The sequence below is a fragment of the Aulonocara sp. 'chitande type north' Nkhata Bay genome, linkage group LG11 (genome assembly GCF_057382095.1).
Source record: "Aulonocara sp. 'chitande type north' Nkhata Bay isolate Kocher_YH1m ecotype deep benthic linkage group LG11, A_spYH_male_GT1.1, whole genome shotgun sequence".
Taxonomy (NCBI): Eukaryota; Metazoa; Chordata; class Actinopteri; order Cichliformes; family Cichlidae; genus Aulonocara; species Aulonocara sp. 'chitande type north' Nkhata Bay.
Window position 1 is genome coordinate 34,346,023 of NC_141354.1, and position 71,346 is coordinate 34,417,368.

The 71,346-nt window shown below is 39.0% G+C and overlaps 5 protein-coding genes across 5 annotated transcripts in view; 1 reads left to right on the forward strand and 4 right to left on the reverse strand.

Moving 5' to 3' along the window:
- LOC147319591 (uncharacterized) overlaps positions 1–802 on the reverse strand; it is a 2,656-nt gene extending 1,854 nt beyond the window's left edge. The window contains exon 1 of the mRNA XM_086310073.1: positions 1–802. This exon is cut by the window's left edge and continues 391 nt beyond it. The gene's annotated coding sequence lies outside the window, so the exon portion shown is untranslated.
- Positions 803–3,078: 2,276 nt separating this feature from the next.
- lg11h7orf78 (linkage group 11 C7orf78 homolog) lies at positions 3,079–5,516 on the reverse strand. Its single transcript, XM_086310075.1, has 4 exons — positions 4,956–5,516; positions 4,699–4,783; positions 4,423–4,562; positions 3,079–3,281 (listed from the first exon to the last, which is right to left on the reverse strand). Exons 1-4 carry the CDS (start codon positions 5,388–5,390, stop codon positions 3,195–3,197), a joined length of 747 nt encoding a protein of 248 aa, XP_086166201.1. The 5' UTR covers positions 5,391–5,516; the 3' UTR covers positions 3,079–3,194.
- Positions 5,517–14,719: 9,203 nt separating this feature from the next.
- Positions 14,720–41,650, forward strand: vwde (von Willebrand factor D and EGF domains). The gene is made up of 31 exons (XM_086312290.1): positions 14,720–14,856; positions 16,331–16,521; positions 18,377–18,608; positions 19,096–19,170; positions 19,882–20,111; positions 20,722–20,811; positions 21,971–22,118; positions 22,973–23,187; positions 23,279–23,352; positions 23,451–23,724; positions 23,843–24,039; positions 24,499–25,304; positions 25,569–25,705; positions 27,023–27,187; positions 28,495–28,599; positions 31,185–31,299; positions 32,678–32,934; positions 34,118–34,337; positions 35,165–35,302; positions 35,380–35,577; positions 35,837–36,232; positions 36,601–36,696; positions 36,806–36,901; positions 37,009–37,104; positions 37,232–37,327; positions 37,556–37,651; positions 38,324–38,419; positions 38,506–38,601; positions 39,429–39,524; positions 40,176–40,273; positions 40,973–41,650. The coding sequence occupies exons 1-31, from the start codon at positions 14,781–14,783 to the stop codon at positions 40,985–40,987; spliced, it is 5,220 nt and encodes a 1,739-aa protein (XP_086168416.1). The 5' UTR covers positions 14,720–14,780; the 3' UTR covers positions 40,988–41,650.
- seraf (Schwann cell-specific EGF-like repeat autocrine factor) lies at positions 41,418–45,351 on the reverse strand. The gene is made up of 5 exons (XM_086312289.1): positions 44,834–45,351; positions 44,505–44,600; positions 44,002–44,106; positions 42,815–42,910; positions 41,418–42,398 (listed from the first exon to the last, which is right to left on the reverse strand). The coding sequence occupies exons 1-5, from the start codon at positions 45,252–45,254 to the stop codon at positions 42,286–42,288; spliced, it is 831 nt and encodes a 276-aa protein (XP_086168415.1). The 5' UTR covers positions 45,255–45,351; the 3' UTR covers positions 41,418–42,285.
- Positions 45,352–48,557: 3,206 nt separating this feature from the next.
- tmem106ba (transmembrane protein 106Ba) lies at positions 48,558–58,926 on the reverse strand. The gene is made up of 8 exons (XM_086312292.1): positions 58,702–58,926; positions 56,348–56,549; positions 55,576–55,639; positions 55,273–55,432; positions 54,876–55,016; positions 53,662–53,711; positions 53,523–53,576; positions 48,558–49,763 (listed from the first exon to the last, which is right to left on the reverse strand). Exons 2-8 carry the CDS (start codon positions 56,535–56,537, stop codon positions 49,643–49,645), a joined length of 780 nt encoding a protein of 259 aa, XP_086168418.1. The 5' UTR covers positions 56,538–56,549; positions 58,702–58,926; the 3' UTR covers positions 48,558–49,642.
- Between the last annotated feature and the right edge of the window lie 12,420 nt (positions 58,927–71,346).

Below are 71,346 nucleotides of genomic sequence, written 5' to 3' on the forward strand. Positions count from 1 at the left end.
ATCTGATTAAATCAGATGTGTTCCTGGTTTAGAACCATGTGATCTGTCAACATAGGAGTGATTGTTACTAGAAATGGGCCCATGTATAACTGTGTAGACATTTCCTAATACATCATGGGTGATTTAACATGAATGATTCATTAAACACACATCTGTGAAAACATTTCTGATAACCTTTTTGTTATATTATGTTAAAGTAAATGTAAATTATTAATAAAAGGAGAATGTTTGAATTTGACCACAAAATTTTGAGCAGTAGTGTGTGTTGTATGCATGTGTCTGTCTGTATCTGATCAGGATTATGTCATCAGTGTCAACAAAACGCTCATTTTTTTTAGCTGTCTCTATCACCAAAATTGAGTTGGAGTGTTTTAACTCTGACAGCGAACTCTCCCTAACAAGTCCACTTTATTGCGTGCTCATTGACTTAAATTAAAGAAAAAATAAATGTGTCTGGATCATCCCAGGTTTTGTTTTTAACCTCATTAAACCAAGTTTACATTTTCCTCTAAAGGGGCTACAACACCCAGCTGCACAAAACCTTCACTTTTTTTAACACTTTCACTCTTTGAATATTTTTCATTTCTTACCATCAGAATTCTCCAAAAGATTTTTAAAAGAAGATTATTTTCTTTCATGCATCACCAACTGAACCTTTTATGTAAACGTCTCAAGTTCCAACCTAACCTCATTTAATTTTGCTTAGCAAAGTACTTGTAACTCTAATAATTAGTAAGAGTATATTTCTTATCATCTATTGGTCATCTGACCTGATAAACTTCAATTAACATTATAATACAGGAGTGATTGTCTCTAAAAATGGGCTCCTGCACACTTGCAGACATTTTTCCATCACAACTTATGGATGATGAATGATTTGATTAAAGCTGTGAAAACATTACTGATAAACTTCATGTGATATTACATTAAAGCCAATTTTCTCTTAAAATCAGGGACTTTTGAGCAGTAGTGTGTACTGTATGTTTGTATGTAACTATCTGACCTGGATTTTATCACCAGTTTCAAATAAGAATTTTCTTATTTCTGTCTTTAAATACAAATGAAGTTCAACTTTATTGCGTGCTCATTGACTTTCTCCTATCAGAGCTGTTTAACCCTTGTGCTCCCCTTCGGGGCAGCCCCAGACCACGGGGGTCCCAGAGTACCCCTGGGTCGCATTTCACAGGCCGCGCATCAGGGTTGGCTCCCGCGCCCCGTACACCCACGTTTCCCTCCCTGAATGCCACTCCCGTTTCAAAGTTTCAGGCAGGCTCTATCACGTTCGTCCATGGGAGGCCGCTGTTAAGCCTTCCCACAGAACATAATCTGTGTAACGATTACATGATTTGGGTTTGTTTTTAGATAACAGCCCCCTGAGACTTAATAAAATTAACTACTTTACAGAACTAAAATCAAGAAGCTCTACTGACAGTGTAGGAAGCTGATTTTGGAGGCCAGGGCAGTGGAGGGAGAAAGAGTTGGGCATCCCATTTTGGCTCTGCAGGTTTATAAGTATCTATCCGTGTCTTGGTGTCTCGAAAACTAAAATCTGTCTTAGACCTGATCTTCACTAGAAGAGAAATAATATTAATCAACAGAAAATAGGCTTTTGATGTTGTCACAAATCAATTTGTTTCACTAAATGTTGCTGCCTAAATAGAAAAGTAAGATAAAGCTGCAAATCAAACTCAAGAAAACTACTCACAAGTGTCCAAATGCTTAAATTTTAACTTCAAGTTGCCAGGATCTCTCTCATGTGCAGTTATCATATTTGGAAGCTCCTCATCAAGCTGAAATCAGTGATTTAAAGCAAAAATTCCATTTTTGGAGGGACTGATCAAGGAGCTGCAGGAGATCTCCAAGAACAGGTTCAGCATCATGACTACGCAGGGACATTTTTCAAGAATGTGACTGCATTTGGGAAAGAGAGGAAACACAATTCTAATCCTGAGCAGTGAAAAGTGAACAATACAGTAAAATGATGTTATTACACAGTTTTTTTTTTTCTCTCCAGTGCCTCAGTGATATGGACTCATGTAGATGCAGCAGGTACTCAGTTCAGTAGTGGTTACCATGAGGAACCATAGCAGCTTTAAACATCTGTATCACCCCAAGGACTCACAATGGGTGCAACACTATCTTTAAAATAAATGAAGGTCAAAGAAAGAAGCTGCTGCTTTGTTGCTGCAGAGAAATTTTACACATGGATAAAACGATGTGATGCTGAAATATTCCAGTATTATTTTTGAATGCATTGCTACAAGCATGTTACAATGAGAAATTCTCTGGTTGTGTGAGCATTTATAAATTTTTATTTTGTTTTTTGATCAAATAAAAACTAGTTTCATAAAGAACTGCATTATTGTTTTTCACTTTATTTCAGTTTAAATTTAGTTTATAATTTCATGTAACAATTTGCAAATCAAAATACAGACCTTAAAGTCGCTGTATAGAAAGCTTCACTCAGGCTCAGTAAGACATTATCAGTGTGACGCTCACGTCTAACTGTGGAAAAATGTTCAAATTATTTCAGTTCAATTTTTTTGCGGCAAATCACAACAAAAGTCGCCTCAGACAGGTGACGTTTGTTGTGAGGCTAATTACATCAGACAGTAATACAGAGGAACCCAAACAATCACAAGGATGCCCATGAGCAAGCACTTAACTTGGCAACAGGGGGAAGGAAAAACTCCCTCTTTACATGAAGAAACCTCTGGCAGAACTAGGCTCTGGAAGGGGTAGCCATCTGCCGTGACTGGTTGGGGTGAGGGCAGGGGGATAACATGTGGAAGAGAGCCAGAGATAAGCAATAAGGCAGAGTGGTGTGTAAACACACAGTGAGTGAAAAAGGGTGAGAGAAGGTTAAAGACTCAGTGCATCATGGGAAGCCCCCAGCAGCCGAAGTCTATTGCAGCATGACCGAGGGAGGATTTAGAGAAAGAAGCAAATGTGTTGAAACCTGTGAAGCCTAAACCATGAAATCATTGCAAGAAAATTCAAACTTTTTGAAACTGGTTTGTTTATTCAAATGTTTATTAAACCTTCTGATAAGTAAATAGGAAAACATAACATTTGCTACATCTGGCTTTTGTGTGTAGTTAATTGCTTAAAAATGTATTGTAAAAAGTAAAATCACACTGATGATGTAGAAGTCTCAAAACCTCAGAGCTACAGGGCTAAAGGACGACAGAGAGTCACGGTTTATTTTTCCAGGTTCTCCCAAGTTTCTCTTCCACACGGTCGAGGAAAGCACTGTACGCTTCTCTTCTTTGTTTGTGTCTCTGTGAATGAAGAGAAGAAGCAATAATAAAGATGGAACTTTACACCCTCTAAACTGTTGCAAGAAATAAAATCTTTCATACATTTGATCAACTTTGACACAGCGTTTTTGTGAATGTAACACAAGAAATAAAAATAGTTTAATCAAGAGAAAGATTCAACATGAAATTATAAATTCCCCCAACATGTTAAAAAAAAAAAAAAAAAAAAAAAAAAATTAAAAATTACGTATTTTTATCAAATCATTATTTTAATGCATCTATGTGTTTTAATGTTATTGTTAGTCAAGCCACCATTTGTCTAGATCAGGTGTCTCAAACTCACGGCCCAGGGGCCACTTGCAGCCCACCTCACCCCTACTTGCAGCCCGTACATTGATATGAAGAAATATAATATGATTTGGCCCTTGAAGTTACTTTTCTTGTTGAGGAGGATTTGTTTGTTTTTGAGTTCAATGTTAAAATAAGTTCTTTAAAAAGCAAAAAATAATTTAATATGAAGGCAATATGAGCAGAGAGCACAAACATGTTGAGGGATTGGCTGTCTTAGTTCAGTGAGAGAAGTATTTAGAAAGAAAACAAGTTTTACTAGAAGTCAAAAACTACTGTGTACACTTATGTCTGCATTTTTATTTTGTTAAATAAGAACAAAATTAAACCAGATGTGGTCCCACGTGTCTGGCCAGCAAGAGAGGACCAATTTGTTTGTTTGGTAGTTCAATGAAAGGCTTCAGTTAGTTAAAAGTGAGGGGAAAAATTGCATTCACGTTTGCAGTTTTGGCTTGTTATACAATATTTGAAATAAAAAGAAACAAAACACTACATTTTAGTAAATATTTGTGGGTGTTTTCTTGTTTGTTTGTGCTGCTTGAACACTAAAGTGACCTTCACATGAGATGACAGTGCCCACAGATCATTTAAGTTTGAGACCCCTGATCGAGTTTAAACTTCTCCTGCAGAGGGCTGTAATCTAAAGAAAAATTGTATTTTCATACTTTGTTGCACTCACATGGCCTTTAAGCCTTCCCACAGAACATAATCTGTGTAACGATTACATGATTTGGGTTTGTTTTTAGATAACAGCCCCCTGAGACTTAATAAAATTAACTACTTTACAGAACTAAAATCAAGAAACTCTACTGACAGTGTAGGAAGCTGATTTTGGAGGCCAGGGCAGTGGAGGGAGAAACAGTTGGGCATCCCATTTTGGTTCTGCAGGTTTATAGGTATCCATCCGTGTCTTGGTGTCTCGTAAACTAAAATCTGTCTCAGACCTGATCTTCACTAGAAGAGAAATAATATTAATCAAGAGAAAAGAGGCTTTTGATGTTGTCACAAATCAATTTGTTTCACTAAATGTTGCTGCCTAAATAGAAAAGCAAGATAACGCTGCAAATCAAGCTCATAGAAAAAAACTCACAAGTGTCCAAATGCTTTAATTTTAACTTCAAGTTGCCAGGATCTCTCTCATGTGCAGTTATCATGTCTGGAAGCTCCTCATCAAGCTGAAATCAGTGATTTAAAGCAAGTCCAGTGATCATGTTAATGTTTTGTCTGCATCTTCCTCCTGTGTTTAAACCAGATATTGTGCTCTAAAACACACTGTATTGTCTGCAGTTTGCATGTGTCTGTGTTTCAAAAAGGTACTAAATCCATTGACTGTTTGGGGACACTTACTGGTCTGAAGTCATGAGGTTTGTGGTTCTTGTACGTCCCAGAATGATACTTTCCAATCTTGACAAACATCAGTTCAGTCTCCAGAGCATCAGGAGGCCTGTGTGAAGTGATGAACTTTGGAGGTTCTTTTCTCTTTGGACACGAGGACAGAGAATTTGGTAGAAACGTCTGATATCTCCTCTTCATTTCTTTGGGCTGAGGTGCAACTATCTTTATATTTTTCTTTCTTTCCCTTATTTCTGAAGTAGACAGACTGCTGTACAGTTTCACTGAGAAATCTGGTGGCCCGATGCTCTGCACATCACACTTCCTGTCTGTGTTTCTAAGCCTAAAATATTTGTTTCTTGCAAAGGAGAGATCTTGACACGCAGCAAATTGTGTTTGTCTTTCAAAAGAAACTGAGGACAATGGCTGTAACAACTTGGTTGGAATCATTTTTATTTGCTGATGTCCAAATAATAATGGAGGTGCTTACCCTGAATTTCAGGAAGATTTCTCTTTGCAGACCTAAAATATGAATCCTCTGAGTTTGAATGTAATGTCCTTGTGCCGGTTGTGCAGATGTCCAGAACCCAGTTTTAGCCTAAGAAGAAGGAAACAGAAAGGCTAACTGCAGACACATAAAACAAGCTGCTTGGTAACCAGTGGCCTTAGCCTTCTTAACAAAAAGAACTGGGCTGAGCTCAGCAGGACATTCAACAAAACAGAAAACAGGAACTTGGCAACGCTGCAAACAATGTGGCCTCTGGATTACAGAGACCATGGCACCCTGCAGTCCATTTTATTTGTTTTCTATAATGCAGTAAACCTTCAGTTTTACATTGTCAAATACAGTATTTTAAAGTCAAATTCAACTTTGTCAATTTTGTAAAATGTAGAGGACATAAAGGTGCATGAAAACCAAGAGTACTTGATTGCAGATTATTATTATTTATTATTACTTTAAGCTCACTTCAACTAACCAGGAATTAAAAATCACATTATTTTACAATTTGAAACTGTTACTATATAAAGAGTTTAAAGCACAGATATTCTTATATTTCTCAAAAAGTCCTACCACAAATAATGGTGTGATATCTGAGTGACCGCTAGATGGCAGCAGATATTGTCATCCTGCAGCCGAGAAGCAGAGAACAGCTGAAGTTCACAGGTATGACATGCTTTCTCATTCTTCTATTAGGAGCAAACTCTTCATCCCTATCTTTCATTTCCTGTCCTGAAGTACTAAAGTTCATCCTCAGAGAAACTCAGAGATGTGAACACAAACCAATGTGGTATAAACCGTTCAGATGGCTTAGAGCACATACAGAGTTATGTGACAAACAGTGATGCATCTTCCAGATTCAAGGTGCAGTCAGTCTGTTAGAGAATACTGCTTGAAAGTTTACAGCTGCTACACAGCAGATTTTTATTGACTGAACCACACAGTGGAAAGGAAGCCCACTCTTTTTCCTTCATGCCAGACGTTCAGTTTATTAGAACCATAACACCAGACTTCCCAAAGTGACCACATCTCAGTACATAAAAATAATATTAGATTAAATTATTGCTTTCATTTTTGTTGTTTTTTCTTTATTCAAAAGGTTTTGAATATAATTCTTATCAAAATGTCTGTTTCATTATTATTATTATTATTATTATTATTATTATTATTATTTTGATGTTTTTGTTGTTATTACGTTTCATGTTTAATCTTTCAATATTTATTTGACCAAGAAGTGAAAATAAGTGTAATTGAGGATCTTTTCTGAAGGAAAATGAAACGTGAGACCTAGATGTGAAAAAGAAAAAAAACATTCTATTAAACTCAAACTATACTTTAAAAAATAAACTTCTTGAAACAGTATTGTATATCTATAGATTTCACTAAGATAAAATAAAAATGTTTTAAAAAATAGTTAGATTTGGAGGGTAATCATCAGGGAAAGATTTAATGTGTTAGAAGAAGCAAACCAAGATGACAAAGTTAAAAGGACTATGATTATCAGCGAACTAATAAAAACTGAACTGAAAAACGCAAATCCAGATCCATCCAAAAACATCTAAAACTAAAGCAAATGGTTTTTTTTTTTTATTTTATTTTATTTTTTAAAAATAAATGGAAAATTTCATACTACTGTGTAATAATAGTGGTAAGAGATACCAAAAACAAAAATCTACTTTTGTGGCTCTAAAATATTTGAAAACTTACTCCAACATATATGTTTATAACTTTAGGCAAGGCAAGGCAAGATGATCCAGATGACCTGAGGGATCTGGAAGGTTCATACTGGGTCAGGAGGTCACTGATGTATTTTGGTCACCATTCAGAGCTTTATAGACCAGCATCAGAACTTTAAAGTCTATCCTCTGACGGACAGGCAGCCAGTGTAAAGACCTCAGAGCTGGACTGATGTGGTCCACTTTTTTGGTCTTAGTGAGGACTCGAGCAGCAGAGTTCTGAATGAGCTGTAGTTGTCTGACTGATTTTTTAGGTAGACCTGTAAAGATGCTGTTACAGTAATCAAGTCTACTAAAGATGAATGCATGGACTAGTTTTTCCAGGTCCTGTTGAGACATCAGATCTTTTATCCTTGATATATTCTTGAGGTGATAGTAAGCTGATTTTGTTATTGTCTTAATGTGTTTTTCACGGCCTGGGGGTTCAGCTGGTCGCTGATCAGCTCTCTCTCTCTCTCTCTCTCTCTCTCTCTCTCTCTCTCTCTCTCTCTCTCTCTCTCTCTCTCGCCAGGGCTGAACTCATTATGGGTTCACGCCCTTGGTCCACGCCCTCGGAGGAAGAAACACCTGTGCCTCATCAGTGTGGTATTTAAGACAGGAAGCAACGGCTGTTCTTCGCTGGATCGTTGTGAGAATCGCGTCAGTGAAAGTCAAGCGTCCCAGCAAGTATTTTCCCCTGCAGTGTGTGTTTAGCATCTAACAAGCGTTTCTTTGTGTACAGATTCCCTGGACTGTTTCCCTGGTGTGCTTGGATTGTGTGGAGAGAGACGAGCATGTTCCCCTGGATTTTCCCCGGAGCCCTGCCCCCCTCACCTTTTGTACATAGCACTGTTGTTTAGCTGGAAAAAATTGTGGCACAACCAGTCATTAATTTCCTCAATGCATTTACCAAGAGCCTGTACAGGGTCTCGGTCTCCTGGTGACATTGTGATATATATCTGTGTGTCATCTGCTGTGATAGTTTATTTTGTTCTTCTTTATAATCTGTGCCAGTGGGAGCATGTAAATGTTAAACAGAAGGGGTCCCAAGATGGAACCTTGGGGAACTCCACATGTGATACTTGTCTGCTCAGATGTGAAGTTACCTATTGATACAAAGTATTTCCTGTTTTCTAAGTATGTTTTGAACCAGTTTAGTACAGTTCCTGAAAGACCTGCCCAGTTCTCCAGTCGTTTGAGTAATATGTTGTGGTCAACTGTATCAAATGCTGCACTGAGATCCAGTAAAACTAAGACTGACATTTTTCCACTGTCTGTGTTCAGACATGTCATTAAACACTTTGGTCAGAGCGGTTTCCATGCTGTGGTTCTGTCTAAAACCTGACTGGAAGGCATCATAGCAGTTATTCTGTTTTAAGAAGCAATTGAACTGTTGAGAAACTGCTTTTTCAATGATCTTACTTAAAAATGGGAGATTTGAGATCGGCCTGTAGTCAAGATTGTTCTTTTTCAGTATAGGTTTAATTACAGCAGTTTTTAGTGGTTCTGGAAACACACCTGACATTAAAGAAAAGTTGATCTGTAACAGGTTTGACTCCAAAGTCTTTGAGACCTTTTTGAAAAAACTTGTTGGCAGGACATCTAAACAGCAAGAGGAGGAGTTTAGTTGACCTAAGATGTCCTCCAGGTCTTTGCCGTTAATAGGGTGAAACTGTTTGATGGTGTTTAAACAGTTTAAACAGTTTTTCGGTGGACACAGTACATATCCTGGATCTGCTGTTGATGTACCAGTTGCTTGTCTAATCTTTTGGATTTTGTCTGTGAAGAATTTGGCTAAGTCATTGCAGGCCATGGTCGAATGAAGTTCAGCTGCCACTGACACAGGGGGGTTTGTTAGCCTGTCAACTGTAGAAAATAAGACCCGAGCATTATGGCTGTTTTTAGTGATGATGTCAGAGAAGTAGGACCTTCTTGCACTCCTCAGTTGTAAATTATAATTGTGAAGTTTCTCTTTATAGATGTCATAGTGAACCTGGAGGTTTGTTTTTCTCCATCTGCGCTCAGCTTTCCTACACTCTCTTTTTTCATTTTTCACTAGTGTGGAGTTTCTCCATGGAGACTTTTTCCTTCCAGAGATAACCTTCACCTTAATGGGAGCAATAGTGTCCATGAGATTTAACATTTTAGCATTGAAGCTATTGACGAGCTCATTGACTGAACCTCAGGACAGGTCAGGTGTTAATGGGAAGACCTGGTTAAAGATCTCACTACTGTATTCAGTTATACACCGTTTTGTGATCACTGCTGTTGATATATTTGTGTGGGCTGAAATTTTACTTTCAAAGAAAACACAGTAATGATCACACAGGCCCACATCAGACACAGTAACCTTTGAAATGCTCAGGCCCTTGGAGATCAGTAGGTCAAGAGTGTGTCCTCTATTATGTGTGGCCTCTGTTATATGCTGAGTCAGCCCAAAGTTGCCCAGAGTGTTACTCAGGTCTTTAGTCCCTTTGTCCTGAGGGATGTCCACATGGATGTTAAAATCCCCCAAAATAATTATTGTTTAAACCCAAAACCTGAAAGATTTTTTTCCCCATATTTCAAAATTAACTCATCATAACAATAAAATACCCATTTTATTTTATTTTCACAATAACAAAAAAGAAAAAATAACATCTGTTGTGTTTTAGAAGAGGCTGACAGTAAGTAGAAGCGATCCCGTCGTGTAAACACTGATCTGTATGCAGCACCACAGTTGTTGCAGCAGTCACTTTGTTTGTAGCTTGGACAGCTGACATCAGACAGCAAAGGCAACAGGAAACCCGAGCTGAGACCAAACAGCGCCTGTGAAGGAAACTGACCTCACTGAGCCTGTAAAATCAGGAGCTGCCACCTTCAAAGGCTCCGGTCGACCTGCAGGCCCTCAGTCCTGTTTCTGAACAGCCCGACCACTGAACCGAGTAACATTTCACCTGTCAGGTAATCAGGAGTTCCAAAGAAACACTTACAGGATCCGGTGGTCACACATGACACCCTTTATCTCCAAGTCACTCAGACAATATGGCTTCGTTGTTTTAACACCAAGAGAAGATGTAGCACAGATAAATTCAGAGAGAGAAGCCTGCAGATGACAGATGTGTAATTGCTTTTAAGGAAAATACTGATGTAACATGGAGTTTCTCATGTTCCCATCCCAACGTCTGACTGACCTTCAGGGCCTCCATCTGTTTTTATGCTTGTTCGAGCACTGCAGCTGAAGCAGGAGTTTAACCCTTGTGTGGTGTTCGTATTTTTGTTACTCAGCCAGTGTTCATGGGTCTGGTGGACCCGCTAGAGTTTTGGCTTTCCAAATTAACACTATCAAACAATTTTATGTTAAATTACTCAACAGATGTTTACTTCATCCCAATTACAAGACATATGAACAGCAAACATGGTTAATTTTTTCCCTTTACCTTTGTTAGATCACATTTATGAATTAATGTGCTTCTCGTTTTTCTTTTATATAAAATGTTATAAATAAATCAGTTATAATCAGGTGGAGTGAGTGGAAAGACACAACACATTTACACGTGAAAAAATAATTAATTGTTTAATTTTTCTTTTGAAAAAAACTGAACACGGGTCTCACAGACCCGAACACCATACAAGGGTTAAGGTTACATTGCTGCTTGTCCCATATGATCAGTCTCTCTTCCCTCCTTTTCTTGTTTGTGTTTATCTTTGTTCACATAGAATAATAGGGTGAGGAGTGTGTTAATGTGGAGGCAAATCAGTGAATAAAAAATGTCAAATTAAATACAATCAGTCAGAAAATTAGAAAAGGTTTGAATTTATGAATGATAATGTGGAGGTCGAAAGGAGCAAAATCCTGTATTTATGGCCATGTAATGTTTGTTTATCAGTTCAAAAGGTGGGCTCACACACAAAAAAATATATAAATATCTTGTTTTATAGATATTATTGATTGTTTATGTATGTTTAGCATTTTAGGCTCCTATATCAACTGGTCTTAACTTACAGCATGTTTGTCCATGATGGGATTTAGGATTCTGATTAGCTGGATCAGAGACTACACATATAGTTTGCATTGTTTTTTGGGTGGTGTTGATTGCTCCGCCTTGGTCGGGGAATGCGACGGGAGGCTGGATGTCGGGAGCTGAAGCAGGAATAGCTTGTGTCATCGTGACGCAGCTGCTCCAAGGTCGCATCTGTTCCTCACAAATCAGCTCCCTTTGTAGCATGAGCAATTACAGCAAATCTATTGTTATACAAGGCTTTGCAAATATTTATGAACCTCGTGGACAATCTGTGTATTGAATCTGCAGTGTGTTCTTTTTTCTTTAATGTGATCTTTTTTTGTTTTGTCTATAATATCTGACTCTTTGATTTCAGTTTTCTGCTTTTGTTTGTAAAATGTGTTTTTACAGGCACCACACAAAAAGTTACTATCATGTACACTGTTGTTTGAGAAGCTAACACTGTTAAACAGGAAATTTAAACTTTTTACCCAAATGTTTTGTTAATTATAGCTCTGTTTGGCTGTGACTGATTATTTTTTTACTGATTCTTAGATTAAGATTCAAATGCGCATTTCGCGAAGGTGAATGTAAGCCTTTGACTTACACATCTTTTTTTCCCAGCATATTAATGCATTGTACCAACAGGGTGATTAATAGAACTCATATGCTCGGGCCTAAGTCAGCAGCCTCGCTCTCACCCTGGCTGTAAATCAGAGCACAGACTTACAAACTTACCTCTTCCTTTTTACTCTGTCTTATTTCACTAACTCCTGATGTTGTGCTGTTTATGACTAACTATATTTGTCTCATATTTGTTCATATGTTTTTCCCATCAGTGGTGAATCTTACAGTAATTATTTAGTTTACCTGCATAGTGTATATCACAGTTCTCAAAGGGACACTGCAGTGCAGCCATTTTTGCATTATTACTGATTGTAATGAGAGAAAATTGGACACAATTAGCTTGTATGATTAGGTTAAGCTATTAGGCAATTATGCCAATTTTCCTTTCAGTTTTTTCTTGCCTGGATGTAATTTGGCAGTTACACAATACAACATATCATGCAAGTATATATGTATGCTTGACACTGATACAGGTTTTCCCTATCTGATTGAGCTGAGGCAAATTTGCTTCAAAATCTGTAAAAAGAAAAAAAAGAGCCAAAGATCATAACTTTCATTGTAATTAAAAGCCAAAAAGCCAAAGTGAGAAAAACCCACTATCATTATAACAGTCACGAACAACCTCGGCTTCTGTATTGAGGTTTAATCGCTGGTTGTGTAAGACCAGGAAGGAAAGTAAGTGGGTTTTTACCTAATGGCTTTTCCAGGCTTTTACCAGGTTGATGGTCCAGGAGATTTATGAGGGAGGTCTTAAGTCCTCCAAACAGACGAGCGTCTCAACAAGACAGTCGGGCAGCTTCATGTTGCTCAGGGGGAAGAGAGGAGGAGGTGCGGTCCACAACCTGCTTAGCTGTTAGGTATCCACTGCTTCTGGTTGGCTCTGCAAGTTTACTTATAATTAATCACAGACCTTTGTCTTCCTGCTCTTAGTGAGACTTTACAGTTTATTTAATCTGGAAATAACCTTCCTGCTGATACTTGAATGTTAAAAATGTGAGACCATAGCAGTCCTGCAGATGTATAATAACTTAGTTTAACAGCTTAAACTGCTTTTAGAAAGGAAAGTAGGAACTGAAACAAACAGTTTTGTTTGATTAATAATTTGTCTAACTCTTCAAGCTGATATATCAATCATTTGGTGGGACTAATTTGTAAGATTGTAATCTTAACCTTTCTAAATTAGGGTGGATCAAGAACACATTTCTAGATGTCCTTCAACAGTTTTATAGAAGAAGGAATTGCAGCATCACTTCGTTTCTTGATGCTCTTAAATGTTAAAAAAACAAAACAACAACAACACAAATCCCCCTACATTTTCTTTTTCTTATATTATGTCTTCTTTGTATATTTTGTTTTGAGAGCCATCCATTTTTTTAACAACTAGAATTGAGCTATCACTTCCTCTTTTTCATATTTTCCCCTGAACAGATCAGTTTCAGGTCTTTTAACAGAGCAAACATCTTCTCAGCTCCTGCCGGCAAAACAATATCTGAGGCACACAGCTGCAGTAAAAGCATGAGAATGGAAACAAGCAGCTTGGAAAAAAGATGTTAATGTGATATCTGGTTTATACAAAATCCCACTATTTGGCGAGGATCAGTTCCCTGAAAAATTGAGCACAGAGGCCATCTGTTTTAGCAGTTTGGAGTTGTGACTAATGAAATACCACTGACTGGCCAGTAATAAACCTCTCGTGATTAGTCCTTTGGTCCTTTTCTTCCCATTTAGAAAGACAAGAAAAAAATGTGGTGAAGGCAGTTTTACAAGCTTGAGCTGACTGAGATTACTGATTGTTAACATGCATTTCCCTTCAAATAAAAATATGAAAGAAGCAAAAACAAGTTGAATTTCATTTGCTGTCTTTGTTAATTTTCCATCGTAAATTGTTGCAGAAAAAAAAGCAAAAGTTTCTGAACCACAAAACATCCTGGGGAAGGATTCCATCCCTGAATAACAGCAGTTAGACTGATGAAGGTTTACCTTTAACGCTTACCCAAGGAAATATATATATTGTTGGATTTTCCTAACATTTGTTAGTTAAAATAAGTTAATATCTAGTTAGTTAGTTGAAATAATTCAGACTTATGATGTTTTAAATTTAAAGGTAGGTAAAATTAGTATAAAAATTACTATTAGCTGAAATTCTCAGTGGTTAGTATAACTTGTTATACTTTGATAGCTTTTCTCTTGGAATTCATTAAGCTCAATGAGAAAACTGTATTGTTAGATTTTATTTGAACCGCCTTATTGTCTACAACCTTTCTTATTTCAGAATCACTTAGAAACATTGATGGGTTTTGCTCCTCTGCATTTATCCACTTGAGGGTGCCCAGGGTTTTTCCAGAACCTGGTGAACAGTGCCCTCCTGTTTTGTGCCTTGGTCATGGAATGATGTTCAAACCAGAGATAAATATTTTTGTGTTGTTTGTCTTCTTTACAGTATTCACTGCTGTTCCCGAGCTGCACGTCATCAGCTCAATTATCGGAAATAATCAATTGTTTCGGATTTGAAGAAGAAAAAAAAAACACGCACATGCTGTGGCTTACATTTTATGCTCATGTTTAATTTCTCAATATTTCCTGATGTTAGATGATACCTCTTGAGGGGAAATCATTAGAAGATTATATGACAATGCATCAGTTTTGGGTTGCAGCACGATTACGATTAATTTGGATCTTTCAGCATCTGAAACAACTCTTTTTCCACTCGTGCGGATATGTGCAGAGGTTTGGGTCGTCAGTAGGTTTGCTCCTCCTAACACACTGTAGCAGTGCAGCGTGCAGCAGTTTGAGGTCAGCCGCTGCAGTCCAGCATCTCCGGTCAGCTTCTTCTTCTTCCCTCAGCCTGAAGCACCTCCGGATTTCCTGCTGGTCCGTTCGTTTTTGGCCTGAAAGCCGATAGAGAGAGAGAGGGGTGGGGGGGGAGAGAGAGGTCTTTTGGCACAACAACGGGGCCAATCGCGCTGAGCGCTCGCGCTGTTTGGTGGCAGAGTCGCGTGCTGGACACTGAGGGACGATGAGACCTGAAACTCTTCCCAAACTTCTTCTCTGTGTTGCATTTTCACTGCCCAACGCAGTGCACGTTCAAACAGGTAAGCTCACAGCTCTAAGGTAATCAGAGACACCGTCTTTGAGTATTTAAAGTATTTAAGTGTCATTTTGTCATTTCATATTGCCACATACAAATAACTTTTAAGACTATTCTCGGTTTAGGGGGATGCAGGAGGTTTTCAGGAGGGTTAATATAAAGACAGCTAGCTTTATTGTTGCTGCATGACTTCTTTAGCAGTGTCAAAAATAAGCTGACGCCTTTCCATCTATCATGAAGGTATCTAAGGCCACATAACCTCCAAATATCCCACATGACGTATTTTGCTCTCAGGCTTCCCCTCAAATAGGCAAACAGGATGTGGATTCTCTAAGTTCCTGTTCAGCTGACGAGGACTGTAGTGACCAGGTGTTGATTAGAAAGGATGCTTGCTTTGAAAGCTGCTGTCCTGGCTTTCGGCAGCTTGTCTGCCTGTCACTGCTGTGCAGGCTCTTTGAGGATATTACCTTTCACTTTGACCTCTCAGGTCAGGAAACTTTACGGTGCCAAAAACAAGCTAGCTCTTCATGGTTACAGCCCCCTCCCCAAGCTTTGTCTGTCTGGTCTATTTTGCCTCCCAGTAAAGATATGAAAGAAGCCAGAACACCAGTACATGCTGAATTTCAACTTGCTGTCTCTGTTTGTGTCTCACAACAGCAGTCTCTAAAAGTGCTTTAGATTGTAAGGTGATATGAATAATTACACAAATTGATTGAATTAAAATCCAGTGTGGTGAAGTCAAAATTACAAAAAAAATAATTGTCCAAAAACCTATAGACACAACTATATATATTTAAAAGGAAATGTCTTTATTATCTTTTGAAATGTTTTGCTTGGGAAAGAGCTAAATATTTACCATTGCCATTAGGTGTTTGCAGTAACATTCAAGTCTAATGGCAGCTGACATGTACCCCAGTGATTTTTGAACAGGCCTATAGAAGTACCCATCTTTGAAAGTAAAGAGGGGCCAGTCATCAGCTTAAAGTATGACCTATGAAGTATGAATTGGTTTTGGAGATTCTGCATTCACAGATGTTTACTGCAGCTGTCCTTGTGTGTGTTGAGGTCAGCAATCCACCAGTGCACCTTGGGAAAATATCTCTCCAAAACTGGACACTATGTCATTTAAACTAGCTACATTTGCAAAGTGGACTTTGCACATACATAATTGTAACCATGCATAACAGTTTATGATGAACTCTGTTTTGTGGGCATCTGGTCTAAACTTCACAAGACAGCAAAGCACTGGCTTCTCATCCTACATTGGCTCAAGATGTCCACAGAGTTTAGTGAGTGTGTTATCACCTTTCAGATTCACTTTGAAATGTTTCTGTTGAACACAGGCCAGCTGGAGAGTTGATGTCCACAATACAACATTTGGCCAGCAGAAAGCTTTCCGTATACAGTATTTGAATATTGCTACTGACAGTCTTGGTGAGAATCCAGTCCTTATGTTGTCTCTCTGGCTGTGCCTTCAGTGCTTCCTCCAGAGTGTGCGCCAGGAGGCCACTCGGTCCTCCAGAACCCCTACCGTAGCACCACCTTCAGCTCCAGCTGGCTGCAGCAGTCATCCCTGCAGGACTTCATCTGTGACCACTCCCTCACACCGGGCTGGTACCAGTTTCAGATTTTTGACAAGCCAGCGAGTATGCCCACCCAGTGTGTGGAGGTAAATGATGTTTTTGTAAAAGATTTTTCAAAGAGAGTGAGATCTGTTTACAAGTGTTGTGTTTCTTATAAATGAGCTTCCAAGGATGTTGATGCTGTGAGGAACTATTCTATTCTTTTTATCTGACTATAAATTATATTTCCTTCATCTACTACCTTCCCATGGAACTCCATTAATTTGATTTTGTTATTCAAACCATTTAGCTGACTCCTTACATTGTTCGAGTTACACATAGTCCAGTAGTGTCAACATACTATAAGATATGTTAAATGTACATTAGAGGAGGCCTATATGCTCATTTCAAAATCCATATTTTTATTCTTGCATTCTAATAAAGTAGCTTTGTGTGAGTCAAAGTTCAAAATAATCTTTGTTTATGCTTCACTGGGCTTTGGTGCATGCATGTTTATTACCTGCCTCGAAATATCCACTTTTAGTGACATCATAGAGATCCAAGTCAGGAAAACTATATAAAACTAAGCATTTCGAGCAGTTTGAAGGGTGAGCTTCAGGCTCCCAGGGATTACTTGCATGTACACTGGCCTAATTATTTGACATATCGTCATTATGAGCAACAGTCATTGTTTAGAAATTTATAGATATCATGTAAGGTCAATCATAAAAACTGCATATAACTCAAGTGCACAATCTTTTTTCACATTGTATAGAACTGAGGTAAATCAGCTTTATTAAAAGACTGCAGCTAAAACTCCAAAATCATTAGCTGCATTTGAAAATTTCCAATAAAAACTTCAAATATACCAATGAGAAGCTGTAAAAACACTCCAACTGTCCCCATATCCATCTACTGCAAGTAATTAACTGAACTTAGTTTAGGTTTGCTGAATCGTAACCTTTCTATTTCTCTATCAGCTTGTATAATTTGTTAAAACATTGATTTTTCTAACTTTGAGGCTTGAATTCAAGATGAGTCATTTTTTTAACCAATGTAGGAATTTTTCACCAATTTTTAGAACAATTTCACAGGTATACTGCACAAATTCAGTCACTCATTGTGACCTCTATTAAAGGTCATAAAAAATAAAATAGAATTGCTTCCATTTCTTTGTTTTATATTCATGTGATAAACTTAAATGTATATGTATATAAATTATATGCTTGTTTAATTACAAATATAACCTGATAAGATGTGAAAGCCCTTGAGACCCTATCCATGTCCTCATGAGGGGAAACTCTGAGGTAGCCTGCCTGTCATGCGAGTTGTGTGTTTGTGTGTATACACATATTTATGAAGGAGAATGAAAGGAGAGTTGGAATATGTCTCATGTGTTGTGGTTGGCCTGCTGTGAGCCTGCAGGATCCATCTAAAGTGTCACCCTCTCAGCCTCCTGCTTTCCCGGGGCATCGCTGCTCTCCCTGGGTGATGGATAACTACAGGAGTGGACGGAGGAAGGAAGAGACGATTGCTGTGAACATGTGTTACATAACAAGGCAATGTCTTTTTGATGATGTTAGCAAATAAAGAGTTAGATGTGTCAAAGCCAAGAACCTTTTAAGGAGAACCAGGGTATAATCTGTAATGTTATCAGATATCTTCTTTTGGACATTTTCTAAATTATTCAGTTGCAAAGTTATTTAAACCATTTCACTCATTGATTGATTTTAATTTTGGTGTCTGTGGATGTTTCAAACTCAGGTTTTCAGGGCATGTGTGGCAGTACTGTGCTTACTTTCTGGCATTTGTTGTTTTTAGTAGAAAATTTCTATTTCTTTTTATTCCAAAATAGCTTTTACTGGTTTTCCTCCATTCTGGAGGATTAGTTTTGTGAAAGAATGACCATAATACATCCATACATACTGATTCCCCCTGCCCCCTCTGTTTCCAAACATCTAGGTAAACCACTGTGGGACTCAGGCCCCGGTATGGCTGTCTCTGGGTGAGGGTGAGTCCCTGCCGGGGCCACTGGAGGTCAGGCAGTTGACAGCCTGCGCTGCATGGCAGTTTTTCTCGAGCAGCAGCAAAGAGTGCTGCATGTTTCGCATCCCAGTCACTGTCCGAAACTGTGGAGACTTCTATGTTTACCTGCTCCAGCCCACACAGGGTTGCATGGGTTACTGTGCACAGGGTAAGTAACAGTAATTACTGTATGACTGTAATGTAAAGCATGATTCTTATGCCGATACACTGCTCAAAAAAATCAAGGAAAGACTGAATCATAGCAGCATAACAGTAATTCAGTTTAGTATTAGTGGCCGTATGATGCTTAAAGAACAGGGAACGGATGCTGGATGCTGCATAGCTGGAGGCTTTTTGTGTGAAGTTTGTTCTCCTTGTGCCTTCGTGGCTTCTCTTTCTCTTTCCACAGTCCACAGACATAATTTCTCAGTCTAAATTTGCTGTAGCTGTGAACGTGATGGGCCAGGGTGTACTGTCTCCCACCCAGTGTCAGACAGTGTCAGCTGGCATAGGCATCACTGTCCTTTGATTTCTACATTACGTGCTAATTTATAATGAAAAATGAAAAGGGGAAGAAATGAAATGCGGAAACATAATCGTTTTGAAGTCATGCTATTTTATAATTATCTGTTATAAATCTCCTGTCTCCCTAACAGAGATGTCAGACACTTTGCCCACATCATCGCTGCTCTGCGGTCCTGGTGAGGTGAACGTCGGTGGATCTTGTAAAAGTGAGGACCCCGCTGTTGTGTTTTTATGGCTCTCGCTTGTCTCCTCATGTTAGATTAAATACCAAAACACTTTGGAGGTCAGGGAGGTCATATGGTCAGGAACACACCTCTCCTCTTAATGACCTGAGCCTGTGTCCTGCTGTCCTCTGGTCCCGGTCTCCAGTAGTGACTCAGACTGTGAATTATGCCAAGCCAGGCTTCAGGAAGTAGAGGTGGAAATTAGGGAGAGAAATAATTACAGACTACTGAAAATGTTCATTAGTGTGCTTCAAAAACCAGTATAAAGCTCAGATTTCTGATAATTAAGAGAATTTAGAATTGCTAAATTAATTCATCTTCCTGTTTAATTATTTGCTGTTGTGGGATGTCTGCAATTGTTCTTGCCTTGAAGAACTCGCACCCAACAGGCATCCCGTGTAAATAATGGAGCACATAGAATACCAGTGCATACTTTTGTCTTTGTCTATTTAGCCTTGATTTCTTTAAATCAACCATCTTCTGATTGGCTGCCCTTCATAACAGCAGATTTAAAGAGTAAGTGGGTGTGTCTTCTATATCTGAGATGACACGTGGCGTATGTTCAAAAATATTTAAAATTAGAGAATGATGATAAAAATGTGGATAGAAGTACCTCCACATTTTTCAGAGGACCTTAAAAGTGCCCATTAAGCTTCAATAACCTGCCTCATCTTTCTGCTCCTCCCCCAACAGCTAATCAGCCCCCGACTCTGTCAGTGCCAGTGATCGTCTCAGAGGTGACAGGTAACACCATCTACCTGAAGTGCAGCTTTGAGAGCAGGTCTAACAGCTCCCTGGGTTATGTGGTGGCCTGGTCCCGCCTCTCACCTGAGGGCCGGAAGGAGGAGCTCAAACAAGAGACCACAATCCAGACCTTCGCCTTTATCGAGCTCGACGGCTTCAACCTGCGATTAGGAGACAAGGTGTGCATGTGGGTGAACTAGTCCTTTAAAGAGCGTAGTGGGACTGCTGTTTAGCCACTCTGTGTTAGAGGGAGTTTTTTAAAACCAAATCTCAAAATGATTCAAAAATCTAACAAAGTATGCCTTCAGAAACTGTTCAGCAGGTTTTTGCTGGGTGGGCTTCTCTTACTTTTTGAGAATTTATGCAACCTTCCACTCGTCAGTCTTCTGCAAATAAGATCTGCTATATAAACAAAGACGAGGTTCCTGGATTTCTAAGGCAGCAGGGACTGAAGGAATTACCAATGCCTGTCAACATGTCGTTTTATTTTACTGTGAGCTGCTCATGTGTTTAACTGGGCCAAAAGCCTTCAACACAGTCTGGAGTTTTTCTCTGCTTTTATTTCCCATCTCTACTCTCCTTTGTTCAATTCATTTTTTCTTTATTACCATAACATTTGCTTAGTGTGGTGCTGTCAAGGCCTGTTGTATGAAGACTATGACATAATACCCTTAAAATAAGGAAAGACTGCCTGGAAATTGCAATATAGCACACTATATTAAATACTTCATCTTTAAAAATAAACAAAAATGGAAGTAATATATGTGCATCTCCCTCCCTCTGGCTCAGATTTACTGCTCCAGCTCCAGTTTCTTCTTGGACTCGCCCAGTGTCCGGGGTATTTCGGTGGAAAGTCAGGAGTTCTTTGCTGGGATCAGGGTAAATAATATTTATCTGACATTTATATTTGTGATCTCTCTTTCTAGTAATTTTTTTGTTGGTCATTAGTCTGCAGACATGTACAGGTTTAGACATAAGTTACAGTGTTTTGAGCTTTCTGTCCTGTGAGGTAGTCTGACTCCAGCGTCAAGGAAGGTGTTAGGTGAGCAGACTCAGCAGACATTTTGGGTTCCCATAGATGAGCGATTTATTTACAGTGAAACTTAACAAAACTCCCCCAAATTAACTTAAGTAACAAAAGTCAAACACAGCAACACAACTCAGCTCTCCTCCCTTCTCTGAATCAAGCAGAGACTGACTATATATAAGGCTGTCAAGTTCTTTTCAATTAGTCTAGCCAATACCACTAGCTTGAGCTGAGGAATCTAAAACTCAACACAAATGACTGAGAATTAAATAAAGCTCCCCACTCTTCTGATTAACACATTTACACAACTAAATGGCCCGATATAAGAAGAAATATTCAGCAAATCCTTTTGTAGGGGAAGCATTCCTATGATAAAAGAAACCCCTCCTCTTTGTTTAACCTGCTGATGTCAGACATGACATCATCAGTACTTTAAAAATCAGAAAATGCTGGGCGGGCCTTTCCCCACACCTGACCTACATGAAGACTGAAAACAAAAAAAACAATGTAATTATGCACAAATGACTTAATTCTGCAACATAATAAAATACAATGCAACATAATAAAATACAATGCAACATGTAACTGAGTGTTTGCTTTAATTTCTGAATGTTTGGTTTGCTGGCAATGTAATGCTTACGCAAACAAACCCGGGATAGTCAGTGAGTAATGTTACTTTGACAATACCAAATCATAGCAAATAAATATATATAGTGAATAATGTGCATAATGTGCAAAAAGTCAATACTTCTGGGACAAGTGGAGAGTATTACAACTGCTCATCCACTTTGTCACATGTCCATGTAAATAAAAATTAAGAGACGTGTACACAGACATAAAACATATTAAAAAAGACAAGATTATGCTTTCATTTAGATTTTGGTTGTTATTTTGACTCAGATCACTTAAATATCAGCTTATCGTAACTGTCTTCTTCTAGATGAGTTGTGGATAAACACTCGGTATAGAAGACCAGACCACCCTCTCTTTCTAAAATCATGTTTTGTGCAGTTAAGACCAGAGGCGAGCAGTGTATCTGAGGATGGCAGATTGTATGAGATGGTGGTCGAGAGCACGGTTCCTCTTCCATGTCCAGAAGGGTCTCCAGCTTCTGCAGAGCAGTGCACTCTGTCCCTGCAGCTCAGCACAACAAGTGAAGGTGACCTGGTTGATCTGTAAAAATGACAGTGTGTACTGTTGCTTTCTAATAGCACAGGCTGTACTGTAGGCAGTTTACAGGGAACATTAATGCAGATTTTATGCTTAAAATGCATTTTTAAACAGCAGGTTATTAACTTGCAGTAATCTCTTAAATGATCCAATATGTGGATTTGATTATCAAATATAGCATATGATGCCATGTTAATTCAATGCTGTGCAGTGAGCCTAACATCAGGGTCAAATAAAAAAATATGATATATATAGTAATTTGATTACTTTTTTGCAATACTTAAAAGGTATTGTACCTGTATGATGTTGTATAACATTTAAATATAAATATTTTTTATAAAAATATCAAATTACCCACTGAAAAATATTATAGATATACAGATATACAAATGCATTTCAGGTTGATGTCACATAAAACTTTTTTACAGCTGTGATCTAGTAAAGCGTTTGTTCTTGTGTTCAGAGATGCTAAATATGTTGTGCCTGTTGTTTGGGATCAGTGAAGGGCTGCTCCCTCCCTCAATCTATGTGCATAAGAATAATTAAGTCAGTGTTTGGAGAAACTTTAATTGTGGTTTAAGGCATATTTAATCAAATTTACTATGCTTCATTTATTTTAGCCCATAGGAAAGTCTCCACCACTTTTTTTTGTATAAATCTGTAGAAATAAATGAAAGGAGAAGGGGCTGATTACATGTTAATAAATCTTTGTAAATGTCTCTAACGGCAGGACCATTTAAATGCTGTGTTATTGCTATTTAGCTATAAAGAAATGTCTGTGCAGTACTTTTTTGGTGTTCTTTAATCCTTCAAATGAAGTGAAAATAACTCCTTGTATTGCAGAAGATGGTTTGCTGGGTGCAGATCTGTCCCTGTCTTCCTGTGTCGTGGATCTGTCTCAGGGTGCCTGTCGCGAGGGCATTTGTAGCCGGGCTGTGATCCACTTCAGTCCTGTAACAGACTTTGTTAAAGATGGCAACAGGACAACTGAGATCACTGTTAAACCCATCATCACACAAAACTTTCTTTGGAATGGATACTCACCAAAACCTGTCCAGGTGAACACGTCAAACTATTAAACTCACACTCCCTCACCTCATCATGTATAATTTCTTTTAAGAAAGAATGAAATTGATTTCTATATTTTAGATAACGGTTAAGGATGTTCCCTCAGCCTACTGCTACTCCTTCACTGATCCTCACATAATCACATTTGATGGCAGGTACTTTAATTCAGTTAATAAGGAAGCTTACTCTGTATTAAGTTTTAAATTGTCCATAATAAAAGATGAGCTTTCTTTCCTGTTTTTGCACCATACAGATACTATGACAACTCCCAAATAGGCACCTTTGTCCTGTATAAGAGCAGCTTTTGGCCTTTCGAGGTTCACGTCCGTCAGTGGGAGTGCGGCAGCGTTGTGCATGCCGCCTCGTGTGTGTGTGGATTCGTGGCGAGGGATGCGGGAAATGTTATTGCTTTTGACATGTGCAATGGGGAAATGGGTGAAACCAAGCCTCAACTGACTGTGAAGAACAGAGACTTGAGTAAGAGCGGCATTCGGATCACAGAGTCCTACCAAGGACGCAAAGTCACTGTGAGTGAAAATGAGTACACAAGCTAAATAATTTCACAATTTAAGCTACCTGGTAAACTTCTTGCCTTTCTTGGTTTTAAAGTTATATTTTCTTTTGTCAATATTTGACTTTTTGCAGATGACCTTTTCTTCTGGAGCATTTGTTCGTGCTGATGTATCTGACTGGGGAATGAGTCTGACACTGAGAGCCCCCATTTCCGACTGGAGGCACACTGAGGGTCTGTGTGGGACCTATGATGGGCAATCAGAAAATGACTTCCACTTAGCAGGGGGCGCCAAACTGGAGGATCTACATGCTTTTATCTCCGAATGGAGGTCAGGCATTCATGTTCTAATTGCTGTAAGCAATAACAGCTTATAAGCTACGTAGTGCTCTAGCTATGCAGGAAGAAGAAATCCTCAATCTATATATACAGCTCCATATATCAAATGCTTTTCTAGAAGTTTTTTTTTTCTTAAATAGGCCTGTCCACTCATTTTCAGCCCATTTTTCACACATTGAAAGGCAATGTTTGACCATGAATATTGCCAAAACTATTAAAGAGACCCACTGTGGGATTGTATTTAGTAGTATTGGTTTAGGTTAGAGAATGTATGTTTGGATTATTTCACTTGGACTTCACGTCCCAAAGGATTAAATAAACTTGAAAACACTGCAGCCAGCAGGGACCACAATACTGAAATTGCCACTATGAACAATTTATTACGACCATGCAGAAAAACAGTTAGTAACATTTGTTACCTCTTTACTGACATTGTTTCCTTCTCTCTCAGGTTACCCCCAGGCAATAGCCTGTTTGACACTGTGCCATCCCATATTAGTACACTGAACTCCCGCAGGCACTGTACCTGCCAGGAAGAGATGCCCCGCTTCTCATCTCCCAGAGCCCCGTCTCAGCCAACTAGCTCATCCGACCCCAGCTGCTCTAATCATGGCAACATGCATTTCCCCAGTGTCGTCCCAACTCTGGACGTCACAGCCGAGTACATCACCTCTGTGGAACTACTCAGTGAAAATGAAAGAGAGCCACTTCCCTCGAGAGCCTCAAGAGTTTCAACCTCAGCCTATCAACAACCCAGAGGCAGGCGCAGTGCCCAACGTTTCATTTCTAACTCCCCACATCAAAGTCTCAGCCAGTCAGATCTGGAAGGCGTTACCTACTTTTTCCCAGAAGACCACGAACCTGCAGTTCAGCCAGAATCTCCCCTAACGTGGCCCACACCCTCTGGCCTCACTGAGCAGCAGGCCCAGGCCCAGTGCCGGCAGACTGTGGCAAACTCGAGCATAGTGATGGGTTGCAGGCACCTGCTGAAAGAATTATTTGTTAACCATGCCGTGACCATGTGTGTTACTGACCTACAGCTAAAGGACGAGCAGTCGTGGTTGAATGCGACTATACCGCTGCTAGAGAACGAGTGTGAGAGGAGGCTGCTGGAGGAGGGGGAGGGAGAAGAGAAGTACCAGGATGCTGTGGCCATCCTGAAGTGTCCAAATCTTTGCAACGGGAACGGCCAGTGCTCAAACTGGGGTTGTGTCTGCTTCCCAGGATTTAGCTCCTATGACTGCAGTGCGCTTTCTGGTAACATATATCCACATGAGACACTTACATATAGTAGACAGATCAGAGTCTTGTGATAATGCTGTACTCCCACAACACGATATTGTAAGGTATCCCTATGTTTATAGCATAGTTGTAATATAGTTATTAGTTACATACATTAATCTTCCATTGGATGTCCATGATGACAGACTTATGATCGTCAGACATGTGGTTTATGATTTGGACTGAACTCCCAAGGGTAACATTTCATGTTCATCTGCACTTTTTGTTAATGTTGTGAAGACCAGATCCCAGAGATCACTACGCTGCAGAAGGATGGTCTATGCGATGTCCGTCAGGGAAACTGCACCACCGTCAACATCCATGGTCAAGGCTTCAAGGACTCCTACGAGCTCAAGTGTGAGTTTGTTAAAGAAAAGGTAATTTTCCTGCTTCTCTTTTCCTTTTGTTCCTTAGTTGATGTACATCTTGTTTTCTGTAGTACCACCTTACAAAATACCACAATATACTTTTTCTCTGTCTCTTCATTTAATTTATCCAGCGCCAAATCACAACAACAGTCACCTCAATGTGCTTTATATTGTAAGGTAGACCCTACAATAATACATACAGAGAAAAACAATCATATGACCCCCAACGAGCAAGCACACTTGCAACAGTGGGAAGGGAAAACTCCCTTTTAACAGGAAGAAACCTCCGGCAGAACTCAGGCTCAGGGAGGGGCGGCCATTTGCTGCGACCGGTTGGGGTGACAAAGGGAAGACAGGACAAAAGACATGCTGTGGAAGAGAGCTAGAGATTACAAGAAGTCAATCACAAATGCAAGCAGTAAAAACTCTTCTCTGAAAGAAGCCGCTTCTCTGAAAGCCTCTTTAGATTGCTTAACATTAGCAGAGGGCCACTAACTTCCAAAGTCCACTGAAACCATGAGATTGGTAGCTTTAGCATTGCTTTCTGATATTATTTTTCTTCTTCTTTCCTTTTGTTGATGGCTCTTACTGTTGGTTAGTTGTGGTTTGTTCCACACTAGAAATGGTTCTATATTTCCCTCCGTGATTGAATTAATCCTCCTCACTGTTGTTCAGAACTTTTAGATTTGTCATGCTCCCATAAATCCCACCAACCTGTAACTGAGTGATTAGGTTTCCCTTTGACCAAAGACTAATCACAGAGATCTTTAACTGAATTAATAACATGAAGTCCAGAGATCCAGTTTGTTTCCCTGAGTCTAATCAGGAAGTGAGACACATTCATGTCCTTTGTATTAAACTGACATTAACAAGCTAACCATAGTGTGCATGGATGTAATCAATTTAATTTTACATACAGTAATAAGATGTATCAAGCTGTAAACACAACAATGGCACTGGAACAGTTGCTTGTTAACACATCCATATATGTAGTGCAAGTCCAATAATCCATCACCTCTTGGCATCTTACCATAAGTTTAAAAGATCTGATATTTGTCTTTAAATGTGCTGGTGAATATTGCCGGATCAATAAAAAGTGGCAAAGCTGCACATTTTGATGACTGTAAGAATGCGAATTACAGCCAGATGTTGCAGAATTCGGCTGACCTCTATCAGTAGATTTTTTTAATATATATTTATACCAAGTTAATGTTGTTTTCATCTTTTTATCCATACATCTGTTTTTTTTTCTACATTACCATACTACCTTACACATCCTACCATGTTCTACCTTAATTCTTCTTCCCCTGTTTGTCTCATTTTTAGTTTGTGGATGGGGAGTGGGTTCTGGACGAGCCTCTGTTTGTGTTGGCCACCTTTCTGAATGACACAGCTTTGGAGTGCCAGCTCCCCCTGGAGGACAGCTGGGTTTCTGCAGGTGTGGACTTGGAAACGGTGACAAACAGACCACTGGCCCGCTGGCAAATTAAAGTAAGTCATGTTTCCAGGCATTTTATAAAGAGCACACTGTGAAATTATACATTTCATTAGGTCCTGTCTACACATTTCAAACTCATCTTCTGCCTCTCTTACAGCATTTGTTTATCATTTCCTCTCATGCTCCTGTCCGCTTCTCAAAACTAATGATAAATATGAAACTATATGCTTATTTTCTGACATATATAACAATCTAACAATGCATCAGTAGCAAATTTGCAGTAGGATGTTTAAATGGCATGGATGCAGTAATAGAAAGCATGCACTGAGTGCAGCTGGAGGTTTTTCTCCAATTTCTGTTTGGCTTAGAAAGGAAAATGAACGCAGTGGAATAAAAAAAATAGTTGAGTTACACAACTGACAAATATGTTTCCACAGTTACGTTTAGTGAAAATGTATTACAGAGTACTTTAGCATTTACACTACAATGAGATCACAGAAGACGTTATTCTTAGTCTAAACTGGAAATATTTATTTTTCCATTCAGACTACCAAAAGCCTTTTTTTCCAGGGAGCTCATCGTATCATTCAGACCACTGTTTGTCTGCATTTCCACTGCAGTGAAGATCTACTAAGATTAGACCAATTAGTCCACTGACTCATCTGTTTGTACTCACTTTTCTGTTCTTTGTGTCAGGGTGACCGGTGCAAAGACAAATACACACCCACACACACATTCTCACAGTACTCGTAGGAGACACGGTGAAAGCCAGTTCTTTTGGCTGCAAAACGTGACAATGCAGTGCATACCTGCAGGAATGTACGGGTGCATTTGTTAGTGCTTTCAAATGTAATGGCTTTGATCGGAAACAACATTTTTTTTAGTGTCTTTATTTCTTAGATTCACCACTTTGTGTTTTCGCTGAGACATCTTCCTCTTTTTATACATTTTCTAGCTTGACCATCACCACAGACTCACTCTGTTTGTGTCTTGTTTGCTCTCTGTTTTTTTTTCTTAAATCTTTTTTCTGTTTGGTCTGCTCTTCTTCGTCTGGCTTCTGCTAGGTTTTTAAACTGGCACATGTTGGGATTGTCTTCTCTGAGTTTAAACAAACACTGTCAAGTCCAAACATGATATTTTTAGGATCACTCAGAAGTACCAAACTCAGGAGAGGCCAGCTTTATCCCCTGATAGAATTCCCAGATCTGTGGTTTTCCCATGGTGAGAACTATGGGAAAATTCAGAGGAAAATGGCCTTTTGACTAAATAACCCAGTGTTTGTGATGACCGTTCACCTTTTTCAGCCTGTTTAACGCCTTTTCCCAGTGAGTCTCAGTAATCAAGCTTCTGCTGATGACAGGTTTCCAATGACGGTTACAGCTACAGCAATGCAAAGATACTAACTCTTTACGATGGAGCCTGCCAGATGTGCAGCCTCAGGACTGAAGTTGTCTGTACCCTGAGGGTGAGATATCTCAAATTATTTTTATAATTTACTTTATAGTTGGACAAGGAGTGAAATAGGCTTCTTTATATGTTAACTGTGAAACTTCTAATTGAACAAATTCTTTCTAGCAAAGCTCAAGAACAGATCCAGGTGTAGCATGGCCTACAGAGTCTGCCTGGTATGCAAGAAATTGTGGACTATAGATGACGTGCACATGCTTGCGGCTTTTATGATGTGTACATAAAATAAACTATTAAGCAGCCGCTTATAGAATAAGCATTATTTAAACCACTGCAAGTATTTAAAGGTATTAACATGAACAATTAAAACTGCTCTACTTAATTTTTAAGCTCCCCCCCCCCCCCGTTTTTCTTTCTTATTTTTAAACTGAACACTTTATAGGCTCAATAATTCAGCACTAAACAAAAACAGCCGGGAAACACATCAGCTAGTCTGCTGACGGAAACCTTTAGAGGCAACAGCTAACTTATAGGGCTTCTGTGTTGCCAGAATCAATATCAGCTTTAAGATAGCACATCACAGATTGAAGACTTCCTGCTCTGTGCAGCAGCCATTGTTTACAAATGCAATAATTTTTTAATTTAAAAGGTAACATTTCATCACTTGATAGGCAATAGCTTTGCAGTTGTATTTCATCAAATGCAGTCCCTGCTTTGCTCTCCACACAGGCTGTTTACCTGCATGGACACAAAGTTAGTGTACGCGTGATTGGCCAACAGACCTCAGATTCTGCACATGCATGTGAGGAAATCTGTTAATAGAGATTTAAGGAAACTTAATTATCACGTGTTGTTAGAGGCAGATCTTTTGTACACATGGGTTTCGTATTGCTAAAACCAAAGCCTTTTTTTTCAATATTAGTTAGTTGCTCACATAATTTTACAGTTATTTACATAATTTTTAGTTATTTTAAATGTCTTTGAAGCAATTTTTCTATCTACATGATCAACATCTCAAAAAAACTTCACTAGTGTAATTTCATATCTATTTTAAAATGTGCAGAAATCAAAAAAACATTTTTTCTATACATTAGAAATTAGAAATTAGAATCCCTCTCTCCAACAAGCCAACGAACAGGTGCTCTAAACAGGTGCAAAAAAGGGAAAACCCACCAGCTGGTAACATGTAGGGAGGATTTTCTTCTGCAATCTGCACCTATAACTGCAGATTTCTCATCTATTCATTTATTTCCTGTGGCTGTTGTGCACTCTGTAGTACCCCGGGGCTCCCAAACATTTGCTTATGCCTGCAGCCGCTCCTGCCAACAACCATTACATTCAAACTTTCAGCCTTATGTGAATGTGGGTGTGAAGCAGAAAGATGCTGAAATCAAGCATCCAAGCCCCGGAGAGGAAATTTAACTGCTGCTGTGCTTTGATATTACTTATACAACTACAATACACTAATAAAACACTAATTTGAAACTTCAGCCAATAAAATATCTCTAATTAGATATTTGGAAAAATACCATTTAGAAAAGCAGACTTGAAGTCCAGACAATACCTTTGTTAACACAGTAACACAGACAATGAAGGACAGAAAGTTTGCTCATCTTTAAATGAAACAACAAATCGATATAAAAGACGAGTCCTTCTCCTGCTATGGTTTAGCAAAGGTATAAATAATTTTAAGGTGGGTACACAGTTATAGATCCTTTGGCAGCTTTCTCTATCCTTCAGAATTGTCAGAATTGAGTCATCATGGGTTGATGTCCAGGTCACAGGCAATAAGACAGAAGATATGAAAAGCCCTTTGTGTCTCTCTCTCCTTCTCTTGATTTTCCTGTTTTGTGATTTCTGCTCAACCCTCATTATGTTCACCTGTATCAGTTGTTTTTACCTGTGCTCAATCATGGCTGTGTATATATGGTCCTGTCTACTGTTACCAGCCTACGTGTTCTCTCTCATTTGACCTTGTTTTTTAATTTTTAATTTCCCATCCTTTTATTTCTGTTTTAATTTGGTGTTTGTTGTTTGTCTGATCCTGCATTTTGTTTTAGTCCCTTAAGCTTCCCTTTGTTGTTCAGGCTGTTTTGTCATTAATTCATTGATTATCTATTATTTCATTTTTAGAAATTCTAATAATAATGAAGAAGAGAATGAAGACAAGTCAGTGTGTTTTTGGAAATGTTGTAAAAGCTTAATTTTAACTGACATGGAATAGATGTGTTTTCCAGTGGGTACACCATCAAATACATGCTGTTCATGATCTGATAGTGATGTAAAACACCAAATATGCTGATTAGAAGCCACTGTTTCATTTACAAAAAGGCCTTTAATTAAGAGACCTTCAGTCTTTTGTGTGACTATGTAAAGTTACTCTTGTCACAGGCTTGGGCAGACACAATTAGGGCTTGACAAACAATTGCAAATAAGACAGGACGCAGAGATGGATAATGTCAGAAACACAGTACACTAAACAAAAAGAAAAAACTCTGAACCTAAATCTGACACCACGGGTGTTTTGGACATGCACACACATTCCTCACTACCAGTAGTTTTGGATAAGGGTCTTCTAAACAACATGTTGTGTGTTATGAAAGGCATTTTTAATGTAAATAATATATGTTTGTTGCTTTCCAGGAGAAAACCTGTAACATTGATGGCCTGTGTTACAATGAGGGGGAGTCCCTTCCCAGCAGCCCTTGCCTCGCATGCCGTCCAGACTCATCCAAACACACCTGGTCCATTGCAGAGAGTATCTGCTTTTCTTTCTTACTTTTTTTTCAATTTGTTCACATTCTATAAATTATCAGTGTCTACTCTGATGGTGAGGTACAGTAACACAGTGTTAGACTGAAACTCCTCATAAGAGCTGAGGTTGGATACTCTTCACTGAGTTTTGTAGCTGGTTGTCACTTGGGGCAGTTTTGATCCTTCATCAGCAGATTGGATCCACTGAAGTTGCTTCTGTCCCCCAGCACTGATACAAGGACAGCTTACCTCACTGTTACGCTTTGAGACCAACTTCACTTCTTCAGCTTAAAGTAGGTCAGACGCAGCTGAGCAGCTCAGCTCCACTCAAACAAACTGACAAAATAACCAAACAGGAGTCAATGTGTTGATTATTCATTACGCTGATTCCACCAATTCATCAATCATTTATCTGTGAACACAATGAAACAAGAACATAAAACAGATTTTTTAAAATCTTTTTTTAAAAGATTTTTTTAAATAGTTAATATGTTCTATCAACGGTAACTAGTTCATCATTATATATGAATTTTAACTTTATGTCTAAATCTAAATCTCGTTGTGCCCAAACACAAACACAGAGAGACTTTGAGAGATTTGTCTGAATGAAAATTTGGTCTGACATAAGCTAAAGCTGCCCACTCATGCAGATAAATGGTGTAAATGGTGCACAAAATGCCCTCTTTATAAAGGCTACTTCCTTTTTCACAGGCATGTTTGATTTGCTGGGTTTTTACCCCAGATGCCCTTCCTGGACTTGTGTCTCCTCTTGTAATCAAGCTGGAGATCTTGTAATGGTTACAAAAAGGTTTGATCAAAAAGTTCTAATCTGCTTTGAATTTGGCCAGTTTTCCATTCAAGGTAACCTTCGGGGTCATGTACAGAAAACTTCCGTGTTCGACTGTGATTCCACCGTGGACCTCAAACTTGCACAAAAAATAAACATCAACTTCTATTTAACAGTGTCCTCATGTTGAATGAAGAGTCATAGCTGCTGATTAGAGCTGTTGTCAAAAATCCACAGTTTCCAAATCCAGCAGCAGTGATGTGGACCTGTTATCAAAACATATTATAAACATAAAACATTTTTATGTTTATATTATATGGAAAAATATGTATTTCCCAAAATGTTTTCCCATAAAAACGTCTAAACTCTGGCACGCAGAAATGCTGTAATATGACGTATCTATTGGTCTGGCATCATCAAACCAAACTGTCTTTCCAAATTAGTTATGAATTTTATGAATTTTACCTGCACGTTTTTTTTATCCTTCCAGCTACACACCACCTTTTCACACCCACCTTTCACCCACTCTGAACCAGTCACACGTAGGTTTATTTAGTATCTTATTTCGACTCCCTTCGTTTCTATTTTCCCTCAGACAATGAACCTCCTCTGCTCCAGTCGCTGACTTTGCCTCTGCAGTCATTTGAGGGGGAGAATTTCATTTACCAGCTAAATGCTCGAGACCCCGAGGGCTCCACGGTTCTTTTCACCCTGCTATCAGGCCCTGAAGGGGCATCTCTGTCTCCAGCTGGTCTGCTGATGTGGAAGGCCACAGCTGAACCCACCAACAGACACACTTTCCAATTCACTGTGACCGACGACTGTAACGCTGAGACCAGAGCCTCTGTAGAGGTAAGACTCGGCTTATTAATGTAAATGTAGTGTTGCTGGTGAGTACAGATCTACATGCACGTCATGCAAAAGAATTATTCATTTAATAATTTAAATTAAATATTCAGTTAAATTTCATTTAAAGCTGGTTTAGCTCTATAACTGAGCGTAGATTTGATGCCAATGCTTAAATTCGTCCTTTATGAATTTCAAACAGAAACATTCTGATCTGTAGTCCAGTTTCAAATAACACAAAGTTGTGGTGTTGATCATATCATCTTGCATTTGGTTTTTCACTTGCTTTTTTACAGAAGACGTGCCATTAAGCCATGACAGTAAGCAAGTACAAGCAACATTTAGTCTTTATCGCCTGTGTTTTTTCTGCTATAAGATGTTAAAATTTTGGAAGTTATTGTGGCGTTATTGCTGCCTTCTCCCACTAGAGGGAGATACTGGTATACAGTATGTAGTTTGGGGCCTGAGGTTTCTCTGTAAGGTGTCATTGCAGTACACACTCGGCAAGTGTTTCCACCAAAAAACTGCACAAAGTTGTCAGACTAAATCATTTTTTTTCCTTTTTTAATATGATGTTGCACAATTCAGCGTACACAGAATAACTGCTCACAGATGCAAAAATATATCACTGTGGTTTTGATTTATCAATATCACGAAAATGCTCTAAAGCTATAATCTTTGGATAGAGCGTTTTCCATTCTCGGGACACGTTGTATCATTGCTCTTAGCAGTATACGAGTAAAATACCCCTCATGTGTCAAGCCATGTGTTCTGTACTACAGTCACAGCCAATAGCGTTAACTAAGTGGTTCAGGAATCATCAAATAAACATTTGGGATCCATGGTCAGGAAGGTTAAGCCTCCTAATCTAATAAAGCATCTTTTCAAGCATCCTTGAAAAGCAGGTGGTCCACAAATAGGACAAGCCTTCAATAATGTGCTGGAGTAGAAAAAATATACACACGGCTTTATGCATATAACTGTTAATCATGCAAAGTTAATTGTTAGTTAACTTTTGCTACACGTTTTGATTATACTGACTGGACCCTGAGTGTCTCTGTACACTCTGAGTTTTTGTTTTCTGATTTCTGTAACTACATTCATGTGTCTTGTTCAGTGTGTCTAAGATCATAAACCTGTGTGACTTAAGTTCAGATGTCTAAATGACAAGAAACCTTTTCCTCTCTAGGTGTTTGTGCGCTCCTGTGAATGCCTGAATGCTGCTTCATGTGTCGCCAGCGTCAACCTCCCTGCCGGCAGTGGGGAATATGTGTGCGTGTGTCCTGATGGATTTACAGGGAGGAGGTGTGAGGTGGACATAGACAACTGTAAACCAAATCCCTGCAGATTGGGTTTCTGTATAGATGGGCTCAACTCCTTCTCCTGTGTATGCCCACCTGGAATGACAGGTCAGCTGTTTCCTTTAACTACACGGAGGATTAATCTTTTGAATATTATTTTACCTGTGGTCCTTACGGCACTAACTGTACTGTAATTCCTGCATAATTATGACGCCTTTGTATTGCATTCCACTCATTCAGTCCAGTACTGAGAAATGTTGTAACATGACTGCGAGACACTCCTTTGGGTGTAACTGCGTAACTAAATAGATGGTTTACAGTTCTGAGTGCTCACAATAAAACTCTATCTGTCCTGAAATACTATAAACTGAATGCAGATACTTGAGTTTTGTGCTGACTTTCTTTTGAGAACCTCCTTTAAAGATAGAGCCATATTTTGGTTACAGCTTTGACTTTGTGTTTATACTTGAGTGACTTATTACATTCAAATAAATGCTTTAAATTAGTCACTGGAGCTCAGGTTTAGTCACATCGTGAGCTTACTGTGTTCGAGATGGAGGCCCACATGTAAGCTGTATACACATATAAACAGTGGAAAATATTGAAGCTGAGGACTTTGTTGGAAGCTGGCGGGTTAAAGACTTTTTAATGTGTGATTTGTGTTGTCAGATGCAGTTCAATCTGTGTAAAATTCTTAAATGCCTGCAAGAGAGAAACAAGTTTTCATCAGAAAAAACTTGGAACAGCTTTATTTATGATAAAAAATGATCCCAAATGAAGCACCAAACCAAACGATGCAAACAATTTACAAATTTGCCGTATAATTACTCTCCTGTTTTCCTCTTCTTAGCAAATTTATGATTTTAAATATTTGTTTATTTATTGAAATTGATTCCGTGTTTCCTCATAAGGTCTGCTGTTTCATGTGTTGTCAGGGCGTACATGCAGAGAGGATATAGACGAGTGTGTCTCACAGCCTTGTTTCCCTGGGGTGGGCTGTAACAACACGGTAGGCTCTTTTTTTTGTGGATCGTGCCCACAAGGATACAGCGGTGATGGGAAAAACTGCATGAGTAAGTCTACATTTTATTTGTATAGTTATGTGTAGTTCTGCCTTAGAGAACATTTATACATTCTATTTGTTTTGAAGGAGAGTCTGTGGTTGAAGCGGTGGTGACACCAGTGAGGGTACCACAGGTTTCGTTGAGGTCCAAACCGTCGCCATGCTCCAGAGGGCCGTGTTACCCAGGAGTGCAGTGTTTCGAGAGCATCCATGTTTCAGCAGGCTTCGTCTGTGGACCCTGCCCTGCTGGTCTGCAAGGAAATGGCCAGAAATGTACATCAGCAGGTGAGAGTGGAGCAATTTATGCACCTTTGGCTTTGTGCACCTTGTAAACGAATGAAATAAGCTGGGTATATGTGTATATTTTGCCTCCATTTCTTCATCTGATTTTGTTTACAAAATTGTTTAAATGCTTGTCTGTGAAAGTAAGACAAGTCTAAAGTTTTTCTGGCTATTATCCAGCAATATATAAGTGGAATGTTTTGAATAATGTTGACAATAAAGCCTGTATTTCTATGACTTTGTAAGTCATGTCCTCTAACAGCTCAGGGGACAGTCACCAGTGGAGCAGACAGTTATTTTCACGTCACCAGATCAAATTCCACTTCCTCCTCAAACAGACGACCTCCTGACAGGAGAACGAGACCAGAAGCAACAAATATCAGGAGACTTTCTCCTGCTGACAGAAAAAGCACAGCGACTTCACAGGATCAAACCACAGTCAGAACATTTGCTCCCACTGTCCACAGGGGTCAGCCCAGTGGGGTGGATTTGATCCCTGACCTCTCCACGGGGATCAGATGGGGGTCAGCAGCTCCCCACGTGACCTGTGCTGACTCTCCCTGCTTCCCGGGTGTCTCTTGTGAGCCCAAAGTATCTGGGTCCTTCAGTTGTGGCCGCTGCCCATACGGTTACACCGGAGATGGAGTCACATGTAAAGGTAAAGTGGTCTTATACTTCTACTTTTCATGACTGAATAAATTAAACTGACAACAAAAGTGCTAAAGAAATGATTTTGATAACAATGTTGATTGATTTTCCTTTGGCTCTGGTGAAAAAGCTCTTGCAACTTTGGCTCTTGCAAAAAAAAACTTTTGCAAGGGGCATAAATTTTTCAGTAAAGGTGAAAAAGTGATATTTTGTACCACAAAGTGCTTCAGTATTTAATGTTATCGCACAATTGTACCTTATAGTCATGGTGGATTTTGGTTAGCTCTGCGTGGTCTTGGTCTGAAATGATGAAATGAATCCTCAATTGGGCAACTTTTTGAGTACTGAAACATACTCATAAATGTACTTTGTTTTCAGCTGTTTGCAGGTATCCGTGTGGGCAGAACATGGAGTGCACTCTACCAAACACTTGTACCTGCAAAGACGGCTACACTGGATACAGCTGCCACATAGGTGAGAAACAGAGCGCGAGCTAATGAAATCACACTCGCCTCTGGATTTGGCTCTTATATCTCAGGGTCTAGTTGTGTTTTTTAAAGCTGACAGTTTCCTTTCATCCCAGCCATTTGCCGGCCTGACTGTAAAAACCGGGGGAAGTGTGTGAAACCAAATGTGTGCAAATGTCCTGCAGGCTACGGAGGGCCCACCTGTGAGGAAGGTAACCTGGAGTCATAGTCAAACCAGTCAAAACTGCCGACTGGTTTGCATTGCTTACATACTTGAATTGCTCGCAGAACACTGAGGAGTGTCACTGTTTGTGTTCAGCGAGCTGTGAGCCGCCCTGTCAGCATGGAGGTACCTGCCTGGCTAGAAACCTCTGTACCTGCTCCTACGGCTACGTGGGACCACGATGTGAAATCAGTGAGATGTGACTTAAGTGTTTTTGCATCGTTTTTACATTTTACATAAACCTCCACAATGCATCGATCAGTACCCCTTTTGTTTAAGTGGGTCGGTTTAATCTAGGATTGCACTACATGTCTGTCAGTGGTGTGTAACAGGCACTGTGAAAATGGAGGCGTGTGCGTTTCTCCCGATGTCTGCAAATGCCAACCTGGCTGGTACGGACCGACGTGCAACTCAGGCAAGAAACACGACCTGTAGCTAAGCATGCATTCAGACTGCAGCTTCCTTCTGTTAGAGTGTTTAATTCTGACAGCATAATTAAGTGGCACAAAACTCAATCTGACTTGCACATAAGTACTCAAAATATATCAGTACTGCAGGAACCTTTTCTCTTATTTATACTGTAAATCTAAAAGTACATATGTTGGCTCTTAATAAAGCTTTTTGTACCTTACGTCACCTGCAGCTCTCTGTAAACCCGTCTGTCTGAATGGAGGAACCTGTGTTAAGCCTAACGTATGTGCCTGTCCCAGTGGTTTCTTTGGCTCCCAGTGTCAAATTGGTAAGCTTGTGATGAATACATACAATGATTAATACAATGAGGAATTATAGTCAAATATTTCCAGCAATTTGTACAGACTGACTTTCATTTTTATTAAAACTAGCAAAAGCCTGAGGCTGCTTTCTGTTTGAAACAGCAAAACTCACTGGCATACATTTATTAAACTGCAGAAATCTCTGTAGGTTTGTCTCTCTTCTCTGCACATTGCAAGTAATGTTAATGGCATCTACTAGTAACTTGCAGACAGGAGTGAGAATTGTGCAGAGTGTGAGATCATTTAAGTCAATGATTAGCATATTTTTGCTAATATTTCAAACAGCGGCATACATATTTTACACATTTAGGACACCCACTGGCAAAATGCTGCCCCATGGTAGAAAGTAACTGGGGTTGCAATCTCTGTGAACAGGCTGTGCCCTAGTTACAAACATATTCAGCTTACTGAGGTTTCAAATAGTTTCTTGACTCTGTTTATCTTTCATAATAGCTAACATCTGTTGAGAATGCCTGAAAGAAGTGAAGTGATGCTTTTTCAACAAAACACACCTAAATGTTGCATTTCCTCTCTTTTAAGTCATATCAATGTTGCTATAAAATCCAATCTCTAAGCTTCAGTCTGATTGAAATGTGCATTTTCTGGGTTCCTCACAGTTTAATATTGCTGTCTTTCAGCTGTTTGCAATCCTCCTTGCAAGAATGGAGGTCAATGTATGAGAAACAACGTGTGCTCCTGCCCTGAAGGCTACACAGGAAAAAGGTGTCAAAAGAGTAAGTGATATCACAGCCTAAATAGTTGAAGTACTGTTCAAAGTAACAGCTCACAATTTAAACATTTGGGTTTTAATTTGTTCCAGGTGTGTGTGAGCCTATGTGCATGAACAGAGGCAAGTGTGTGGGACCCAACACCTGCTCCTGTGCTTCTGGATGGAGAGGGAAGAGGTGTAACATACGTGAGTGATGCATGGATGTCTTGATACACATAAAATACACAACAAATAAAAAATTACCAGCTATAGCTCCAAAAAACATGTAATTCAATCAGCTTCATTTCTTATACTTTGGTTTAGGTTTAGGTGGGGTTGGGTAATAGCACTCACAAGAACTAACAAGAAGTCATACACAGTAGTTGTTGTAAGAAATTCTCTAAAAAGTTTACAAATTGTCTCCTAATAACAGTGCACAATTTATATTTTAATATTCATATGAATATGCATATGCATGACTTTTATTCATGCAAATCTTTTAAATCATCTTGCCCTCAAGACGGCATCCACTTTTAACAAGAACTACATAAAATGAAGGAAGATGAGATACTTAAAAACCAAAAGGTGTTAGCTTTTCTGCCCTGAATTCAGGCTTCCAGGCAAACATTATTTCTTTATTTATTTATTTTTTGGTTCTTAAAAATTATTTTAGTGGCTAGAAAGTCCTATTTTTTCGTTTTAATGTAGCACAGCTAAATGGTAAATGGTCTGTATTTGTATAGCGCTTTACTTGGTCCTAAGGACCCCAAAGCGCTTTACACTATACACAATCATCCACCCATTCACACACACATTCACACACTGGTGATGGCAAGCTACAGTGTAACCACAGCCGCCCTGGGGCGCACTGACAGAGGCGAGGCTAGATCTTTTCTGGCTGACCTGCAAATGCCTAATCTCAGCACTTTGGGTTTTAACCTTTTACCTATCTGTTCAGTCCAGTCGGGCTTCTGAGATAAAACCTTTTAGAAGCTGCTTTGGTGTTCATGCCTCCCTCACTGTTCTTATTTTAGCTGTGTGTCTACAAAAGTGTAAAAATGGTGGCGAGTGTGTAGGACCAAATACCTGCCACTGCCCCGCTGGCTGGGAAGGCCTTCAGTGTCAAACAGGTGAGTCTGTTCCTCAGATGTAATAATATCACTAACAGCTTCAGTAACAGCTCAGTTTTTTCTTAGGTAAAATCTGGCAAAGGGTACATACCAAATACTTTAACTAGGACTACTTTATAACCAATTTTCCTGAACTATTGCTGAACCAAATTAAACTGTTCCTCTGCCAAAAGGAGAACTGCTGTCTCCTTAACTCTCAGGACAAATACACAAAAACTACTGTACCACATTACAGGATACTTCTTGGAGAGATGAACTCAAGCAAAGGAAAAACAGACATTTTCATGCAGATTGAAATTCATCCATCCATCCATCCATTTCGTTCCACTTATCACATTCAGGGTCGTGGGCAGGTTAGAGCCTAATCCCAGCTGTCACAGGGCAAGAGGCAGTCTGGCCTGGAGAGTTTGCAGACTGAGATCACTTTGTTTAAAATAATGAAGTAGAAGACATGATCGTTGGTTTTCCTTCAAGTTCTTTTTTGCAGATAATTGTTTTGATCATGTGTTTCAAGTGTTTCCAAATGACAATCAAACAGACAGCCTGAACTATAATAAAAGACTCTTTTCTGATTGTAGAGTTTAACAGGAATTGACCATGAAAAGAAAAACAATAATAGATCAAATGTTTTAATTGTGACTTTCTCTCCAGCGGTGTGTAAACAGCGGTGTCTGAACGGAGGCAGGTGTGTGCTGCCTGACTACTGCCACTGTCGGAAAGGTTACAACGGACTGACTTGTGCAATAAAGGTGAGAAATGGGGTCATGGTTAACATATCCCGGTGGGAAAAGTCATAAAGAACACTGATAACTCCAGGATTTATAGATTTATAAGATTTACAATAGAGTCATAGAACAAAGCTTCATTAGATGAATATCGTTGGTCTAGATGACTGAAATGTTTAGTTCTGTTTAATATTTCAGGCTATTAAAAAATAAATCAAAAAATATATAGTGTCTTTAAGAGAAATGTGATATTAATAATGACACACCAAAAAACTATTAGGCACCTTTTGTGCATCTCAAAAAATGGACAACTCCGTATTTATTTTTTTGATTTTTTTTATCTTCTGTTCCTTTTTTTTTTTTTTTTTTTAAATCTCTGTTTAATTCTTTCTGACTGCTGATAACCACTATTCAATTCAGTCTTTTTCTACTAATGTTAAGATATATTTTTAAAAAGTCAGATCAAATATACATCAGAAAAACCTTTGAATTTAACACACTGCTTTTATTTTATAACCTCTTATTACTTTTGAAAAATTAAAAAAAAAATTTAATCATATGTATTTTATGGTTATTTCAAATTTACTTTTTAACTGCAAATAGCCCCATGGAGCACATGCAGTACTTTCTTGGCCCACTAGGGGGCTGCAGGCTACATTTTGGGACATTGCATCAAATAAAATGGCACCAAACAAATGAAAAAAAATTTTTTGTACTTCACAGGCATCACAGGCATGATGGCAAACAAATCGGGAATGTACTAAAGAAGCCACAAAGAACAAAGAAAGCACCATAACCTGTGGTGTGTATGAGTGAGACTTTGGATACTGGCATGTGCTGTAATGTGTGGCTGTGTGCACATTAGAACTGTAACAGAGCAATTTTATATATGCACTTGTCTTTTCCTGTCTGTGTAGATCACTACCTCAAGGCTCAAAGTAACACCCATCTGTTAAATGTATTAACAGTGTATTTTATGCAGGCCTGTGTGCCGTACACAGTAGTTGGTTAAGAAAAATAACGTGGTGGAGGTTATTGCCATCACACATTTTAGATTTGCACTGTTTCTTTCTATCTTATGAGGGGGAAAAAACAGCTTGAGCCTGCTTCTTGAGTAAGCATAATGAAGGCTTTGATATGAATATGTTGCATATTAACAAAAGTTGCATTTGTTTTGTTTTCTTTATTTGCTGTCATTAATATATTGCCCGATCAGGCCTGTTTGAGTTTGTTATACATTTATTGGCAAATATGGATAAAAGCAACGCTGGTGTTGAGGTTGTATATAGGGCTTGTTTTCTACGCTCTCTGTACTATATATTAAGCCCTATATTTTGTTCCACATTACACGGTGGTACTATAATAAAAACAATGTCTATTTTTTCTTCATTTAATGACAAATTACAGTATATTGTGTGTTTATACAACATAAAACACATTCAATATTTAAAAATAAAATAAAAACAAACTAAAACGGTACACTTTATATAAAAAGAGGGATGAACGTTTTGTCTGAAATGTGAAACCACTGCTGATGTACCTTAAACCAGCCTCATTTCTAATGAACAGCAGGGGCCAACTGGTTGCAAAAGTTAAAGTAAAATTGTTTTTATATATAGCACTTTCAAGATAAACATTACAAAGTGCTTCACAACAAAACACTAGAAATAAAGACATAAATGATACCCAAAGGGAAGTTTGAAAAGATGACTTCTTAGCTGCTTTTTAAAAGAGATCACTGAGACCACAAATCCCACGGTCTGACTGTGTATAAGTCTATAAAAAGATTTATTGCCTACAGCATGATGTCAAATTTGCAAGTTATATTCACATTTACAGTAAAATAGGTGAGAAAGAGGGTACGTTTTATGGTGTTTCCAGCCTGTTTCTAAAACTCCCAAGATGGGTCTTCACTAACTTTAAGGGTGACATCATAGTGGCTACATCCATCTTTTCCACACAGTTGCTGTAAAACTAACTACGTCCCAGTATAAAAACATAATCACCCCCACAACATTGTTTGATCCTTGGGTGCACTAGTGGGACTTTTTCCTCTCCTCGCAGCGAGGTCCAGAGAAAGGAGGTCGACAGCGACATTTGTTGGGAGAAACGCACTTCCCTCCGTGCAAGCAGGGCTGACTGCATACAGCTACGGACAAAAGAAAACAAAAGCACAGGTACTATTTGTAAAACCAGGGGAATGGGAAATGAGTGAAGAGCTTGTAAATTCTAGCATCATAAACTCCAGCAGCTGGTCTCAAAGGTGTGAAGTGTTGTGACATCTGGAAATACACTAAGCTGAAAAGCAAATCCAAGGTGCAAAGAGAAAAATCGGGTATGTAAAATGCACTGGTGTGAGAATGGTGCAATGTAGTCAAGAGAGCAGAAAGTACCGGAACTGGATGAAATGAAAAAGACTTTATCATAAGGAATAAATGCTCCCAGTGAAGGGCCAGCATCAGAATTGGGGTCATAACACGACTCCGTACATCTGAGACTCCTCGATTATTTAACCCAGTCTCATCACAGCAAAACGTTATCGGTCTTTGGGAACAGTGTACTCACCCATATGGCAGGCACCACCCAACCATCCCTCCGTGCAGCTGCAGATTCCTGGAGCCACACACAGCCCTCCATTCCTGCAGCCCTGGGGACAAATTGCTGCATGGGAAACAAACCATAGAGGGGTTTGCTCAGCGTGGAACAGAAATATGAAAAAGAAAAACTTACAATAAAAGTTTGTGCTTTGTGAACACATGTGAACATATTTTTATTTAATTCAGGCAAAAGTCAAATGTGAAAATTTGACATTGGTCAGACCATACAGTGGCAGTAGCGGCTGTAATGTACCATTGGTACATGCACGTGACGTTTTTCAGGCATTTTCAGCCTTTATTGGACGGTGACAGTAAAGAGTGGACAGACAGAGATCAGGCCTTCACTATTATTATCTACAAACCCCACCGAGCTTTGCAGGTCCCTGCAGCACTTCAGCATATGGTTCACTTGCTCAAGCATCATCCTGGCCTTTATGATTCCTGCTTAACTACATATGTAACTATCCTATGACATTATGTTTAGCAAGTGATTGGTCTGTTGTGTTGGTTGCTAAGTTAATTGTGGTTTTATGTTGATGGTGTACTTGTAAAATTAGTGCCATGCATATAAGAGAAGGAGTTCATATTAGATTTAAGCCCTCCCGGTGCCAATGACCCAATGTGTATAATGTGTATGTTAGCAAATATGGAAAATGAGCGTAGGAAGTCATCGAGTCAGCTAATGAATGAAACAGCTTTAATCCTAGAAGAGCAGCAAGGCTGAATATTTCATCTAGACCACAGAAGACGGATTGCTAGTCCAACAGATCCTTAATTTCACATGGAGAATGCATTAGTGGAAGCAGTCTAACAACAGATTTTCATCACTAAAAAGTCAAGTCTGAGTTTCATTTGAAGAAAAATCTTGGTAGACATATAAAAAATTGGCTTTTCAATCTTTGCTGTTTTTTTTTTCCAGTTCAAACTGAACTGCAGTTTTCTGCCAATATTACAAACTTCACCACAGCTCTCCAGTTGTTACACCTGCATGTCTGCCTCATCCACTAAGTCAGACTGACTGTTGCTTCCCTTGGTGACAGCTTCTTGGAGCCATAAAAAGCCTTAAACATCCACTAATGTCTGCAGCTGATGAACAGCTCCATTTGCCACCTTTGACCTCCTGTGTTAATTGGGTAATTAGATACAGCCACGAACCCTCCTGGCATTTTGATCCGGCCCAGCTTGAAGGGCAGATACACTTGGCCACGCCGTTGACAGCGGTGCATTCTCCTCCGTTCCAACATCCCCCATCGCACGTCACTGCAAAACACACACACGCACACTGTTCATGAGATATTTTTACCATACCACAAAAGATTTAAGTTAATTTGGGTATAAACTCCCCAAAGCACCCAGGAAATTCTTCACTACACACCATTCTGTTGGAATGCATTGACTTATGCATTCATAAACTTAATAAAACACATTTAAAAAAATCTAATCCATAAAATGTTTTAAGAACTTAGACAAACAAATGAGGCAGTACGTGAGCAACAGCTGAAAACTGTGTGTAGTATTCTGAATAATAGTAAACTGAATACAAATGAATAGAGCAGGAAAATACACCAAAAGCAAAGAATAACTGTCATCATGACACGCACACACGTGTTAATACACTTAATGTATTAGAACTGTCCCGCTCCCATGAACTCGTTTACCTTTGTGACAATATCTTCCTCCAAATCCAGGAGGACATCTGCATTTTCCAGGGCGAAGACACACTCCTCCATTTTTACATTTGGGATCACAGTTGGCTGCAAAATTATCCACCACAGTTTTTTTAATAGGCTTCAAAGTTTTGACCTTCTTTCTCAGAAGTCTTCGTCACTTTAAATTAATTTGCAACAAAATAAGTTAGTCATAAACTGGGTCAATAAATAAAGTGGCACATTAAACCATTTATTCATAGCTGAGCTTGGCACGAGGTCTTCCCTGTGCCATCATCAGAATTTGAAATTACGCGCAGATAAAAGGTTTGTCACGTCACCATACTGGCAGGTCTCCCCTTCGTAGCCCCGGGAGCAGAAGCATGTGTTGTTGCGGATGCAGACTCCGGCGTGTTCGCACGGCGGCTCGCACTTCGCTTTCAGGTCAAAGACGAAGCCGACCGCGACACCCCGGGGCGCGTCCGAGCCTCCGGAGCACACACCGGCGAGCGACATCAAAGAGGCAAACAGGAGAGGTGCAAAGAACATGGCCGGATGTGCTTTGTTGCTCAAATGAAGAGTGAAAAGAAGCGAAGCGGTGGACGGATGGAGGAGGAGAAAGTCTCCTGAAGAAACAGGGAAAACTTCTCGGCCAGGATGGTGGTGGTGAGGCGGAGCAGGGAGAGCGCCCTGGGGTGGGGGCTGGGGCTGTTTTTCAAGACTTTGGATCAAATCTATGCAGTCCATATTTGCATGAAACATATAGGTTAGACCACCGCGCAGATTACGCAGTGGGGTTACATGAAGTAAAAGTTTGACTCTGCCACAACAGATTCATAATGATGAGGTTTCCCAATAGTTTGTCTGGAGTTATGACAGAGATGCTCAAGATACTAATTAAATTAGGGCCTAAAACATGTGGATAGCACAGCTTCACCATGCTGCTCTATAGCAAAATACTCCAAAGAAGGATTTAAGAGTAATCTGATTGTATTTGCAGTCTGTTCATTGTGCAATAATTTATCTAAGGAATGCTACAAGTGGTAACATAAAAAGTATTTTTATTGTTGCTTAAAGCGGTTGTGTTTCATATGTAGTTTATATGTAGCACCCACAAAGAGAGTAATATAACTGCTCCAGAATGTCTAATAAATAAATAAAAATCTGTAGTGTAGTTTGTTTTGTTTTTTTGCTAACCATAAAATAAAAATGTTTCAACAAATGTAAGAGCTCACCTGTATGAACTGTATGAAACACTGCTACCTGCTGTTTAATCCTCACTGATCCTGTGCTACATGTTTGGGACAGTCTACCATAAGGTGGCTGGATGAAATAAATGGACAAGTTTCTGGTACATATGCACATTTGTTGAGTAACTATACTCACTATACTTGGTATCTTCTAGTACAACATTTGCTCCACAAAATGAGACACAAAAGATGATGCACAACTGATTTTGAAGGTCATCAGTTGACCTAATATATCTACACACATTCAGGAAGCTCACTTTACCCAAATATTTAACTTTATTAAAGTTACATAGCATCTTTAACTAGTGGTATTTAAACAACATCTTACTCACTTCTGTTATAACAGCAAGGACTGATTTCTAAGGCACATAATTCATAATTTGTGCAAAGTATTATTTTTCATGGCTACACATCTAAGGTTTTATTTTGGTTTAAAGAAACTGCTGTGAAATATGCAACAAAAGAAAAGTGCAGTATTTTATACTGAGTACATATTTCACAGCGATGTTGACAAACTATATCTAAAAGACTGTAGAATCACTTTAAATGTCTATGATTATATTTGTCAGAAAGACAGAGTTTGGGATGTTAGTCTATGTAGAGCACATATGGAAAAACCATTTCCTCTTGTTTGGTGAAAAGAAACCCTGGGCCTGTATGAAGGACGGGGTGAGGGGGAAGTTCTGTTGTAATGACAATAACACAACCAATCAGTAGCGGATGTGGTTCTTCTCTCTGCTCCCTTAAAGCTGTTCAGAGACCAAACAGGCAAAGTAGCTTTCTGTTTGATTCTCTGCGTTTTGCATTTTTCAGTAAAAGTGAACAGTGTTTCTTTATTCTGAGTTCTGTGAGCTCAGAATAAACAGAGTTTGCATAATACTTGGACTACTCCAAGTACAAGATTTAAATTTCCATAAACGGTATGGAGTCGCTCTGCTGCTTATTCACGGAAAGCTTCTCTGGACAAGCAGTCAGAGTCTTTCCTTGGACTCACCACATCAGACTTGTCGTGCATGACAGAGTCCAGCTGGAAGAGAGACAACTGGACTTTATGAAAACCTTAGCATAGTTCTTCCCAAACAATCTGAACTGAAGTAGCTCACAACAAATGCAGTTATGTAGATTTAGTTGGCACAACACACAAATATTCCAAACATCTAAAAATCAAGAATCAGCATTATACTAAGCAGTGTCGGGACAGTGAGTCTGACCTTTTAACTTGATTTAAATGGGTTTCCTCTGTGGCCAGTTTAGAAGTGTGAGTTTCACTCATATCTGGGTGGATTTCTTTGGTAATAAGATTTTCATTGAAACTGGTGATAATGTGTTGAGTCACTTTAAATCAATATAGTCCTGTAGGGAGAAAATAATAGGTTGTCGCTTATTTGCAGAGTGATATCTTCATGTGGTTTATTTGATAATGCACTATATTCAACCTGCTAATCAGTAGTTAGCCTGCGTAACCACCAAAAAAGATAAAGAATAACAACAAAGATGAATGCCATCGTGTTAAAAATCCAAAGGGGAAATCACTCATTTAGTAATAAAGTACCTCCAGAAGCAAAAATAAAAGTACAGTGCTGCCCCACTAACACTCTACTGGCAACAACTAAAGTACAATCAGTAAGCAAAATACATTAGCGATGGGGGCAAGAGGGTTTTTTCTCTGTTGTATGTATTCCAGTGCAGCTCTGGTCTAGACCTGTGACCTGGATCCCGGAGTGGAAGTGAGCTGGTGGTTTAATGACTGCAACAGATGTGAACATACCATGATACACAAGGGGCCTGTGCCTCTCGCTTTAGGAAACAAACAGATGGATAACACCAGAAAGAAGTTTTGAAAGCAGAGAACAAAATTAGGTTCTTTGAAAACAGTAATAAATATTACTATTATCATTAATAAATAGCTTAAACACACACAGCTTTACAACCACATCCTCAATTCTAATTTATTATGAGCATAAATGGAAGTTAATAGATGTTGCTTTATGTGTGTGCGTCAGCTCTGTGGATAGTTGCTGGAGTGAATAGGTTCGTGACAGGATCCCAACAACATTAATGAGTGTGTTTGTGTGGGACACCGTACTAATGCTAAGAGGCAGATAAACAGATTTGGCATGAGGAATATGAAGGACAGTTACGCTAAAGTTTGTCACTGGTCTTCTGCAATATTACTGCAAATTTGCAATCTTATTTCCAAATTTCATCTCTGAGTTTCAGTAGGAATGCACAGACAATGTCAAAGAGAAAACGTTATTTGGAGACATGTGCTCGTGAACTAGATCAGAATATGGGACACTATTTCATTTTGTGAGAAGAAAGAACAAGTTCCAGATAAAAGTACAGTATCTGGTCACCCTACAATAGCTGCAGCCCCCTGGTGGGTTGTGAGGATACTGCAGGTGTAGTTCTTTTGGTGTAATACAATAAAACCCTGTTATCCTCAATAAAAGGAAGATGTTTATGTCGGGTACATTTTCTAGACAAAATCATTTATGGACAACTAATTTATGATCAGATGAAATTTGTTTTCGCACATTTGTAAGAAACCTGCAAATTTTATCTCCTATTCATTGCTCAAACATCTGCATCCAGTCCACTGAAATGGACTGGATGCAGATGTTTGAAAACATGAAGACCTACTTTTTCTTGTCTTTTAAACGTCCAGTTTCAAGTATTAATGTGCAGTAATAACAATGGAGTAATGAAAAGGTAAGAATTTGGAGACCTTCATACTTCAGCTGAGTGAGACATTTGGCACCACTCTGTGTGTACACAGTATATTAGAAGCACACCAAGAAAACACAAGAAACGCTCAAAATGAATAGATTTTATTGTCACCGGCATGCATGAAAAACACAAAACCACTGTTTAGATGTTAGAAAATAGCTGGGAAACTTTCACATTTATGGAATATTACGAACAGTTTGATTTCGGTTTACTTTCTTCAAAATGACGTGTAGAAATGTGGAGATTTTGCAGCGATTTAAACTGTGAAACTTTGCATGTTGATTTAAGAAATTATATTTATGTGATCAAAACAGCAAATTACACCATGGCCCACAAAAATAGGATTAATTTAAATTTTAAAAAAAAGGTGACATTTGTATGAATAAGCCTATGACATAAAAATATTATTATAAGTTATTTTCTTATCAAGTGAAAAATGTATTTTATTTTTCAGTAAAATATGCTCATTAAGGTCTTCAGAGTAGTCACGCGTCGCTTTTAACCTGATGATTAACAGAGTTACACACACACACACCGCACAAAAACTAAAAGTTTAGAATAAATCAGTGATGACGTGAGTCTGCTGTACTGCTCTACACACTAACAAAATTCATGAAACAAAAAGAGAGAGGCTGTTTGTAGAAAGGAGTCAAATAAGAGCAGAAAGGAATGATTAGGAACACCTCAGTAGTTTTACTTTCAAAAGTCAATTCTCTCTCACACGTTTTAGAAACGATTTCATAAAGTGGTGTAGAATGAGAGGGGCTGTGAGCAGCTTTCCCCTTCTATTTAAGCAATATTGACATTACCTTCTCTTCAAAAGGTCCAGCTAAAGTGCATCGTAAGTAAAGCTATTGCTTCCAGTATTTCAAATACAGAGGAGTGATACTGAATATTGAATAATGTGCTCTGTTTTTACCAGCCTGGAAAAACTACAAACCTCTCGTCTATGGGCCATGAGGAGGATTTACAGGTCTGGTTCACGAGGGATAAACCATCGTTTGGTGGTTTTATTGCAAAACGTCTATTCTAAACATCATGTTTGTCCTCTAAACAGAATAAACTATTCAGGACTTAAAAACTGATGAGCCACTACGACTAAATTAAAAGCAAAGATGTTTTGTATGGAGGTCAACAGCAGTATCTGATGCCTAAGCTCTTTTGCTTCCCTTATTGGTAGACCTGCACATGCCCGTGCAACGAGGTGGTGTTCCCCCCACAGTCCACATACTGGTACATCTCCTGGGAGACCTGCTCCGTGTGGCCAAAGTAAGACGTTGTCACCATCACCCTGAAAAGCAAACAAGAGTCAAACATGATCAAAGTGCAAGAGATCAGTGGAAATAGTTGTGCAGCAGTCTGATATCACTGCTATCATTATTTGCTGTTGAAAGTACTGTAGCTCAGAACTTACACCAGTGCATTTCCTCCATCTATAGATCTATCACACCTAGACTCAACATCTTGTTCTGGCCTAAGCTCTAAATAAATTCTGTGCAGCGTTCTTGTGAATTGAAGTGGAATAAACCTCTATGTTATTCTATGTGGCATATCAAGTCTTCTCTGCACAGAGCAGTTTTTCATAGTTATTCGAAAATTAAAGAAAGGGGAAACATTATCATATGAAGCGTCCATGAAGAGCTTACAATTTCTGATTAAAAGTTAACTATCACAGCCATGTACCTATAAACAGCTAAAAAGATTAAATATCTTGAAAATAGTAACAAATCTGATCAATCTGGATTCAGCACAGTAAAAATCAATAAGAAACAACACATTTTATCTTCAAAACAAACAACTTCTGAAGTTGACTTTTTGACTGCTGGGTTTGGACAGCTTATTGTTCTGATCCTCACTTGAGGGGTAGACTACAAACAAAATTCAACACAGCCAGGCTTTCTTTATGCTAGCTGTCCTAACAAAACCCCAAACCTCAGTTGGAGAGAACTGTTATCACAGTTAAGAACAGGGTTTATCAGCTTCCTCTATCAGGCAGGGGTATATGCATCAGGCTCTGTGCGTGCTCAAACCAAACTGGGCATTTTGCAAGTCATGTGACTCTTCTTCTGCATGAAAGAATCATAATAGGTGCTGTCTACTCCAATCAGAAGCATTATCAACTGATGATGATGATGATAAAATTGTGATTAAGAAGATAAAAAACATTACAGCAAAATGCATCACTGCAAATAAAACAAAAAAAAATTATATAATGTTGCAGAAAATCATTAATCTGGTGGTTTCGTGCACAGAGTAGTCCAAAACATTTGAATTCAAGTTATTTTATCTCTGAGCACGCTCTCTGTGCTGCTGTTTAGCTGCTCTGAAACTGTAAACTGGATCCATTTTAACATTAAAACTAAATTAAAATTGCTGCACTTTGTCAGCAGATCAAAGTGAAAACTATTTTATGGATTGAACAGGTATTCCTGCTGTCTGTTCTTGTAGCGTCCAGCAGTGTAAAGGAGACTAAGCAGTAGATTAGAATCAAGTACAACAAGGTTTATACAATTTCTGCATAACAAAATAAATCAGTATACATTTCAGGTGCTTCAGTGGTTTAAGCGGTGGTACGGCTTAACGACTTGGACATATAAAACATATTCCCCCAGTAGATAATCTAGATAACATTTAATACATGCTGTAAATAAAAGAATCAGTGAAACCATGAAACATAATCTGATCAGAAGCAGGTTATCTGTTCAGTCTAAGTTACCACAGTGACTTAGTCAGATAAAAAGAAATCCACTTTTATGACACAGAAACCTTTAGCCTGGACCTGCTCACTAAGTCATTAATCTGGCTTCATAGTGCAGGCCTCAGGTCTATGTTATTCTGCATTTACTACAACATGCATCAGCAGCAGGAGATCTGAGATAGCATGGAGCAAAGTGTCAGCAGTTAGCTACACCAACAGCCAACCACAGCTTTTCAGGTGAGTCATGCTGAAAAGCTCAGATAACACCCTGTTGACTTCTCTTTCTTGCTCTTATTACAGTCAAAAACTGGTTGGGAGGCTTTCCTTGTACTTATAACATCACAAAATCGACTCCTAGGAATATGACTTCACAGCTATCAGTTCCACTCCTCACTTGACAAGTTTGCATGATAGTAAGAAAAGTCTCATTGAGAGCAGGCAAAGGAGAAACTAGAATAAACAGTAGTTGTGAAGAGTCGCACAGTGAGCTGAAAAGAGATTGGTGCAAACAATGAAAACAGTGACCCCCCCTTCGCCTGTATTTGCTTTGGTCTCACTGGGATTTTTTAATTTTACTAAGAAATGCCAATCAACTAAATTTACATTCTTGGATTTATTACATTTTATTTAAACAAAACAGTGAAGCAAAGCCTGACATTGTCTTATGTAAAAAATTAACTTCCAGTCTGATCCTCAGAGTGACTGTGAAAACAGATCATTCATTTAACATTAGTATCAGATGAGTACTTGACATTGAAAAATGCATGAAGCCAACAGATCTGTGTCGTATCAGAGCTGGGAAAAGTTGCATTGGTGCATCGTTAGAAAGCTGTAGTTGCTGCCAAGGTGTCGCAAATCTTGCAAATAAAGCTGATAAGAGCCCTGCTTCCTCTGCACATTTAGACTGTAGTTTCATGGATTTTAAAATTTCCTAGAGGTAAAACTTAAATTAGTCCATCTGAAAATCTGGTATTGCCAAAAGCTTTATAAATTTTTTTATTGACATTACCTCATTGGCCTGACATTTATAATAATGTGATCAATGAGGTTAGCAGCCTCATGGAGCTGTAGAAACACTCGCAGGTGTACGGGAGTGCTACAGAACAGTGCTGCTTTTAGCTTAAGACATTTCTGCCAGACTGCAGCAAGACGCAAGCTTTTTTCCCCCTGCATGTCACTGCATGGTATTAATATAATTACTTATTTGCTTGGTATGCTTGTCTGTTTAAATAGCAGAAGTGATTATCAAACCAGTTTTAACATCCACTTGCTTCCTAATTTTTTGAAGAGAGTCAATTACTAGTGCAAGCAAATAATTTCTCACAAAGACACGGCATCATTTTCATACTGTCAGCTGTGAGCGGCAGTGTCCTAACACTGAAGTGTGTGTGTGTGTGTGTGTGTGTGTGTGTGTGTGCGTGGGGGGGGGGATTGAATAACTTTGCTCATCATTACTTCTGTCAGAACTGACTTTTTAAAGAAAATCTATTCTTGGACTCTTTTAGAGTCATTCTGCATTCTTCACACTTGGGGGTGGGGGCGTTATTTAGCTTATACTGAACTTCTGCCTTAGGCTGTTGTAGCACCCGACTCTTTAAGATCACCCTTTTCTTGTAACTGGCTGCAAACGCAGAAAAAAAAAAATACAGTATTAGTGACATCTTCCCTCACTAACATAAGAAAATCTGTCTGAAACTGACCCATCCCCCATTTTTACAAGTGTATACGACATAATATAATTTTCTCTTATGTATACTATAGTTATTCTTATAAATCCAACTGTTTGATTCATCTTCCTAAAATATTCAAGACAGACTGAAGGGATTTTAAAAATAAAAGTCTTTTTAGAGGCAAATGAATACACTCAATTGCAACAAGACACTCGATTAGATAGTCACAACTGACCTTTATTGTATCATGGTCCAGATATAAAACCACTGAAAGGCTACATTAGGTTTTAGGATATTGGCTGCTTTTCTCATCCTCATTTTTACTGGCATTCATCAGTGCAATGATACTGATGATACTTGGCTAGAGACCAGCGGTTTGCCTTCCCCGACATTCGATTCAGAGAATTAATTAGGAGAAATGTTAACTGCTAAATTTACAGTCTGCTTCCAAGTCAGATTTGACGTGTAAATGAGCAAAGCACCCAAAGGCCCGGGGCTTCTGCTGATCTGAACAGTGCCCCACAGCAGAAGGCTGTTTGCTCTGGGCAGATCTTCAGTGTGTGTGGGTGTGTGGGTGAAGTTATGCAAGTGTGGAGGAGGGAGCTGAGAGTAAAGACTGATGCTCAGCTGAGCACAGTATCAGACATAAAAAGAAAAATATTCAATATCTTGTCATACTTACTGCATCATGACCACTATGTTGTGAACTTTAATTGTTGGTAAGGTGCAGTAGTCACTGAAAGAGAGACAAGTAAGATTAAACATGATACTGATCTGGGTGTAAAATGCCTTATTAATAGGACTTCAAATAAGATACTCACAACATGTAACTCAATTCATCAGCGATGATGGTGGGGACCATGTAATCAATCTGTAAACACAATTCAGAGAGAAAAGATATTAGATTTGAAAATCCATTTTCTGCCACTTATCCAGCGGGGGGCTGGGGCCTATCCCAGCTGTTACAGAGGAAAACCAGCGTGCACCCCGGACAGGTCGCCAGTCTATCGCAGAGCTAACACAGAGATAACATTCACGCTCACACTCACAACTATGGCTAATTTAGACTTGCCTGTCAACCTAAACCTATGCATGTTTTTGGACTGTGAGAGGAAGCTACAGCATCTGGAGAGAAACCACACGAGCACAGAGAGAGCATGCAAACTGCACACAGAAAAGCCGCAGCTGGACACGTTTCAAATTCACTAGCAAAATAAAGAAAGTCAAGAAAAAAACAAACAGAAACTGCGAGGGATACTTTGTACTCAGTTGTACATTTTTAGGGCTCACTGAGCCAAGTGATCAAGACAATCTCCAAACTACACTGCAACATTATAATACTGACACTGGGGTGCAGAAAAATGGTAACCTCCTACATGGCCTGCTATGGTATATCTATCAGAACACCAATGCTGTAGTGATTTTAATGATTTAGCCTTCCCCCCCTTTTTAAAAAAATGTATTTTCTACCATAACTAACAAACCAGTAATGTGTGAAATGGTTTTGGTGAATTGTATATTTTTGAAGCATCTTCCAGAGCTGAACTTTGTAGATGACCTCTGCACACTCATCTCACACAAAGGCCTTTACTTTATTTCCCCATGTTTTTAAAGCCTCACCCTGTACTGTGTTTTCACAGTAAGAAGGTGCTGCAGTAGTACAATAGGAATGACATAGTGAACTGACGCCTTTAGCATCAACCTGGTCTTAGATGCACACATACACCTCGAATTAGCTTGTGGGTTGCCAAGTTGTGGTAAGTGGAAATTGTATGTAAGATATTTATGAGTGTTTGTGTATGTAGGCTGTTTCATAGAACCTGGAAAATTCAGAAAAACACACAAAGCCGACTGATGCACAAATTCCATTTATGCATAATAAAGTTTGAGGTTAGTGCAAATCATGTGAGTTTCCTGAGAGAAAAACGCATCATATTTGATTCAAGAGGATTTCAACATTTAGGAGAACCCAGATTTTATCGGAGAAAATATGTGAGAAAAGTGGTCTAAACACAGAAAACATATATCAACCTACCTGCTGTTCATCCAGTGGTATGATCACTGTGCTGTTGCTAAGCCTGGCCTTCCCTATCACCGTCTTGGAGAACTGCACTTGGGCTGTGATGTTGGTCACAGTTATGGCATAGTAGTTATTGTTGGTGATGTTCAGTGTGTTCTAGAGAAAAGAAGGTAGTTAATATGGCAAACTTGTTAGCAAACATTATTGATTTAGAGCTGTCCTTGGTCATTGCCTGTCTAAGCATGCTAGCATCAATTTAAATATTTTAAAAAAATGCGTAATTCAAAATTAAGAATTAAACCATGCAGCATTCTACTGATGCAATACTATCAGTAAATTCAGTTAGATTATTAATTACGTTTTATTTTGTATATATTTTATGTATCATTTATTATAAAGTGCTCACACTTACTGTAAGGTTGAGATAGACAATTCGTTTGTCATGGTCATAGGAGACATAGGCAGACTTCACTCCCACATAGGAGACATCAATGGAGCGAGGGAATAGGAAGAAAACTGCCAGGCCAGACAGCAGCAGGCACAGAGCGACTGATATTGTGACATACAGCTTTCTGCAGGAGATTGAAAGGAGAAGTCAAAAGCTGAAACAGCTGTTGGCTTCAAAGTCTGTTGTGCTGCTGTGTGTTCATTTAGTTTCATCACACGCACAGCTAAGGCAGCTAATTTATAAAAAGAGCACACAATGCAGACTTACGTCCTGCTTGGTCTGAGCCTTTGATCGCTGTATGGAATCAGAGCCACAAGCTGATTCTCTTGACCTGTTGAATGAGTTTAAAAAAAAAAGTGTAACTGCTGGAATCGATTTCGCATCACTGCTTTAAAACTACATCCAAAGATTTCTAATGGTGGCACCTAAGTAATTAAACCACCTCTTTGAAGTAGGGCATATCAAATGGGAGACAACTTGATAATATCAATAAACTAATTTAGATCAGTATATTCCTCTTGATCCAGAAAACTTGGCCTTGGCAGAAATGTGCAGTCCTGAGTTCCAGATCTGGTTTTAAGTATGAGTGATAAGCAAGTGCAGGCCAAGCCAGTTTTAATAGTTGCCAAGAAAAGAACTGTGGTCTTAAGAACATAACTACGACTTTAAGTTATAACTTTCGACTTTAAGTTATAACAATTTTTGTAAGCAATATTTCCGTTTTTGTCCTTGCTTTTCTTACTGGTTGGAAATTGAGGTGACATGTGGAAAAGGGTGATGCAAATGCAAGCAACACTTGCATGAAAATGTGCAAGCAGTTGGATTGCATGTTTCCTTATAATGCAGAGTTGTCAGTCAAACTTGATAAAACCAAATGCATACAGCATTCATTAAGCCATTACTAAAGGTTTATAATAAATTGGGATGGTATTCTTGTAAATTTCAACTTGATTCATGGGTATTTTGTACAGATGGGTACTTTAATATCTCTGCTTTTAAAAAACTCTTAACAGTTAAACATTTAACAGCTAAGCTTTACCACGAGGGATTCTGCCAGTGCCCTGGCATGTGGGGCAGGTAACGCTGTCCCGTCCAGTGAACTCCACATAGGGGAACTGAGACACATCTCCATTCTTTCCATCCTCTTCTGTGTGACTCCCCCCATACTCCGTCAGAGCATCTTGACTCTCGTCTTTTTGCTTAGCTAAGAGTGACTGGGTCTTGCCCATAGCTGCAGCTGTCTGTAATCAGCAGAAAAAAAAGAACATACAGAGAGAGGAACTTCTGCACAAGTTCAGCACGCCATGCTGACTAACCACATGCCAGAGAGCCATTTGGATGTAAAATTAGATCTGGATGTATCCCAGTAAACACTTCCCAGGGAAACAAACTTCATCACAAAAGTCTTTTGTAAATCTGTTGGAATTCAAACATAGACTCTATTCTTCTCTATTTTTCAATGTTGTATAAAATACATTTAACTAACACATTTGTAAGTTAAATATTTAGACCACTCTCATGGCAAAATGTGACAGGAATGAAACAGTAATTGAATTGCTCATGGTCACGCAGACAAACTGTCACATTCTTTTCTCCACCGTCAGTACGACTTTACTGTCACAGTGACAGAGTAACAGAGTTTTAAAAGAAGCGGGAACTGCTGTATTTTAACTCAAACCAGTCTTTTTCCTAAATCTAATGAGTAGTTTTTAAAACCCAACCCTAAATGAGTACTTTCTAATAGATACTGATACATAGATAATAATCCAATCAAACTGATACAACAAGTCTTTCCTGTCGGGGGAGGAGGGAACGGGAGTTGGTGCAAACTATGGTGTCTAGCACCTACCTCTCCAACCTCTAAATACTGACCTACTTGCTCTTTTTAAAGTATAAAATATTAACTTGTATAGACTGAAACAAACTTAGTACATGAGACCGTTGAGAGAGTAAATTGCCTCAAGTTATGCTTGATTTGGACTACAGTGAGAAATCTATGATGTAACTGGAAACCCCTATTAATTGCTCTACCTATTTCCTATTTCTCCAACAAAATATGAAGAAGTGATGGGCAAATTAACTTTTGCATAGTACTACAGCTTTACATTCATAGAATGCCATAACTAGGAATTAATAGTCATAATTCAGACATAACTTGAGGACTCATAAATATGCTTTGCTGTGTGATGTGTTTCTTCAAGGTTATAAATATGTGAGCAATCTGTTTTTTTAATGATATTATTGCTTTAAGACTGCTTTGTCAAATCAATCTGACTCTAATGACTAGCAGACGTGTTCACTGAACAGGAAAAATCTGCTCCATATTTTCCAAAGTACATTTACTGCAGTGTGAGGCATTTTTAGGGCTGTGCTCATTTAAAACAGATGCTGCTGGGCACTGGTACCGGTGCATTTTATTTTTTCCCAGTACAACCAGTTTCAAATTGTCCAGCTCTCTTAGGTTATTTGCTCATTTTAGCAGTGCTGGCATGGCTTTCTGACTATGTATTGTCAAAACAATGGCATCCAGTGGGGGCTTTGGACATGCAAGTCACACACTTGCTATCTGCCTGCTCTGTGTCTCTGTATTGTGTTCGGTCTCACTGATGATAAAATAGTTGGAATTTAGGCCCATGTGTTTCTCTGGTATTTAAAACACTACTTACTCAGCAGTTGTAAATAATAATGTAATGTAAATAAGCACAGTGCCATATTCAAGTATAATAATATAAGAAAACGTGTTATATAAAGTGGTTAATATTGGTCTGTCATACACTAATATCAAAGAACTGCTGAAGTATTAATACGCCAGCTATAGTTTCAAATATACTAAGATTTCATGTGAGTACACTTAAGTAAATGACCAGTAACTGGCAGTTCTGCCTGAACTAATATCCTCATAGTAAAGAACTCTAGGTATTTGTTTTAAACCGTAAAGTAGGCCGGTGTTTCTCAACACGTATAGCACCGTCATGTTTGAGTTGCCTTTTTCCACACCGTTGGATATTCACGCTGTTTCATCTGAGGGTTGCTCAACATAAAACTATAAAGAAATGCTCCAGACTCACCCAGGCTGTTGTCTACATACACGACACACAGCAAAGGCCGCCATGCTGTTACTGCTACTGCTGAGCTGCTAAGGCTAGCCGAGGACACACAGTACCGGCCGGTGGAACGCGGCTTTTACGCCTTTATTTTTACAAACAATAGGCACATTTAGCTTATACATTTTTTTAAAAATGTAAACACACTCTGAAAACCCGTATTCTGCGTCGACTGTAGGCTGCCAAACGTAATTCAGACATTTAATTAAAACCGGATCGACGGTTCGCCAGTCGTCGAAGTCGTTAAATATCCAACAGACGTTCGTTTAACATTCCGCTAACCGCTTACCTGATGTGTGTTTTAGTCTGTTTTACTTGCCATCCGGTGTATCTCCGTTGTTTGTTGTGGTTCACTCGCCAGCGGAGAAATAACGCCAGGAACGCCCCCCGCTCTTCTCATTGGGCAAGCTGATGATGGTGGATTTATCCGTCTGCACTGTTGTGTTCAAACAAACGGGATGCTGGAGGTGAAGCTGCACTGGGCCACACCCAGTCATTACTCAAATAACACATGTTTGTTCTTTGTGTAATGCTATGAACTATGAACTGCCTTTGTTCAGGTCATTATACCAGAAGAAGTCTTCTGGTATACTGCTGCAGCAACAGCAGTTACTTCCACAATTAGTGACAAAAATGTCAGTTACAACGCATAAACTGCGCCCCCTGGTAGGACGTGAAGATACTGCAACTTACTGTGAAAAGTTGCAAAAAACATTTTAGTTGAGATTTAATAGTCGTTACCATCGCTGTACAATATTTAAATAAAAAACAACAACAATAACAATAAAACAAAATCCCTGAAATTTAAAAAACAAACAAACCAAAAAACATTTTATATTTATTTTCTGACTTGTTTACCATCATGTCGCTGGCCACTTCAGTAGTTACACCTTGCTAGTACTGCGTTGGGACCTTTTTTGCCTTAATAACTGCCTCTATTATTTGTGGCATAGATTGACATGGTATAATCAATGCTTAGTTGGCACTAACAGGCCCAAAGCATGCCAAGAAAGTATCCCCCACACATTTACACCACCACCAGCAGCCTGAATCGTGCAGAATGGATCTATTCTTTCATCCTGTTTACCCCAAATTTTGACCGTTCCATGAGTCATCAGACCCGACTACTTTTTGGTTGTGCCGTTTTAGTGAGTCTGTGAATTGTAAGCTCACTGTTCTGTTCTGTTCTGACAAGCTGCTGCTGTAATCTGTAATCTGCTTCAATGTTTGACATATTTTACATGCTATGCATACCTCAGTTGTAACGAGTGGTTATTTGAGTTGCTCTTGCCTGCCTGCAGGTCAAAGCAGCCTGGTCATTCTTACCGGGCCTTTGATATCAATAAAGCATTTCCAACCAGAGAACTGCTGCTCACTGGATATTTTTAATTTGTTTGAACCATCCTCTGTAAACCCTGTCATAGTCTGGGTAAGCTTCCGGTACCTTTCCATTGTTGTTGTTATGACTGCAGAATCCGCCCTGGGGCGGAGCCCTCATCGTCTCACCTGTGCAACTCACCTGACCCCGTTTCTCAGTGATAAGCGAGACGGTATTTAAGACTAGCGTCACCATCTCTTCTCCTCCAGCTCGTCAACTAACTCTTTGTGCCTGCAGTGTTCTCGGCACGTCACCATCCCACTCCTCAGCCACTCGCATTCTCTGGACACTGGTCTCGATTACAGGATTCACGCACCTCCGCTCAGGAATAACTCCCCTTTGCACACGCAAGCTTGTCCTCCTGCCACCGTCTGTCTCTAAGTAAGCCACTCTGACCCAGTAATCTCCAAGATTCCAGCTTCTTCTGTTTCCCTGCTAATTGTATTCTCATTTGTTCAGTTTCGCCACGCCATGCATACTTTCCTCGTGTTTCAAGTTTATCCCCGTGTTAATAATAAGGCTTGTGAGAATCAATTTGCTGTCTCCGTGTCTGTTCTGCACTTGGGTCCACATCCAAGTACTGCCCTACAGGCCCCCTGGACAAACCCAAGAGAGCTGTTTAGGAAAATCAGTGGATCAGCAGTTTCCGAAACTCAGACCATCTGGCACCAACAACAACAATGCCCCAATCAAAGTCACTTATATCACCTGTGATTGTGATGTTCAGTTTGAATTTCAGCAGGTCCTCTTGATTGTGTCTGTATGTGTTATGCATCAAGTGGCTAAGTGTTGCATCTCATTAGATACTTGCATTAACAAGCACTCGAACAGATGTGTTCTATTAATGAAGAATTCACTTCAACAAATAAATAGTCAAACATTTTCCAGCAAGATAAAAATGTTATTTTAAATAAATCAACACCCCTGAGTCATTCTTACTGCCAACCTTAAAGCACAGGGTGAGGAGGAGTGGTAGCAGTTTTTCACCAGCTTTTTTTTTTTATTTATTTTTTTAAAGTAATAAACCAAGGATCTAGATAGTCATAGCCAAGCCTGCACACCCTAACTCTCTCTCAAAAAACAGTTGTTCAGTTTAATTCAGCACCAAATTAGCAATCACCTCAAGTCACTTTATATTATAAGGAAGAGATCCTACAAGAATACATGTTGTTTTTATCTGTCATCCTTACTCAGAGTTCGTCTTCTCTTTTTATCTGATTCATTACTCAGTTCCGATGAAATAATTACAGTGGGTGATTTTAACATTCACATAGATGTTGAAAATAACAGCCTTAACACTGTAATCAATTCATTATTAGATTCAATTGGCTTTTCTCAAGATGTAAATGAGCCCACCCACCACTTTTCCCCCAGAAAACCGTCTTTTGTCTGAACATTTCTTAATAACATTTAATTTTAAAATAATAGATTACATAGCAGTGGGGAAAAAGATGCTTTTCTGAATAGAAGAATAGAATAGAATCATCCTTTAATTGTCCCACAAGGGGAAATTTGGGTGTAACAGCAGCAAGAAAGACACATATACAAACAAACTACACAATTTTTACATATTTATTTTATTTATTTATTTATTTTTACATATGAAAGGGCTGTAACAAAATTTACAGAAGCGCTAACCACATAATATGAATACCTCTGTTAACACTGTTAGAAATCTTGAAGTCATTTTTGACCAGGATGTGTCCTTCAAAGTGCATATTAAACAAAAATGTCAGACTGCTTTCATCTGTTCAGTGGCTCTGAAATTATAAACATCCTGACTTAGAGTGATGCTGCTAGTTATAGGCTGGACTGTTGAAATTCAAACTACCAGTTGGTCAACCAGAGTACTAACAGGGATGATAAAGAGAGACCATATTTCTCCCATAATAGCTTCTCTTCATTGTCTCACTGAATTGAATTTCAAATCCTTCTCCTCACATGTCTTACACAATTAAGCCCATCAAATCTTTAAGACCTCATATTATCCCAACAGAGCACTTCATTCTCAGACTGTGGTAATCAGAGAGGCTGGGTTTTGTATAAACATTTATTATTGTGGATGTGCAAATGTTGAAATTGCATTTTATAGTATTAAGTGGCTGAAGTTAAGAGCATTTTACAAACTTATTATTTCAGTAGCGCCTCATTTGAAGTCTATTAAGGTAACAGTATTTGTTAGGCAGAATGACATCTTTCCCGTCCATCCTAAAGTAATAGTATCTATTACTAGAAATCTAAAATTTAAAAAATAAAACATCCACTGCATATAATGAACCAAAATGTCAGAAGAGTAAAACTAAGGCAGAAAAATTATGTTTTTATTTAATATAAAAACATAATTTTTTTATATATATTTTTTATGATAATAATGTTATATTTTTATTTCAGATGTATTAAAGTTGATTAGGCAAACTTTAAAAGGGAAAACAAATTTCACAGTAATATTACTGCAACACAATCTATGCTCTCCATAGGAACAAGTAGTACTATTAGATACTTTAAGTTTAAGTATAAAAAAATAAGGGCATTTTTAAAAAATATAATGTAAAGAAAATTATGTTACGGAAGACACATCTGAATCCTTTCACTTATGCTACTGCCAAGCTGTAAATATAGTATGCTGCAAGTGAAAGTCCTGTTCCTGCAATATTACATAATTAAATGTATATGTATGAAATTGTTTGAATAGTATTCCATACAGAATAGTGAACTTTGAGTTTAAGTAACATTGTTGTCGGCTAGAGAAACTGTTGCTTCCCCCGTCACATTTTTGCACTCATGCAAGTGCATCACTGTGATCAAATGTCTGCTGTCGGCCACAGCTGATGTTTGATGTCTTTCATCTTAAGTGCAGATGTCACATTAATCACTGTTCCTTTTGAAACAGTGGCACGCTGAGCAGTCTTTGTGACTGAAGCTTTTGTGATAAAACATTGAGCCCTCTTTCAAAGCTCTTTAGATCTTTTCCTCTTGCCATCTTGACTCAAAATCAGAATCAACTGGGTCTGTTCAGCATTTTTATAGATGCCATAGAGCATGATTGCAGAATTATAATGTAAGGCATCTCTGTGCCACTATTGATTGTGTTTCTAACCTTATTTAGTTTAGTATTTTTTTTCCTTTGATTGTTTTCATCTTTTTGAATGTTTTGTCTTACAGCATGAAAATGTTAATGTTATGTATTGTTGACATAGAATGAAGAAAGTATGAATTTGAGATGCTTCTAAGTGCAGCACTACAGTAAATGTATTTAATCCCAGTAATCACTAATGTGTGTGTGTGTGTGTATATATGTATATAAATAAATGAAAAAATCTATAATACGTAGACTTTGCTTTGAATAATTTTCATTTTACAAACCAGGCAGAATTATTTTTTACATTAATGCATAACCTGTTTAAACACTATGCAGTCCAAATTTAGCACAAGTGGTCTGAGGAAAAGCCATCCCAGAACCCTTTTTCCAAACACAGTGACTCAGATGATGTGGATCGAGTTCCTGGAAAATGTAAATGAGGTTCTGTGAGAAATTTTTCCCTCAAGAGTCAAGACTGTCACTCTTAATGAGCAAGAACTGACCATATAATGGTTCATCTGAAAATGGTCATATAGAAGAACTGGAATGAAAATGAGTGAAAAAGCAGCCAACATCTACAGATAAACTGAAATGGTTTTGTACTCTGCTGTAGGTGAAAAGATTGTTTTTAACCATCAGCCACTAAAGGCTAAAGGGGTACTGTCGTCACCCTACTGGGCAGGCAGGCAGATGGCGTGCACACCTACGTTTGTGAATGCAGTAACTCGAGAACATGAAAAACATCTTCTTTTAACCATGAAGGTTTTGATTGTAAGTAGCGTGCAGTGCTGTTAACTACAGGAGAACATCTTTCGCTCCACCCGGGTTCACTGGTGTCTTTATCGTGGTGCCACCTCTTTGCTGGCTGCTGTGTACCAGAGAGGAGAGGCAGCAGCTCCACCATAAACAACACCCCTGATGACAGTGTCGTCTTCACTGCTGTGATGTGAACATTTTTACTAAACAAAAATAGAAGTGTCTTGAGCTGATTGTTAGAACCCCGTGTTCCTAAATTTTACATTTTACAGTCTGCATGAAAAGTATTTTTAGCTGAGCCCTCCACCCCCATGAACATCCTCCTCCAGTGTTAAATTCTTTATTCTAAAATTACTGACTGCAAGACAGAAAAAAATCCACTTGTTAGCCAAGGTGTTCTTCAATGGGGAGCTTGATTGATGGAGAAGGCTGTCAGTGGCCCAAATACTTAAAAAAAATCCCCTCTTGGTTATTCTGATCCCTGCAGCCTCATTCCAAATACATAAAAACCAATTACCTGAAATAATGGTCTCATTGGAAACTTGAAATATAACTCTGCTGGACATCAAAGAACAAATGATGAAACGTCTCCTGTATCCAGACTCTAAACTCGCCTCATGAACCACATTCAGTGATTTTACAGCACTTCTGTCAACCAGATGATGGCACTGTGCTGCCACGTGTGAATGTATGATTCAGCAATAGTGAGGCTGGTGAATCCTCTCGTCAACAACATGGTTATTAATGCCAGAGAGCAAACATCAAATTATAGTGATAACAGATTTTATTTATTTAATCTCCATGAGTTCAGAGCATCCACTCTGAATAACACATAACCTGGTAAAGTGAGGGAGATTTCAGAAATGTGCAGTAAAAATGAATGCTTTTGCACCAGTTGTGCTGCAAACTGACTTGGGTCAAGGTTTCAAATGCCAGTCAGTCTTTGTTTTGAATACCAGCTGGATCTGGGTTACTGATTTTAGGACAATACAGATTTTCCACATATTGTTTCCGTGCTTGTACTGCACACTTTTCTCTGATTGTTTAACTGAGTGACACTTATGAGTCATTGTACAGTGCCGTGTGCTGCAACCATCTGCTAGTCACATTCAAAATGTGCTAAAAATAAGCAGCAAATACTGTTTGACACAGGTTGGCTTTAACAACGACCTACTTGGCATCATCAGCAAGTTTACCATAATGCCAGCGCTAAATGACAGAAATCAGCATCAACAGTGGCCCTGAATATCCGCCTAAATACGGATTTGCTGTTTTAGAGAAAATATGTTTTTAATGACATGCATTCATGTCTATTTTCTAAATGTTCTATGAGCCATTTAGGCTGTGAATCCCCCTGATTTCCACAATAATTATGCAGCCAATGTACAGCAAGAGACAACGTTAACTTAATGCTGAGGACTGGAATAAATGTCCTCAAGAAATTGGAGTGCAGATCTCCTGCTGTTGCTGATACAAGAGTTTGGAATCAGAATACTTCCTCTTCTATTATTAACTGGGTTAGAAATTACCACCAGCTACTCTCTGTGCCAGTAGATGGTGGTGGGTTTGTCAACTCACTCGGCACTTTGGCAGGAAATCAGCCATTGTTCCGAGCTCCAGTTGCATCGAAATGAGGCCATCACTGCATTTTTATTTTGTCTCTGATCCGATCCACTGCGGAATAGTTTTCTAGGTTTGTTAATCTTTCATCTCACCAGGTTAGACATGTTTAAATTTTGATTTTCACTAGCTCATGTTGAAGCCTGGCATAATGAAAAGCACTCCTATCTCCTCTGGTGTTCATTCCACTTACAAATGATAGTGGAACATGCCACAAATTGAGCATAACTGCACGCTGTGTTACTCTGTGGTTTAATTTTTATTGTACTCTGCGTTCCAAGCGTGGGTAACTCCTGGTTATTAGATGTCAGTCTTCCTCTGCTTGTGTGGCATGATTGTTTCTTGCAGATAGCTTGCGTCACTTTCTGATTAACAAACCAAACCAGGCATGATTGTAAAAAAATGTGATACCATCACATACCCAACAATCTAAGCTAATAAGAAGATGTGCTGTCAACATTCTTATTATCAGTTTGATGCCTGCTAATGGGCAAACAGGTCAACATCCTGCCCTGTCTATTGATGCAGAAGTCTGTCTACCCTAATCTTAGAGTCCTCTCCTGTAGCTGCAACTCACAGTACCAATACAGTCGTGTAGTACACAGAGAGGACTAATTCGTTCAGAATCACCGTGAGGAATATGAAAACACTGCTGTGCTAGTCTGAGGAAGCAGGTTAAAAGTGGCAGTGCTGGTCCAGGCTGCTGTGTGAGGAAGCTGCCTGTGTGTCCCCGATAAGGGGGAGCGAGTGGTGAGGACACGTCAGCCTACTTCAGGTGTCAGCACTTCAAACTAGAAGCATGGCTTCACAGGGAATGTGTAAAACTCCATCTTGCAGAGGTGAAGTAGAGGATATTCTGAGTTTGTAGTATTTGATGTCCAGTGTCAACTTGTTCTTAACCTAAAAAAGGAAAAAGAAAAATGAATCCTTGAGTTACTCTGTGGATTTCTGCTCTTGAAAGCTTCCTGTGTCTTTTCATCCAGCATGTCAAAACATACACCCTGTTGGCTGACAGCACCCTACAACAATAGGCCACTTTAGTTATTTGACATGATTGAACATATGATGCCAGTCTGTTCTACAGATAATGGGATAAATTCCTGAAATCTTACAGCTTACACGATTACAGTTATGAGCTGCTGTAAGGGTGAAACACTGAACAGTGACAGCAGAAATAAACAACAAACACTGAAATGTTAAATCTCATTTAATTTCTGAGGAACACCAAGTGGCATCCCAGAGGAATCCAAGAATAAACTACTGGGAGAAACAACTATCACAATAAAATCTTATTTCCTAAAACATAAAACATTATCCATTATTAGTTATGCATTTAATATAATCTGACAAAAACAACAGAATTGTTCATTGTTATTTTAGGAAACTTGCTAGTAATTCAAATGGTGTAAAACAGGAAAATATGTATATACTTTTCTTGCATACAAACTGAAATGCCCAGAGCAATTCACATTTGCATTCATGTAGCATCCTTTGATTCTAGGATCATTTAACTTTCAATCATTTAAAATGTTATCTGTCGTATGTTTAAATGCTGATATCAACTGGGGGTTTATCGTAGGGAGAAAGACAAACTGAAAGTGACTATAATTTTTACATTTTATTTATCTTTCACTTCAAAAGTAAATAGTTTGGTCTCAGTATGACCCCCTCCCCAAATAAAGCCTACATGAATACAGTAAATGCCACTTTTTGATAAGGTTATATAGACTGTCATGACAAAAATACATGAATTAAGAGTATAACATGCATCGATATATCATGCCTGAATGCATGAACATCCTTCTAAATGTCTGAGACACCCCTCCTGAAAGTGTGTAATGCTAACCTTCTAGGACCTGGCGTCCACATACACTCAACAAAAATATAAACGCAACACCTTTGTTACTGCTCCCATTCCCCATGGGATGGACGTAGAGACCTAAAATTCATCCCAGATACACAATATAACCATCCCTCCCAAACAGTGGTCACAAATCAGTCCAAATGTGTGGTAGTGGGCACATCTGCTATATTGAGATAATCCATCCCACCTCACAGGTGTGCCACATCAGGATGCTGATCTGACATCATGAGTAGTGCACAGGTGTACCTCAGACTGCCCACAACAAAAGGCCACCCTGGAATGTGCAGTTTTGTCTCACAGCAAAATGCCACAGATGCCACAAGCAATGAGGGAGTGTGCAATTGGCATGCTGACAGCAGGAATGTCAACCAGATCTGTCGCCCGTGCATTGAATGTTCATTTCTCAACCATAAGCCGTCTCCACAGGCGTTTCAGAGAATATGGCAGCACATCCAACCGGCCTCACAACCGCAGACCTCGTGTAACCACACCAGCCCAGGACCTCCACATCCAGCAGGTTCACCTCCAAGATCGTCAGAGACCAGCCACCCAGACAGCTGCTGGAACAATTGGTTTGCACAACCAAACAATTTCTGCACAAACTGTCAGAAACCGTCTCAGGGACGCTCAACTGAATGCCCGTCGTCCTCATCGGGGTCTTGACCTGACTCCAGCTCGTCGCCGTAACAGACTTGTGTGGGCAAATGCTCACATTCGATGGCGTCTGGCACGTTGGAGAGGTGTGCGCTTCACGGATGAATCATGGTTCACATTGTTCAGGGCAGATGGCAGCTGAGAATGTCCCAGTTCTTGCATGGCCAGCATACTCACCGGACATGTCACCCATTGAGCATGTTCGGGATGTGCTTGACCGGCGTATACGACAGCGTGTACCAGTTCCCACGAATATCCAACAACCTCGCACAGCCATTGAAGTGGAGTGGACCAACATTCCACAGGCCACAATTGACAATCTGATAGACTCCATGCGACGATGTGTTGCACTGCATGAGGCAAATGGTGGTCACACCAGATACTGACCGGTTCTGGGTCCCCAGACCCCCAATAGCGCAAAAAACTGCACATTCCAGGGTGGCCTTTTGTTGTGGGCAGTCTGAGGTACACCTGTGCACTACTCATGATGTCAGATCAGCATCCTGATGTGGCACACCTGTGAGGTGGGATGGATTATCTCAATATAGCAGATGTGCCCACTACCACACATTTGGACTGATTTGTGACCACTGTTTGGGAGGGATGGTTATATTGTGTATCTGGGATGAATTTTAGGTCTCTACGTCCATCCCATGGGGAATGGGAGCAGTAACAAAGGTGTTGCGTTTATATTTTTGTTGAGTGTATGTGGACATCACATTTTTGGTTGTCTAGACAAAATAGTACATTTTTCTCTACAAGGGCCTGATATCCACTTACGAGGACATTATGCTGCCACTGTTCTATTGAAATTTAAAACAAATGTCCTCTTATGTGGATCTCATTTTTCTCAGAAACAAAAATAAGGTAATTCTTTCTTTTTACATTCATCAGGTCCCAATCAGCCCAAATAGCAAAGAGAAATTAAAAATGCATGCCATGAAAGAGTTCGGGTCTTAGGAGGCTAAATTAGTTCCACTGTGACCTCAGTAAATAGTTCAATCCATTAAAAACTGGATAAATAACATCTGCCCCTGAAAGTTTCTGTTCCCTCGGACTCCAATATATGTGTACCTTTAAAAAGTATCGATTTTGTTTTAAAGCAGATTCAATAATAATAAAAATTGTTTAGGGACAAACTTCAGAAGTCAGCAACATTGTAATGATGTGATGAAACATCTGTGGACAATAACAAAACAGATGCAAAGAAAATAAATGCCTCCAAACAGCTTCGAAATAAAATTAGCAAGTTTTCCCACTTTACTTAAATTGTTACTTAACCATTTATATAGTTTTACTGTGAGTTGACAAGTTTTGGAGATCAGCTATACAGATGTCTAACATCTCTAGAATATGATGGAACAACACTTTTATTGCAATGCTAGAAGCATCAAAAAGTAGCTTTTAAAAAATCTGCAGCAATGTATCTGTCCATAAAACATAACCTGCTTACTCAACAAAATCCAAAAACATTGTTATGAAAGGTTCGCGCATTGAGTACTTTCTTTCTGCTGTCTGCATTCACCACCCGAAGGCAGCATGCAGCTAGCTAACATTACAGCTGAGCTGCAGGGGGTACCATTAATGTCTACATCCTGTCACACTGTCACAAGCATGAACCTCTTGTCATGGGTAAATGGAGGTTTTTTCCACATATACAGTTCCTGCATGAAACTACTCAAAACAAGGCTATGGGGGATTTTTATTTATTTATTTATTTATTTATTTATTCGAATAACCATGTCTTGATTGCTGAGTTAAAAAAAACACTTCCTGGCTCAGAATGGGTATTTGTATTTAAGTACACACATACAGTAGTTAAGACAAGGAGTTGTGGTACCTTATTCAAAAGGATTCTGTGCATTACCATTGTTGCTGTCATTTTGTTAGCTATATCTGTTCAGCTGCTGGTTAACAGCCAATCAGCCAATCACATAGCAGCATCTCAATTCCTTTAGGCATGCGGACATTGTCAAAGTAACCCATTGACGTTGAAAAAGTGATTTAAATTATTTTTAACATGGCTTGGTTGTTGGTGCCAGATAGGCTGATCTGAGTATTTAACAAACTGCTGATCTACTGGGGATCTCCCTGAACAAGAATCTCTGGGGTTTAAAAAGAACCGTCTAAAAAAGAAAAACTGTCCAGTGAGCAGATGTTCTCTGGATGAAAATGCTTCGTTAATCTCAGAGATTAGAGGAGAATAGCCAGACTGCTTTGAGCTGATCGGAAGGCATCAGTTGGTATGCGGTTTCCAAAGTATGCTGAAGAGCATATCTGAATGCAAAACACATTGAACCTTCAAGCCAATGGGCCACAGCAGAAGACCACACTGGGTACCTCTCCTGTGAGCTAAGAGCAGGAAATTGAGGTTACAGTTGACTGTGGCTCGTGAAAGTTGAACAACACAAGGTTGGAAAAATATTGACTGGTCTCTTGACTCTGGATTTCAGATATAGAAGGTAGGGTTAGAGTTTGGCTTAAACAACATAAAACATGGATTCATTTTGCCTTTTAACAGTTGAGGCTGCTGCATTATAAAGCTTGAATCATCTCAAACTGGTTTCTTTAACATGTCAGTGTGTTGATTGATTGATCATACTTTATTCATCCTGAGGGAAATTGGGTTAAGGCTGCCAGCTGTGCCAGCACCATCTTACCCTTCCGACCATACATACATTACACAAACATCACACGGGGAAGACAGGTCAGAGAGGTACAACAATGGAAAATACACAACATGAGGAAAGATGAGGAGAAAAAAAGAACTCCCCCCAGACTGAGTTCACTGTAATCAAATGCCTTTCACAGTCACCAGATCTTAGTCCAATAGAGCACCTTCAGGATGTGGTGGAGCAGGAGATTCCCATCATTGATTTGGAGTCAACAAATCTGCAGCAACTGTGTGATGCTATCATGTCAATATGGACCCAAATCTCTAAGGAATGTTCCCTGCACCATGTTGAATGAATGCCATGAAGAAATAAGGCAGTTCTTAAGGCAAAAGGGGGTCCAACCTGGTACTAGCAAGTTGTAACTAATGGAGTGACTGGTGTATACAGCCTGAGGTGACACATTTCAATAATTACCATAAAGTGGGATTACTCAACACAAAATCATGCTGTTTTGAAATGGATTCTTGGTAGGGATGCTAATTATGCAGTAACCACATAGAAATAAACTGAAGCATAGGCCCTGCATCTGTGCACAATGTTTGATTCAGCTACACACTGTGTGTGTAATTTCATTCACCATGAATGGAATTAGTAGGAATTTTGGAATAAAAATGGTTCCTGTTTTTTCTTCTGACATGGGATGTAATACAGATGCTGTCCATCAGGAAACAGATGCATCCTATTTCCAAACTCTCCACTCCCACCTAAGCACAGAAATACAAGAGGTCAGATAAAATAATAACGCAAAGAAGAATCAAAGAAAAAGGTTCACACAAGAAATCAATATCAGTGTAGTGTCAGGTTATTGTTTTGGGAAGGTTCTTGTTCTTGAGGACAATCTATTTCTTGCTACATTGTAAAATGGGAAATCTTTTACATGGCAAATTTGAAGCAAAATGTTTTTACGA

Excerpts from the sequence above, each read along its gene's own strand:
- seraf (XM_086312289.1), bottom strand. The coding sequence starts at position 45,254 with ATGTTTCATGCAAATATGGACTGCATAGATTTGATCCAAAGTCTTGAA. Across the intron at positions 44,107-44,504 it reads AGGAAGATATTGTCACAAAG|TGACGTGCGATGGGGGATGT; the intron begins GTAAACGAGTTC and ends TGTGTTTTGCAG. Across the intron at positions 42,399-42,814 it reads GGGTGGTGCCTGCCATATGG|CTGTATGCAGTCAGCCCTGC; the intron begins GTGAGTACACTG and ends TTTTGTCCGTAG.
- vwde (XM_086312290.1), top strand. The coding sequence starts at position 14,781 with ATGAGACCTGAAACTCTTCCCAAACTTCTTCTCTGTGTTGCATTTTCA. Across the intron at positions 22,119-22,972 it reads GCTCAGCACAACAAGTGAAG|AAGATGGTTTGCTGGGTGCA; the intron begins GTGACCTGGTTG and ends CTTGTATTGCAG. Across the intron at positions 36,233-36,600 it reads AGATGGAGTCACATGTAAAG|CTGTTTGCAGGTATCCGTGT; the intron begins GTAAAGTGGTCT and ends CTTTGTTTTCAG.
- lg11h7orf78 (XM_086310075.1), bottom strand. The coding sequence starts at position 5,390 with ATGATTCCAACCAAGTTGTTACAGCCATTGTCCTCAGTTTCTTTTGAA. Across the intron at positions 4,784-4,955 it reads AACCTCATGACTTCAGACCA|CTTGATGAGGAGCTTCCAGA; the intron begins GTAAGTGTCCCC and ends CACTGATTTCAG. Across the intron at positions 3,282-4,422 it reads CAAAATCAGCTTCCTACACT|AGACACAAACAAAGAAGAGA; the intron begins GTCAGTAGAGTT and ends CTTCATTCACAG.
- tmem106ba (XM_086312292.1), bottom strand. The coding sequence starts at position 56,537 with ATGGGCAAGACCCAGTCACTCTTAGCTAAGCAAAAAGACGAGAGTCAA. Across the intron at positions 55,433-55,575 it reads AGGCTCAGACCAAGCAGGAC|AAAGCTGTATGTCACAATAT; the intron begins GTAAGTCTGCAT and ends AATCTCCTGCAG. Across the intron at positions 49,764-53,522 it reads AACATAGTGGTCATGATGCA|GGTGATGGTGACAACGTCTT; the intron begins GTAAGTATGACA and ends TTTGCTTTTCAG.